Source organism: Rhinoraja longicauda, chromosome 5, assembly GCF_053455715.1.
Source record: "Rhinoraja longicauda isolate Sanriku21f chromosome 5, sRhiLon1.1, whole genome shotgun sequence".
NCBI lineage: Eukaryota > Metazoa > Chordata > Chondrichthyes > Rajiformes > Arhynchobatidae > Rhinoraja > Rhinoraja longicauda.
In genome coordinates, this window is record NC_135957.1 from 77,437,794 (window position 1) to 77,509,882 (window position 72,089).

Below are 72,089 nucleotides of genomic sequence, written 5' to 3' on the forward strand. Positions count from 1 at the left end.
AGGTTTGGAGGTGAAATGGGGCAAGTAAGCGCAGGCAGGTTGGGACGAGTGGTAGCTGGGACATTGTTGGCCGGTGTGAGCAAGTTGGGCCGAAGGGCCTGTTTCCCCATACACTGATTGCGGAACTAGGGCTCTGTGCGCGGATTCGAGAAGTGTGTGCCTGACGTGGCTCGGCAGGATATGGCCCTGGGACAAGTCGTGGGGCGAGACCATTGGACAAAAGAACACACACACACACACACACACACACACACCAAGGCAACACGCTCGCCACCTACAGCTTGAGGGAACCGGCCGTGTTTGGGGGGGAGGCGCAACCCTATGTTACACCAACATGCATGCAAAAGGACAGCACCCTCGTTTGCATTGACCATGGATTTTCAGTTCCTGTTTGGACCCGACTGCAGAGATGCACGTCTGAGCTGAGCTGAGCTGCTCCGGCTCGGCCCCTGTGGAATTGGTGTTGTCATCTGCTGGCTGTTGGATATGAACCAGTCTTGTTCGTGTCGTGGATCCACATAAAGTTCAGTACTAGTGTCACTGACTGTGCAAAATTTGCCACATTGAAATATCTCGCGTTTGGTAAGTTGGGCTAATTTTATTATATCCTTTGCCATTTTATTATATCCTTTACTAATTGAATGCAGAATCCAATTCTGCATTCCCGGCAACTGGCTTTATAAATGATGAAAAGCATAAGATTGGGAAGGAGTTTACAAGGAAGGTGCGTTTCCCTAAGTTTTATAAAGTGAATATATATATATTTTTTAGAAGAATAAGCGCTCCATAAACAAAACTTTCAACGACATTTTCTTAATTGAATTGTTTACTGTGATCGGACGTTTAAGTTTACATCTGGTGGAGGGATGGTAATTGTGACTGTGATTTCTATGACTGGGGATCCAGATCCGAATTGAGCGAGAGCATTGCATGGCTTATTTCCCCAGCCTCGGTCGTTCTAACCCAATTCACCTTTAATGTGACTCAGCAGTACAGCATTCCATGTTATGTAAACGATGCCAAATGACTAGTCAATAGTCAATAGTCGTTTATTTGTTACATACACATAAATGTGTAGTAAAATGAAACATTACCCGCAGTTGAACAATAAGACCAATAAGATTAATCAATAAAAATGCAATAACACATACAATCACAACTAACACCAAACAAAAAGAAACATCCATCACAGTGAGTCTCCTCCAGTCCCTCCTCACTGTGATGGAAGGCCGATTGCGCTCATCACCTAAAAAGGTTTTCACTAATTGATGAGAAAGGGCTGGCTGTTTTGTCAACACCGCATAATACAGTCAAACTTGTAAAACGAGCACGGGAAAGGCACGCAGAGAAGATTTACAGTGGAAACAGTCTGAAGAAGGGTCCCGACCCGAAACCTTACCTGTCCACGTTGTCCGGGGGTGCTGCCTGACCCGCTGAGTTGCTTCAGCACTTTGGATCTCGAATTGGTAAACCAGCATCTGCAGTTCCTTGTTTCTAGATTTACCAGGACTTGAGGTTGGACAAGCTAGGGGGTTTGTTCCTTGGAGTGCAGGAGGATGAGGTGGTGATCTTATCGAGATGGAAAAGACCACCAAAGGAATAGGTAGGGTAGATGCACAGAGTCTTTTACCCAGGGTAAGGGGACTCGGGGACCATAGGATAAGGTGAGAGGAGAAAAAATAATAGCACCTGAGGGGCAGCTTTTTCACACAGAGGGTTGGTGAGTATGTGGAACAAACTGTCAGAGGAGGTACCATAACAACATTTGAAGGACATTTGGACAGCTTCATGGATAGGAAAGATTTAGATGAATATATGTGGGCCAAACACAGGCAGGTGGGGCATCTTGGTCAGCATGGTCAAGTTGAAGGGCCTGTTTCCATGCTCTTTAACTCTCTGACAAAGTGCTGGAGTAATTCAGCGGGTCAGGCAGCATCTCTGGAGAACATGGTTGGATGATGTTTCAGGTCGGGACCCTTCTTCAGACTGACAGCACAGAAAGAGCTGGCCTCTCTGTTACAGCGCGGAAACCCATTTTTTGCCTCCACCTGCACTAGATTTAAACTCTCAACATGATTATATAACAACATTTTCGGAACACTTTCATGAAGTTTGGCTTTTCAACTGTCCAACTTTGAAAGTGGATAATCCGAAAGTTAAATCTGCCCATATATTGGTTTCCAACCTGATGGGAGAATTGATCGGCTATCTTAAAACAATGTTGAAAAGACATGTTCAGCAGTCCACTTGTCACACTTTGTTGCCACTTTCTCCATCCCCAAAGCACCTTATCCTCTCCCTTACACGATGGACTGGGCTGCAACCACAACATTGCAATTTCTTGCTCTGTTGGGCAGAGCAGTTTGTCAAATGCATTCTGATGGGATGTTTTCAATGCGGCTACCGACAGTCTCCACTTCATGACCCATCCTCCTTCAGCACTGCAGGGGACACAGTGCTTTACGTGTAGGAAGGAATTGCAGATGCTGATTTAAACTGAAGATAGATAGTCTGAAGAAGGGTCTCGACCCGAAACGTCACCCATTCCTTTTCTCCAGAGCTGCTGCATGTCCCGCTGAGTTACTCCAGCATTTTGGGTCTGTCTACAGTGCTTAGCTTCCCAGGGCTGTAAGCTCTCAAGGTCAAATGGCAATTTACCAGTTCTTTCAGTTTAATATTGAATGTTCACTGACGCAAAGTGATCTCTGCACATGTTGGGCCTAGCCACTTGGTGGAAATCAATCTTTATTCAGTCTTCAAACGCGATACCAAACGTCTGGTCGCTTGCCATAAGAAGGCATTGGCTTGAGGTGAGTGGGGAGAGATTTAAGAGGGACCTCATCTATTTCCCCTTGGAGTGTTGTCCGAATCTGTAATGAGCTGCCTGAGGATGCTTTAGAAATTGACACAATATCTTTTAATAGACATTTGGATAGATATAAGGAGAGGATGAGTTTACAGGGATATGGGCCAAATACAGGCAAATGGTACCAGCCCAACTTGGTTGGCACAGAAAATGTCGGCTGAAGGGTCTGTTTCCATGTTGCGTATCCGTGGGACTCTAAAATATTGAATATAACTCAGCTAATTGTTGTGAGATCCTTGTTGACATATCCTTTAGAATCAATATTGTTTGTTCCATTCCCTATCCTGACCTTGAACCTCAATCCTTCTGTCACTTTTTAACTCTCCTGTCATGTGATCACAGATCTCCCTTTCGTTCGTCCCCTCCTAAATTCTCTGTAATCACAGATGCCAACTCTGCTTCTCTTAAGAGATGCTGCCTAATAGACAATAGACAATAAGTGCAGGAGTAGGCCATTCGGCCCTTCGAGCCAGCACCACCATTCAATGTGATCATGGCTGATCATTCTCAATCAGTACCCCGTTGCTGCCTTCTCCCCATACCCTCTGACCGCTATCCTTAAGAGCTCTATCTAGTTCTCTCTTGAATGCATTTAGAGACTTGGCCTCCACTGCCTCCTGAGGCAGTGAATTCCACAGATTTACAACTCTCTGACTGAAAAGGTTTATCCTCTTCTCTGTTCTAAATGGCCTATCCCTTATTCTTAAACTGTGGCCCCTTGTTCTGGACTCTCGCAACGTTGGGAACATGTTTCCTGCCTCTAAAGTGTCCAGCCCCTTAATAATCTTATATTCTGCTGATGATTTTACAGTTTGCAGTATTCATAAATTCATTAGTGATAGGAGCAGAATTAGGCCATTCAGCCCATCAGGTTTAGTTTAGTTCAGAGATACAGCGTGGAAACAGGCCCTTTCGGCCCACCGGGTCCGCGCTGACCAGCGATCCACACACATTAACACTATCCTACACCCACAGGGGACAATTTTGACATTTACCAAGCCAATTATACTACACCCCTGTACGTCTTTGGAGTGTGGGAGGAAACCGAAGATCTCAGAGAAAACCCACGCAGGACACGGGGAGAACGTACAAATATTCCAAGTCTATTCTGCCATTCAATCATGGCTGATCTATCTCTCCCTCCTAACCCCATTCTCCTGCCTTCTCCCCATAACCCCTGACACCCCCCTGCTAATCAAGAAAGTATTATGTGTTTGTTTTGATGAAAATCATCAAATTTGTCACATCCACTTCCCTGTTGCTGGGAAATATTTCATTGTGCTGCTTAAACATGCATCAGGAGTAAATCCTCACAACTAATTAGTTAAGAGATTGAATGAACCATACATGTCCTTCACTTTGAGATTCATTAAGGTTGGTCGGATTTAGAAGTTCAATTTCTCTCCACTTTTGAGGAAGAAACCTTATGTTAGCAGGCCATTGAAAATGTGCACAAGAGACATTTGGTCTAATTTGTCATTCCCAACGCAGACTGAGTTTGGACATATTTTTCATCTTGGTTCGTGGTCCTCCAAAATATCCCAAATGGAATTTAAACTGGAGGTGGTAAACAGATCTAAAATCCGAATAAACAGACTGAGTTGACAAGATTTGTCTAGGGATTTTTTTCTGGATATGACAATTACATTTTATTATAAAAATAATGTTATTTAAATGGTTAAAAAGAAGCAGAAATGTACTGCTTTTTCATCCCTGTTTCTGAGGTAAAGATATGCTTATTACACTTGGTAAGTTATATAGAACAGAATGATCTAGGTTCACAGTTCCGAGTCAGGAAAACCAATGTAACTCGCTGAGACTCGAGTATTTTGGGAATGGCTTTTCAGGTTTTGCTGAGGAAATCTAATGGTGCTTTGGATGTGCAGAGGGATCTTGGAGTCCAAGTTCAAGGCTCACAGAAGGTGGCAGCACAAGTGATAGTGGTGGTAGCAAAAGAGGCATATGGTATGCTTGTCTTTATTGCTAGGGGCATTGAGTGTAAGAGTGGGGCAAGTTTTGTTACACAGAGTAGTGGGGGCCTGGAACGCATTGCCAGGAGTGGTAGTGGAGGCTGATATGACAGTGGCATTGAAGAGGCTTTTAGATAAGCACATGGAAGCGCAGGGGATAGAGGGATATGGATCATGTACACGCAGACAAGATCAGTTAAACTTGGCACCATGTTCGGCACAAACATGATGTTTTTGTGTAAAAAGCTTGCCCTACACATCTACATTAAACACTCCCCCTTTAGTTTAGTGATACAGCGCGGAAACAGGGCCTTTGGCCCACCGGGTCAGCGCCGACCAGCGATCCCCGCTCATTAACACTCTCCTAAGGGACAATTTTTACATTTACCAAGCCAATTATCCTACATACCTTTACATCTTTGAAGTGTGGGAGGAAACCGAAGATCTCGGAGAAAACCCTCGCAGGTCATGGGGAGAACGTACAAACTTTGTACAGACAGCACCCGCAGTTGGGTCTCCGGCACTATATTCGCTGTACCACTCTACCACTGCGCCACTGTGCTGCTCTCTCATCTTATAGCTAGGCCCTCTAGTGTTTGACCCAGGCCCCAGCTGCGGGCTCCGCGGACCCAGGCCCCAGCCGCGGGCCCCACAGAACCAAGCCCCAGCCGCGGGCCCCACAGAACCAGGCCCCAGCCGTGGGCTCGGCAGACCCAGGCTACCTAATCCAGGCAGCATTCTGGGAAACGTCCTCTGTGCCCTCTCCAAAGCTTCCACAATCCTGTAATGGGGCGACCAGAACTGCACGCAATACACCAGATGCAGCCTCACCAAAGTCCTATAGAGCTGCATCATGACTTCTTGACTCTTGTATTTGATACCCCTCGCAATGAAGGCAGGCATACCTTATGCCTACTTTACCACCCTATATACTTGTGCTTTCACTTTTAGTGAGGTATGAATATGGACTCATAGAAACATAGAAAATAGGCGCAGGAAGAGGCCATTTGGCCCTTCATTGTGATCATGGCTGATCATCCACAATCAGTAACCTGCGCCTGCCTTCTCCCCATATCCCTTGATTCCACTAGCCCCTAGAGCTCTATCTCTCTTAAATTCATCCAGTGAATTGGCCTTCATTGCCTTTCGTGGCAGAGAATTCCACAAATTCACAACTCTCTGGGTGAAAAAGTTTTTTCGCACCTCAGTCTCCCCTTTATTCTTAGACTGTGGCCCCTGGTTCTGGACTCCCCCAATATTGGGGACATTTTTCCTGCATCTAGCTTGTCCAGTCCTTTCATAATTTTGTACGTCTCTATAAGATCCCCTCTCATACTCCCAACATCCCACCATGTTCCCCAGGAATGCTACCTGACCCACTGAGTTACTCCAGCAATCTGTGTCGTTTTTCCATTTATTTGTGATTTGCTGATGCTTTTATACTCATTGATATTAAAATCAATCTCCAATTTAAAAAGTAGCAACTCAAAATGATAATCAATTCCAATCTACTTCAATGGAGTTTCATGCATGTCCAGTCTTTCCATTTTCATTTCCTCTCCAGAATTTTAGCAACATAATAAAACTAGAAAAATGGAACGAAGGCAACAATTTGTAGATTGAAATTACACAAAGCTGAAGGCATTTATCATCATAATTGCTCTTCTTGCTTCTGGGTGAACTTGGAACCTAGATCATTCTGTTCTATGTAACTTACCCAGTGTAATAAGCATATCCTTTCCTAGTCGACCCCAATTTGACAATATATAACTAAAGAAAAATTGCTTCCAGTTACAGATTTCAGTCAGTAGAGGACTCAGATGGAGTCATAAAGTCATACAGCATCGAAACAGGCCCTTCGGCCCAACTTGCCCATGCAGACCAACATGCCCCATCTAACCTAGTCCCACCTGCCTGCTTTTGGCTCATATCCCTCTAAACCTATCCAATCCATGTATCTATCTAAATCTTAAACGTACAAATCTTTCCCCCCCTCGCCTTTCCCCCCCTTGTTCTCTGGTTCTCGATTCCCCTACTTTGGGCAAAAGACTCTGTGCGTTGAGCCGGCCAATTCCACTCATGATTTTATACACCTCTATAAGATCACCCCTTATCCTCTGGCATTTGATACAAGAACGGAACAATATGAGGGAAAAAAACCTCTTGAGTTTTGACCTGAAAACGTGCAGGGAGGAGACTTGGAAGTAACTTGCAAAATGGAAATTAATATTTCCTGAAAGTTGATAAAAAATCTAAGGGCTACGGAGGGAGTACAGGAGAGTGTCAATAGTCACAAGGAGTAGAACCAAATTCCCCTTTATATGGAAGACCGGGGTGAGGGTACTAACGAGGAGTTCCATGCAACCAATTCCTGAGCCAGTTCGCAGGCTTGCCACGTCTGCGGACTGGAAGAGTCTGTGTTCCATGTATCCCCATGTATGGGGAGAGAATCCAGAAATCGGAGGTGCAGAGGGACTTGGGAGTGCCGGTGCGGGATTCCCAAAAAGTTAATCTGCAAGTCGAATCGGTAGTAAAGAAAGCAAACTCAATGCTAGCATTTATTTCAAGAGGGCATGTATACAAAAACAGGGATGCAATGCTGAGACTCCACAAGGCGCTGGTAAGGCCGCATTTGGAATATTTTGGGCACCGTATCGGGGGAAGGATGTGCCGGCTCTGGAGAGGGTCCAGAGGAGGTTTACAAGAATGATCCCAGGAATGAGTAGGTTAACCTCTGATGAGCATTTGACGGCACTGGGCCTGTACTCGCGGGAGTTTAGAAGGATGAGGGGGGACCTCATTGAAACGTACAGAATAGTGAAAGGCTTGGATAGAGTGGATGTGGAGAGGATGTTTCCACTAGTGGGAGAGTTTAGGACTAGAGGTCATAGCCTCAGAATTAAAAGATGTTCTTTTGGGAAGGAGATGAAGAGAAATTTCTTTGGTTAGAGACAATAGACAATAGGGGCAGGAGGAGGCCATTCGGCCCTTTGAGCTAGTACCACCATCCGATGTAGATTTTTTTTTAGATTTAGAGATACAGCGCAGAAACCGAAGATCTCGGAGAAAACCCACGCAGGTCACGGGGAGAACGTACAAACTCCGTACAGACCGTAAAGATCTTTGGTTTTCTCCCACACTCCAAAGACGTACAGGTTTGTAGGTTAATTAGCTTGGTACATGTAAAAATTGTGCCTAGTGGGTGTAGGATAGTGTTAATGTGCGGGGATCGCTGGTAGGCACGGACCTGGTGGGCCGTAGGGCCTATTTCCGCGCTATATCTCTAAACTAAACTTAACTAAATTCCCTTTCGGAGAGGAGGAGAACTTCTTTAAAGTATTCATACCTTGAGGAGATTTTGCAATGGAGCAGAGAAAATGTGTGGCAAGGAACTGCAGATACTGGTTTATACCGAATATAGTCACAAAGTGCTGGAGCAATTCAGCGGGTCAGGCAGCAACTTTGGAGATGGTCTGGGTCAGGACCCTTCTTCAGACTGACAGTAGAGTGGAGAGAACCACATTTATTTTTTAATAAAATGTCCCATCTTAGATTTAATGGCACTGAAAATAACGTCCAATTCCATCACCGTATGAAAATTCCCTTGTTGCTTTCTTCCAGCAAGCTATTTATGCTTCATATCTTTAGAAATGTTTTTGAATGTAAGCACCTATTTTCAGCCATAAATATAAGTTGTAGGAACAAGGAACTGCAGGTGCTGATTTGCACAAAGGGACACAAAGTGCTGGAGTAAACTCAACAGGTCAGGCAGCGTCTCAAAGTCTGAAGAAGGGTCCTCACCCGAAATGTCATCCATCCATGTTCTCCAGAGATGCTGCCTGACCTGCTGAGTTACTCCAGCACTCTGTGTTCTTTTCATTAATAGTAAATTGTTGATTTGCTGAATTGCAGAAGAATTCCATCTGGAGCCCGATAGCATCCTGCCACCAACTGAGCCACTCAGAGAAAATAATCTTTGCTCCTGAATTTAATTGGCATGTGTGAGACCCGTGAACAGTTAACTTTTAGATCTCAATGAAGCTGCCAGTTGTGTCTCAGCTGGTTGTACTTTCACCGATGGGTCAGGTTCTTGGCAAATTCCAAGCACTTGCCATTCAATTATCATTTAAGGATGTCATTAATTTGGAAAGAGTGCAAGGATGTTGTTGCAGGGAGAGGAGGCTTCTAGCACAGGAGGCTGAGGGGTGATCTGATAAAGGTGTATAAAATCATGAGGGGGAATGGATGGAGTGACTACACAGAGTCATTTACCCAGAGTATAATCAAGAACCAGAGGACATGGACGGGAGAGGAATGATTTAATAGGAACGTGAGGGGCAACTTATTCCACACAGAGGATGGTGGGTATATGGATTGAGCTGCCAGAGGAGGTAGTTGAGGCAAGTGTTCTGACAACATTTGGAAGACATTTTTTACAGGTACATAATAGGAAAGGCTTGGAGGTCTATGGGCCAAACGTGGGCAGGTGGGGCGAGCTTCGATGGGGCAACTTGGTCGGCAAGGATGAAAGGCCCGTTTCCGTGCTCTATGACTGAGCACAAAAAACGTAGGCTGACACTTTGGTGCAGTGGGGATTACTGTACTGCGATCTTTCAGATGGGATGGTCCACTGTGACGCCATGTGCTCTCCAATGTGTATGATAAACATTTCATGGAACCATTTTGTCAGGCGCAAGATCTGTGTGCCCTGCTCAATATTATCCCTCATTCAGCAGCTCTTCCAATAGTGATTTACCACGAAAGTAGTTCAATGTACAAAATTAATTTTGTAATTCTTCTGAGAATTGCTATAAATGTAAATCATCAAAAGAGGGAAGGCAGATCATACTCCAAAGTACTTAATTGCTTTTGAGATTTTTTTTGATAGCCTGAGAATATGAAAATAATCAAATTAATGCAACTTGTTTCTGGAAATGCAAAATTCATTTATTTCTAGTGTAAAGAAAGGATCAACGAATAATTGCATTTTTTAGTGTGCTTCTTAGCCAAACAGATCAAAAAGGTGACAATATCTTGTGGTCCGAGTATATTTTAACTGGGAAATTGGTCGAAACTGTACAGTTGGTTTGGTAACTCCACACGAGAGACCTGAAAAATATCATGAATGTTTTCTATCCCTAACTGCTGATTAGTTGAACAGACTAGAGGTTTTACATGGTCTTAGAGAGATACAACACAGAAATAGGTCCTTCAGTCCACTGAGTCTGTCATAGAGTAATATACAGGGTGGAAACAGGCCCTTCGGCCCAACTTGCCCACACTGACCAACATGCCCCATCTACACTAGTCCCACCTGCCTGCATTTGGCCCATATCCCCCTAAACCTATCCTATCTGTGTACCTGCCTAAAAATGTCTTAAGCATTGTAATAGCACCTAACTGAACTACATACTCTGACAGCTCGTCCCATACACCCACCACCCTTTGTGTGAAAAAACCCTTTCTGACCCTCACATTAACCACTGTTCTTTGGTATAAATTTCATTCAGTTCCTCAAAGCAACGTGAAATAAACAGACATAAATATACATTGCATATATTGCCTGCAGGCATTTGTTTTCTAGATGTATTAATAAGGCATGGTTATTCAGGTAAAGATAGTACAAGTCTCCCAATACATGCAAATGTAGCCTGCTGCATTTGAGAAAACACAGCTTAAGGATAAGGGGGAAGCCTTTTAGGACCGAGATGAGAAAACATTTCTTCACACAGAGAGTGGTGAGTCTGTGGAATTCTCTGCCACAGAAGGTAGTTCAGGCCAGTTCATTGGCTATATTTAAGAGGGAGTTAGATGTGGCCCTTTTTGCTAAAGGGATCAGGGGGTATGGAGAGAAGGCAGGTACAGGCTACTGAGCTGAATGATCAGCCATGATCATATTGAATGGCGGTGCAGGCTCGAAGGGCCGAATGGCCTACTCCTGCACCTATTTTCTATGTTTCTATGTTTCTATGAATCAAAAGTTGGATAGAGTAAGCGGAATACATTTTTACCCAAATATTAAATTATTTCCAAAATTCCAGTGTTGCCACCAAATATTGGTAGTCCAAAGTTGAAAAAACTGTCTAAAGCCAGAGTCATTACTGGATAAAGTGATTACATTTTATGTGTGACACAAAATGCTGGAGTAACTCAGCAGGTCAGGCAGCATCTCTGGAGAGCATGGATAGCTCTCCGACCAGTTTGACCGTCCCCCTGAATAAATTTTATCTCTGTTTGCTTTATTGTCACCTTCTCCAAGCTAACAATGATCTATTCTACACTTTCCTTGATCCCCATCCCCTTTGATGTCTTATTTCCACGCCTTACACTTCCTTATCTCTGTGTCTCCCTCTCACCCGTCTCTCAGTCTGAAGAAGGGTCTCAACCCAAAACGTCACCCCTTTCCTTCTCTCCACACATGCTGCCTGTCCCGCAGAGTTACTCCAACATTTTATGTCTGACTTATGGATTGGTGACTCTTCGGGATGGAGCCCTTGTTCAGAACAGGTCTGAAGAAGGGTCCCATGTTCTCCAGAGATGCTGCCTGACCCGCTGAGTTACTTCAGCACTTGGTGTCTTCCTTTGTAAACCAGCATCTGCAGTTCCTTATGTCTACAGTTTAAGGGGCTTTATCAATATGCCGTGATCCACCTCCACATAGAGTCCTTTATTTCCTTACAATTGTGAACCTGTTCTTATTTTATCGATTTTCATAATACTTAATGGCTTCTGGTATAAATGGAAAACTCAGTGCTTCCCATGCAAATAAAATGCATGTCAAACCTGATATTGAAACTGAACACAGACACAAAATGCTGGAGTAACTCAGCGGGGCAGGCAGCATCTCTGGAGAAAAGGAACGGGCGACGTTTTGGGTCGTGACCCTTCATCAGACTGAGAGTCAGGGAGGACACTGGAGGTATGGGAAGCTACAGAACTAAGCAAAGCCTGCGTCGGTGACTGAGAAAATGTGGAGCCCACAAAGGTCCATTGTTGGCTGGGGACAATCTGAAAATGAAGGGAGACAAGCAGTTAAATTAGCAAGAGGATTCAAGGGATATGGGGAAAAAGCAGGAGCGGGGTACTGATTTTGGATGATCAGCCATGATCATATTGAATGGCAGTGCTGGCTCGAAGGGCCGAATGGCCTACTCGTGCACCTATTTTTATGTTTCTATGTTAGGATCAGGGTACTTTGTATTGAAATTTACGGAGCTCAGTGTTTTGTCAATTTGCTTATAAAAATAATGGAATTGTGTTTTGCATTCATAATGTGATTGGTATTTATTTATCTTTTTGCTTCTAATGAAATGGTGATTTTCTTCAGGTCTTCCCTGCTGCTAGGAAAGTGTGTCTAACACTGGCATGCCTCAGTTAACTGCAGCTGCTGCTTTGCAGATTGGTTTATTAATATCTGCACTTCCTGCTCAGTATATTTTAACCCGCTGGTTTGGCAGTGACTCTACCCAGCGCATCCAGGCATCAAGAAGGTACCGTTACACGCTATTTTTCTGAATGTTTGTTGGTGCTTTTAGCAACATGTTGGGTAAAACTTTGCATTCTCAGTATCAGCAGGACATAAGAGTTCCAAATCAGAAGATAAGACACAAAATGCTGGTGTAACTCAGCGGGTCAGACAGGATCTCTGGAGAGAAAGACCAGGTGACGTTTCGGGACAGAACCCCTTTTCAGACTTTTTAGAAGAGCTCCTTCTTCAAGAAGGGGTCTGAAGAAGGGTTCAGACCCGAAACGTCGCCTATTCCTTTTCTCCAGAGATGCTGCCTGACCCGCTGAGTTATGTGGATAAGTGTGAGGTTATCCACTTTGGTGGTAAGAATAGGAAGGCAGAGTATTATCTGAATGGTGTCAAGTTAGGAGAAGGGGACGTACAACGAGATCTGGGTGTCCTAGTGCATCAGTCACTAAAAGGAAGCATGCAGGTACAGCAGGCAGTGAAGAAAGCCAATGGAATGTTGGCCTTCATAACAAGAGGAGTTGAGTATAGGAGCAAAGAGGTCCTTCTACAGTTGTACAGGGCCCTAGTGAGACCGCACCTGGAGTACTGTGTGCAGTTTTGGTCTCCAAATTTGAGGAAGGATATTCTTGCTATTGAGGGCGTGCAGCGTAGGTTTACTCGGTTAATTCCCGGAATGGCGGGACTGTCATATGGTGAAAGACTGGAGCGACTTGGCTTGTACACACCGGAATTTAGAAGGATGAGAGGAGATCTTATCGAAACGTATAAGATTATTAAGGGGTTGGACACGTTGGAGGCAGGAAACATGCTCCCAATGTTGGGGGAGTTTAGAACAAGGGGCCACAGTTTAAGAATAAGGGGTAGGCCATTTAGAACTGAGATGAGGAAAAACTTTTTCAGTCAGAGAGTTGTGAATCTGTGGAATTCTCTGCCTCAGAAGGCAGTGGAGGCCAGTTCTCTGAATGCATTCAAGAGAGAGCTAGATAGAGCTCTTAAGGATAGCGGAGTCAGTGGGTATGGGGAGAAGGCAGGAACGGGGTACTGATTGAGAATGATCAGCCATGATCACATTGAATGGTGGTGCTGGCTCGAAGGGCCGAATGGCCTCCTCCTGCACCTATTGTCTATTGTCTATTCCAGCAGTTTGTGTCTTGTCTTCGGTATAAACCAGCAACTGCACTTCCTTCCTACACAGTCCTAAATCAGATGAAGTGGCAGTGTGGCAACTTCATGGTCGGGTTTAATTTCAGAATATCAGTCAAATTTTCCATTGATAGCTACTGACATTAAATGATCTGGTACTTGATACTAACATGAGAAGAATAGATCGGGTAGACACACATAGTCTCTTGTCTAGAGTTGGGGAATTGAGAACCAGAGGATATAGTTTTAAGGTGAGGGGGAACCCGAGCGGTAACTTTTTCACACAAAGGGTGGTGGGTGTATGGAAAGAGTTGCCGGGAGAGGTCGTTGGGACAGGTACCATTGCAACGTTTAAGAAACATTTAGACAGGTACATGGATAGGACAGTTTTAGAGGGATATGGACCAAATACAGGCAGGCGGGACTCGTGGAGATGGGACATGTTGGGTCGGTGTGGGCAAATTGGGCCGAAGGGCCTGTTTCGACGCTGAGAGGGTGGTAGGTAAATGGAACAAGCTGCCAGAGGAAGTATTTGAGGCAGGTACTATAAAGCATTTATAAGACACTAGGACAGATGCATGGATAGGGAAGGTTTAGAGGGATATGGGCCAAATATGGGCTAATGGGACTGGATAGGTTGGGGCATCTTGGTCAGGGTGGACGTTGGGCTGAAGTGCCTGTTTCTGTGCTGTATAACTCTCGGACTCGAACCCTCCCATATTGCCGATCTTTAAGAATATAATTTTCACTCTTTCTGTTTCTCATTTATATCTCCCCCTTTATCGCACCGGTGTTTCCTGGTCTTTATTTTGCCTGTCTCCATCATTTGAATGCAATGTACATTTTCTTACTTTTGCTTCCTGTTCTTTCAGTCTGTGTGTCAGTGAGGATCGTTGGAGAGTAGCTGTGGTTTGTCTGATTTACAGATGTTGCAGATACCCTCTAGGGCCTGAAGCACCAAAATATATATTGGGGGAAATCCCATTTGACCACTTTGCAAAATTACATTGATGATTACATGAGAGCTGAACAATGTTGGTTTTAGTGGAAGTAGTTGAGGCAGCTGTTCTAACAACATTTAAAAGACATTTGGACAGGGGCATGGATAGGAAAAGTTTAAAGGGATATGGTCCAAATGCGGGCAGGTGGGACTGGTGTAGATGGGGCATTTTGGTCAGCGTGGGCAAGTTGGGCGGATGGGCCTGTTTCCATGATGTGTGACTCTATGCGCAGAGTCTGTGCCTAAACTGCAGATGAGGCCTAACCAATCTTTTGTAAAAACTGTCATAAGTTCACTCTTGTTTGTGTTTTATTCTGTTACTAATAAAATAAAGGATTCTACAAAAATATTTTTGGTAGATTTTCTGGGCGAATAAAATGGGAATCACATACACAGTGTGACCCTTGGGGAGTATTGAGGAGCAGAGGATACTTGTTTACTGGACTTTACTTTGCGCTAAACGTTATTCCCTTTTATCATGTATCTCTACACTGTGGACGGCTCGATTGTAATCATGTATTGTCTTTCCGCTGACTGGTTAGCACGCAACATAGAAAATAGGTGCAGGAGTAGGCCATTTGGCCCTTCGAGCCTGCACCGCTATTCAATATGATCATGGCTGATCATCCAACTCAGTATGTGAAAAAAAAGTTCTCATCTCGGTCCTAAAAGACTTATCCTTAAACTGTGACCCTTGTTCTGGACTTCCCCAATAACGGGAACAATCTTCCTGCATCTAGCCTGTCCAACCTCTTAAGAATTTTGTAAGTTTCTATAAGATCCCCCCTCAATCTTCTAAATTCCAGCGAGTACAAGCCGAGTCTATCCAGTCTTTCTTCATATGAAAGTCCTGCCATCCCAGGAACAAAAGGCTTTTCACTGTACCTCGGTACACATGACAATAAGCTAAACTCAACAAAACAAGTCCAGGGATTCCTGAAGCTGGCAGCACAGGAAGCTAATGTGGTGAAGAGAGCATGTGAGATATTTGCATTCATTAGTCGGGGTATAAACTATCAGAGCAGGGAGGGTATAAGACAGTTTTGAATACATTGGTTATGCCATGGTTGGAGTACTGCCACCATCTTACAGGGAGAACGTGACTCCTCTATCCATGTTAATATTACCACCAATCTTATGAACTTTTAAGTAACATTTTGCATGGTACTATATTAATTACCTAATGACAATCCAATAAAACTGTATCACCTGATTTCTTCCGAAACATCCTGCTGCTACATCCTCGGTGAAATTAATTTTTTTGAATACAATTTTCTATTCATAAAACTAGAGTGACTCTGACCGATCATATTTGACTTCTATATGATCTTTGGTTCCCCTGTATTTCTGTCTTATTTATTATCTCTTCTGAGTGAAAATGTGGACACAGTGTTTGTTTAATGCCCTGGCCTTTTCTTCATTGACCATTATAGTTCTGATGCTAAAGATAGACACAAGTGCTGGAGTAACTCAGCGGGTCAGGCAGCATGTCTGGAGAAAAAGGATGGGTGACATTTTGGGTGGGGTCTTTTCCCGAAACGTCACCCACGCTTTTTTTCCCAGAGATGCTGCCTGACCCGCTGAGTTAGTTCAGCACTTTGTGTCCATCTTTGGTATAAACCAGCATCTGCAGCTCTTTGATTCTACATATTTCTGATATTGTTGTCGAGCTTATTTGCCATTCTCTTGTTTTTACAGTTATATACACTTCTTAAAATTTGTGCTGATTTACACTCATAATCAGGCTTTTGTTTAATAATTTTATTTTATTCATTATAACTTTTTCATACAAAGGGTGGTCGTTGTATGGAACAAGCTGCCGGAGGAGGTTGTTGAGGCAGGAACTATCGCAACGTTTAAGAAACATTTAGACAGGCACATGAATAGGACGGGTTTAGAGGGATATGGGCCAAGCGCAGGCAGGTGGGACTTGTGTCTTACCAAATTATACATAGAACGGAGCACAGTACATCACGGGAATATTGTTTGTCTGCTATGTGGTCAAATCATCCTATATACGAGTGCAATCAAGCCATACACAAATAATATAAAAGAGAAAAATACCAGAATACAGAATATCATATTACGTTATAGAGTTACAATTACGGAGAAAGTGCAAGGGTGGCAAGGAGGTAGGTCGGGAGTTAAGGATTATACCCTTAGTTTACATGAAGGCCCATTCAGTAGTGTGATAACAGTGGGGAATAAGCTGTTCCTGTATCTGGCGGTACGTGTTTGAAGCTTTTGCATCTTCTGCCTGCCAGGAGTGGGGAGAAAAGGGAATGACTGGGATGAAAAGGTCCTTGTTTATGGAGGCTGCTTTTCTGAAGCAGCGTCAAGTATAGATGGTGTCAAAGGGGAGAAGTTTAGTTTGCTTGATAAACTGGGATATAGGCACAACTCTGCGATTTCTTGTGTTCTTGGGTAGAGTTGTTGGCAAACCGAGCTGTGATACATCCCCACAGGGTGCTTCCTGTAATGCCTCAGTAAAGATTGGTAAGAGTGATTTGAGACATGACATCAAAATGTCACACAGCGGGGAAACAGGCCCTTTGGCCCAAATTGCCCACACCTGCCAACATGTCCCATCTACACCGGTCCCACTTGCCCTCGTTGGCCCATATCCCTCTAAACCTGTCCTATTCATGTACATGTCTACATGTTTCTTAAATTATGCAATTTGCCTCAACTACCTCCCCTGGCAGCTCGTTCCACACACCCAATACCCTTTGCCTGAAAAAGTTGCCCCTCAGGTTCCTATTTAATCTTTCCCCCCTCACCTTAAGCCTATGTCCTCTGGTTCTTGATTCCCCTACTCTTTAGTCTTCTGAGGGAGTAGAGGTGTTGTTATGCTTGGCTGTAGCTTCATGGAGGTTGGTCCAGGACAAATTGTTGGTCATATTTAGACCTGGGAGCTAGAAGCTGTTGACCTTCTCCATGGTGGCACCATCGATGCTGACTCCTTCCCGTACTATCCCCTTCCTGTACTCCGTCTCATAATTTTTTTGAGATGTGGCCCACTACAGTGTTGTCATCTGCAAACTTGTCAATGGAGTAAGACCAGAATTTCGCCATATAGTTGTGAATGTTTCGAAAGTAAAATAGTTTAATTATATAGTCATACTTAACTCCAGAGGATTCCTGTGAATATGAGATAACTGATACAGAAGGTCATAGAATCACACAGTTTGGAAGCAGGCCCTTCAGCCCTACTCGCCCACACCAACCAACCTGTCCCATCTACACTAGTACCACTTGCCTGCGTTTGGCCAATATCCTTCTAAACCTGTCCTATCCATGCACCTGTCTGATTGCTTCTTAAATGTTGCAACAGTCCCTATCTTAGTTACCTCCTGCGGCAGCTCGTTCCATATAGGCAAGATCTAAAAACACTGTATTACAAGGAGGGACAGTGGTGTTGTCTGAAAACCTAAGTGCTGGAGGAACTCAACGGGTCAGGCAGCATCTGTGGAGAGAAATAGACAAGCGACATTAGATGAAGAATTGCAGGAGATTTATGAGCTACTGTCATCTACAATCAATGTCGATTTGGATGCTAAGGTTGTACCAACCAGACATTTGACTTCACAGCAAGTTTAGAGAGATACAGCGTGGAAAGAGGCCCTTCGGCCCACCGGGTCTGCGCCGACCAGCGATTCCAGCACATTAACACCATCCAACACACTAGAGACAATTTACATTTATACCAAGCCGATTAGCCTACAAACCTGTACGTCTTTGGAGTGTGGGAGGAAACTGAAGGTCTCGGAGAAAACCCACGCAGGTCACGGGGAGAACGGACAAACTCCGTACAGATAACACCTGTAGTCGGGATCGAACCCGGGTCTCCGGCGCTGCAAGTGCTGTAAGGCAGCAACTCTACAGGTCCACCACCGATTTTCTGGCACCCTCGGTTCCAGAGCCTTGACAGATTATCCATTTTGCCGGACCAACAGAGGTCACGTAATAATGATACACCAATACACCTCTGAACCATTAATCATACCCCTCCCGTGTCTCTAAAACACCATGGACTGCTAGAAGCTTAAATAAAACAAATGTTAAATGTAAATAAATTTTACAATGAAAGTTGTATTTCTTGCACGAGCTGCATGGGTTGTCTTCAGAAGTCCCAATGAGGGTTGGATTGGCCGCAGGGGGCAAATTCGACCCACTGATCAGACGGCTGTTATGGGAACGGATTTGCTGGCTCTGGCTGGGCGGGAGTTCCTGGGTCCTGGCCATCGGGGGCAAATTCGACCCACCGATCAGACGTCTGGATTTGCTGGCTCTGGCTGGGCGGGAGTTCCAGGGTCCTGGCCATCGGGGGCAAATTCGACCCACCGATCAGACGTCTGGATTTGCTGGCTCTGGCTGGGCGGGAGTTCCAGGGTCCTGGCCATCGGGGGCAAATTCGACCCACCGATCAGATGTCTGGATTTGCTGGCTCTGGCTGGGCGGGAGGTCCAGGGTCCTGGCCATAGGGGGCAAATTCGACCCACCGATCAGACGTCTGGATTTGCTGGCTCTGGCTGGGCGGGAGTTCCAGGGTCCTGGCCGTAGGGGGCAAATTCGACCCGCCGATCTGACGCAGAAGTCCCGATGAGGTCAAAAATCGTCCCGTTAGGCGCCACATTTTCCGGGGGACTTCCGTAGGGATTTAAAGTGCGCTCCCGTGATTTTGTCTGGTTTAATGGAGGCACCGGTCCACCAGTTGCTGCAAAATCTTTTTTTTTTAGTTTGGAGATGCAGTGCGGAAACAGGCCCACTGAGTCCACGCCGACCAGTGATCCCCGCACATTAACGCCATCGTATACACAGTGGGGACAATTTACATTTATACCAGGCCAATTCGACTACAAACCTGTATATTTCAGAGTCACAGAGAGATATAGTGTGGAAACAGGCCCTTCGGCCCAACTCGCCCACACTGGCCAACATTGTCCCAGCTACACTAGTCCCACTTGCCTGTGCTTGGTCCATATCCCTCCAATCCTGTCCTATCCATGTACCTGTCCAACTTTTTCTTAAACGATGGGATAGTCCCAGCCTCAACTACCTCCTCTGGCAGTTTGTTCCGTACACCCACCACCCTCTGTGTGGAAAAAGTTACCCCTCGGATTCCTATTAAATCTTTTCCCCTTCACCTTGAACCTATGCCCTCTGGTCCTCGATTCCCCTACTCTGGGTAAAGGACTCTGTGCACCTACCCGATTTATTGCTCTCATGATTTTGTATCTGTGGAGATCCCGGAAAAAACCCATTCAGGTCACAGGGAGAATGTAAAAACTCCGTACAGACAGCACCTGTAGTCGGGATCGAACCTGGGTCTCTGGGGCTGTAAGGCAGCAACTCTACCATTGCACCACTGTGGTGGACCTACAGTATACAGTGTAACGCTGCGTTCAACAATAGGATTAATGAAACTACAAAACGTTTGAGATCCATCTTCCACTGATCGGCAGTGACTCGGTGGGCGAAGTGCCTTTTCTGTGCTGTATCTCTAAACTAAACAAACCTTATATTTTAGCCTCCAAACACTGTCAGAATTGGAAGAATCAGATGTACCATTTAGCTTGAAAGAGCCAATTGTAGTCTTTTAGTAAGCCAGTGATTGTTTGAACATTCAATTGTGTAATTGAGATTATTTTCCCAAAGGGCGAGAGATATAATTAGTTTAGAACCAGCCTAGCAAACAGTGGCCAGATGCCTTTATCCCCTACAGTGCTAAAATACTCTTCTTGTTTATCAGATTGATGGTTGGATAAATAAAGTAAAAAATATTGCCTTGGCTTTAGTATGTTTAAAAAGAATTAACAGGTCAATTTGCCATCATTGTGCTAATTTACTGCCCTATTTCAATTCCAAGCTTGATGGAGTGAGCTGCACGTAAATGTATTCAAAAAGAAATAGGTGTGTTTTGAAAGTTAATATGCAAGTCTTGTCACAGCAAACTTAGTTGTGCTGACATCTGTGAAAGCAAAATGGTTAGGAAGGAACTGCAGATGCTGGTTTAATACCGAAGATAGACACAAAGTGCTAGAGTAACTCAGCGGGTCAGGCAGTATCTCTGGAGAAAAGGAATAGGTGATGTTTCGGGGTTCCGACCCGAAACGTCACTGATCCTTTTTCTCCAGAGATGCTGCCTGACCTGCTGAATAACTCCGGCACATTGTGTCTATGTAAAGCAAAATGGTTACCTTCTTTAGTGTCGTTAAAACATGAAACCTAAAGGAAGGATTTCAATGTCAACCATTTCTATAATTATGAATGTCTTTGAAGTTCAACCTTAGTAAGTGTGCACTCTGGCATCATGGTAAATTGTCACCAAAACAAATATATCAAAACCCCATATTAATCATTGCTTCCAAAGGCAATTAACATGAAATGTACAAAACGATAACAGATTGCTTATTTTGGTGAGTGCAAAATTTCCTCTCATCTTTTACGTAAGAATTTAAACGTATACGGAGCAGTTTTTAATATGGGTGCTGGTTCTACATTGATTTGTACACAAACTCTAGACATTCATCCATGTCTTGAATATTTACACCAAGCACCAGAAAGATTACAAAGTGTACCTCATAATTATTAAGCCATTTTATTGTGAAAATAATTGCATTTTTGACAATTAATGAGATAGTTGCACAAAAACAATGTTTAAAACCCGTCCACACATGTGCTGGTCCATGTTTTATGATGCCGCTGTTGCTAGTAAGGCCCGTATTTATTGCCCATCCATATTTTCCCTGGAGAAGATGATGGTGAGCCAACATCTTGCACTGCAGACACTAGAGGCTGTACATGCTGGCATCTGGAGTGATGAATAAACTGCTGGTGGAACTCAGTGAATGGTTGAGTTTAGTTTATTGTCGCGTGTACCGAGCGAGGTACAGTGAAAAGCTTTTGTCGCGTGCGAACAGTCAGCAGAAAGACAATAAATGATTTCAATCAAGCCATCTACATTGCTCGGATACATGTTAAAGGGAATCACGTGCTAAAGTTAAAACTTGAGTTTAGGGTTGGATGTACAACTCTACTCATTAACTCCCGGATCTATCCCCATAATCTTTATATTTGTAATTCTCTTTTTTCTTTGCTTTCTCTCTCTATTAGTTTATAGTCTTTTTTTTCAGTCTCTTTTCATCTTTATTTTCTCTTTAAAAATTTAAAAATTGAAGCTATGTAAGAATTCTATAACCAGTTTGTCGTTTATTATTATTTGTACATATGCTTTAAAAAAAAATTTTAAATAAAAAATTTTAAAAAAAGGGAATCACGTGAATAACGTTTAGTGCAAGGTTCCATCATATATAGTTCGAGGGTCTCCAATGAGGTAGATAGTAGCTCAGGACCGCTCTCTAGGGTTTGGTAGGATGGTTCAGTTGCCCAATAACTAATGGGAAGAAACTGTCCCTGAATCTGGAGGTGTGCGTTTTCATACTTCTATACCTTTTGCCCCATGGGAGAGGGGAGAAGAGGGAGTGGCCAGGGTGAGACTGGTCCTTTATTATGCTGCTGGCCTTGCCGAGGCAGCGTGAGGTGTAAATTGAGTCAATGGAAGGGAGGTTGGTTTGTGTGATGGTCTGGGCTGCATTCAAAATTCTCTGCAATTTCTTGCGGTCTTGGATGGGAGCTGTTCCCAAGCCATGCTACAATAGACCAGCGTCTATGGGGATAACGCAATTATCAATGTTTTGGGTCAAAATTTAAACAATCCCATCCCCGTTTACAGATGCTGCACAGGTTCTCTACTCCCCTCACCCATTCTTACCTCCCCACCTCCAGACTCACGGCCGTCCATTCACTTTGCAATAGCCCTAACCTAGTCATGAAATCCGTAGGCAAGGGTGCTGCTATTGCAGTCTGGCAGATTGGCCTCTACCACACAAGTGACAACTCTTCCTTACCTCCTCATTCCTACGCTGTGGAGCATAACCCCACCAGGCCACCATCTCCTGCGTTGTCGTGGATTTCATCTGATCAGTTATCTCCCCCACACAGCCTCCAAACAATAGACAATAGGTGCAGGAGGAGGCCATTCGGCCCCTCGAGCCAGCACCGACATTCAATGTGATCATGGCTGATCATTCTCAAACCACCCCTGCACCACCCACATCTATCTCTTATTCAATTCTTGATTAGTACGGGTGTCAGGGATTATGGGGAGAAGGCAGGAGAATGGGGCTGAGAGAGGAAGATAGACAATAAGTGCAGGAGGAGGCCATTCGGCCCTTCGAGCCAGCACAGCCATTCAATGTGATCATGGTTGATCATTCTCAATCAGTACCCCGTTCCTGCCTTCTCCCCATACCCCCTGACTCCGCTATCTTTAAGAGCTTTATCTAGCTCTCTCTTGAATGCATTCAGAGAATTGGCCTCCACTGCCTTCTGAGGCAGAGAATTCCACAGATTCACAACTCTGACTGAAAAAGGTTTTCCTCATCTCAGTTCTAAATGGCCTACCCGTTATTCTTAAACTGTGGCCCCTTGTTCTGGACTCCCCCAACATTGGGAACATGTTTCCTGCCTCTAACGTGTCCAACCCCTTAATAATCTTATCCGTTTCAATAAGATCCCCTCTCATCCTTCTAAATTCCAGTGTATACAAGCCTAGTCGCTCCAGTCTTTCAACATACGACAGTCCCGCCATTCCGGGAATTAACCTAGTAAACCTACGCTGCACGCCCTCAATATCAAGATAGATCAGCCATGATTGAATGACGGAGTAGACTTGATGGTCCGAAGACCTAATTCTGCTCTTATAACTTATAAACATATCCACAAAGATGACCATCGTGGTCAACTCATTATTATTGCCTCCTCTTGCCCCATGGAACATATCTCCTCAGATCCCAACTCAATCCTGTCTTATCTCATCACTTCCCACCTACATCCGGGACATCTCATGTGCCCTTCAATAGTTGAACAGCATCCAATTCCCGTTGCCTTATCTTCACGATAGATGCCTGATCTTCCCATCTCCTACAAATCAAAGGTGTCGGTGGGCACTCACATAGGCCTTGGCTACACCTGTCTTTTCGTTGGCGCTATGGACCAGTCCCTGTTCGAAACTTTCTCTGGTACCACTCTCCAACTCTTTCTCCATTGCAGTGACGACTGCATTGGTGCTGCTTCCTGCACTTCTGCTGAATTCATCAATTATATCACCTTCGCTGCTGACCTCACTCTGCTCTCAAATTTCTGCCATTTCTTGGATTTCTGCTCCAATTGCTCATTCCATTATGGTGGAATACAATCGATGACTGAAATTGGAGGGGGCGGCAAGATGGCGCAACGGTAGAGTTGCAGGCTTTACTGCGCCAGAGACCCGGGTTCGATTCTGACTACGGGTGCTTGTCTGACAGAGTTTGTACGTTCTCCCCGTGACCTGCGTGGGTTTTCTCCAGTAGCTTCCATTTCCTCCCACACTCCAAAGACACACAGGTTTGTAGGAAAATTGACTTGGTGTGTTTGTAAGTTATCTCTCGTGTGTGTAGGACAGTGTTAGTGTCCGGGAATCGCTGTTTGGTGCTGACTCGGTGGGCGGAAAGGCCTGGTTCCATGCTGTATCTCTAAAATAATTCTTCCTTTTATTTCCACGTCCTAATACATTGAATGTTTCTACTTCCATTTCTCAAAGGTTAATCAATACGTGGAATCAATTCAGAAAATCTTACTTAACCTTGCAAGCTTGGAAGGACTGGTTAAAAGAATGGAGTTTGAAGGGGAGGTAAGTTATCGATCCACTCAACTCGCATCGTCCTAACAGTTGTCCATGATAAATGTGGCCGATAATTCTGAAAGTTGTACAGGAGGTTAATTTGTGTACATCCATCCTTGGGACAATCTATTGCCATCTCTTACTGGCTCCATGCCGCACTGTAAAAGCATTCACTTTATGGCTTCCATCCGTCTGGAGAAACTACTCGTATGTCAAAAATAGTATGACTGTTATGATAAAGGCAGGCAGGCTCAAAAACTATCTATCCATGATACCACTTTAGGTGAACTAGGAACCGGCAAATTTGATCTCCTTTTTTGTATTTTTTTCTGAGACTATTGATTGTTGGGAGTTAATATTCGGTAATTTGCTCTCCACTGTACATATATTCATAAACTGATCCCACCCAATTTCTCAGTGGCACAAAGGTAGAACTGCTGTCTCACAGCACCAGGGGTGCAGTGCTGCCAGAGCTCACCGGAGCGCCACTCCGCCACCTCTGTTAACAAAAGCTAAAATAAACAGCGGGGAATTTAACAGCGGCCGCTCCGACACTGCAACACTGCACAGCATCAGAGACCCGGGTTCGATCCTGACCACAAGTGCTTGTCTGTACGGAGTTTGTTCCTCCTGTGACCGCGTGGATTTTCACCGGGTGCTCCGTCCGGTTTCCTCTCACACTCCTAAGTCGTGCAGGTTTGTAGGTTGATCGGCTTCTGTAGCTTTTCCCTGCTGCGTAGGCTAGAACTTTTGTATGGGTTGACACTGGTTGTTGCAGACTCAGTGGGCCGAAGGGCCTGTTTCTGCGCTGTATCAGTAAACTAAACTAATTTCAGTTGTGTATACACATTCATCCACCTAATGTCCATCCATCTGAATCAAGTGTCATAGAGTGATACAGTGTGGAAACAGGCCCTTCTCCCCAACTTGTTCACAGCAACCAACATGTCTCATCCACATAGGGTTGCCAACTGTCCCATATTAGCCGGGACATCCCTTATATTGGGCTAAATTGGTTTGTCTCATACGGGACTGCCCTTGTCCCGTATTAGGCCCAGGGGGCGCTGTAGGCCTGGAAACTGTAGGCCCGGGAGCCGCCTAATGGAGGTTGCGTAGCAACCCTCCTCCCGGCCCGGATGGCTGCCATTGGTGGAGTGGGAGCACGTGGTCGCTGGCTCAGTGAGTTAACGTGGGGCGTGGGGTGGTGACATCACCTTTTGTCCCTTATTTGGGAGTGAGAAAGTTGGCAACCCTACATCCACACTAGTTCCACCTGCCTGCGTTCAGCCCATATGTTGGGCTCTAAGCATGTTCCATCCACGTACCTGTCTAATTGCTTCTTAAACATTGTGATAGTCCCTGCCTCAACTCCCACCTCTGGCACCTTGTTAGGAACACTCACTACCCTTTGTCATAAAAACAGTAAATGTTGTTTATTTATTTAACTGTTTGGGCCCTACTTTCTGTAATTAATAATAATAATAATAATAAATTCCTTTATTTGTCCCACACCGGGAAAATTCCCTTCGAAAATCTCCTCGTTCCCATTTTCCACCTTTAAAAAAAATTCACACTCATCTTGTTCACAAATTGTACCAGCATCTGCAGTTATTTTCTTATATATTGTTCACAAATTATTTGGCCTCCCAGATAAAGCCTGGCTGAAGACATTCTGGAATGTTCTTCAATGTCACAAATGCAATAAAAATGAATTTTGGTTATTGATGCTTCTTTTATCACTCCAGTTTCTGCATTATATGCTTCCAATTATTTTTTTTCTTATAGGATTTTGTCCTTTAACGATAAGTCCAAGGATTCTGCGTTAAGTGTATTTGTAGAGAGAGAGCTAATACAGGTTAGTGAGGATAAGAAGATTTGTGACTTTAAGAGGACTGGACATGTGCCAGATATTTATCACAAGTTGAGTTCAATTCCAGTAGTGATATAGTGCACAACTGCACATTTATTTTATAGCTACATCTCCCCATAAAACCTCAGTACTCATTTGCGTAATTTATGAATTACTTGTTGCTTACCTGGGTAATCTTTAATTGTGCCCCTTAAATTATCTGATCTGCAAATTCCAACTAAAGAAGGGTTGATAAAAAGTGCCAGAGTAACTCAGCGGGTCAGGCAACGTCTCCGGAGAAAAAAAAGATGGGTGTGGTGACACCTGGTAGCAACCCAAGGGCAGAACCAACCATCGGCGCTAGAGGGCGACGTCTCGTTGTGGGAGGCGCAAGCCACGGGGTCGGTACCTGAGTTGGTATTTAAGGCCGGGCAACGCCCGTGACTTGTGGTGGAGTCGGGAGCTGTATTGGAGAGAATAAACACGTCGAGTGCACGCAACTCGTGTCCGATTAGGTTTTGGCGGGACATAGAAACATAGAAAATAGGTGCAGGAGTAGGCCATTCGGCCCTTCGAGCCTGCACCGCCATTCAATATGATCATGGCTGATCATCCAACTCAGTATTCCGTACCTGCCTTCTCTCCATACCCCCTGATCCCTTTAGTCACAAGGGCCACATCTAACTCCTCTTAAATATAGCCAATGAACTGGCCTCAACTACCTGTAGTATAAGAAAATAACTGCAGATGCTGGTACAAATCGATTTATTCACAAAATGCTGGAGTAACTCAGCAGGTCAGGCAGCATCTCGGGAGAGAAGGAATGGGTGACGTTTCGGGTCGAGACCCTTCTTCAGACCTCAAGGCCTCAACTACCTTCTGTGGCAGAGAATTCCACAGATTCACCACTCTCTGTGTGAAAAAAAACGTTCTCATCTCGGTCCTAAAAGACTTCCCCCTTATCCTTAAACTGTGACCCCTTGTTCTGGACTTCCCCAACATCGGGAACAATCTTCCTGCATCTAGCCTGTCCAACCACTTAAGAATTTTGTAAGTTTCGATAAGATCCCCCCTCAATCTTCTAAATTCCAGCAAGTACAAGCCGAGTCTATCCAGTCTTTCTTCATATGAAAGCCCTGCCATCCCAGGAATCAATCTGGTGAACCTTCTCTGTACTCCCTCTCTGGCAAGAATGTCTTTCCTCAGATTAGGGGACCAAAACTGTACGCAATACTCCAGGTGTGGTCTCACCAATGCCCTGTACAACTCCTTCTCGTCCTGCTACGTTGGTGACCTCGACGCCCAGGAAGGGTAATCCTGGAGGGTAAGTTTGAAAAGAAAATGCATTCTGCCGCTGCCGCCCACAGGCCTCAAGAAGCTGCTGCCCCCTGGATCTACGGGCCGAGCCGAATGCAGCGCGCCTGTCAGGTCCTTAACATGGGCGGGCTCGGCGACTGGACGCCCTCGGACCTCGTGAGCGAGATGCTCACGCTCATGGGCGACCACCAGCCCTGCTGGCGCTTTGAGTTTACCTAACTGCAGCAGTTGCCGCGAGACTTCCGCCGGCAGCTCACGGGGGAGAGCTTCGAGGATCCCATCCGGCTAGCGGCCCGCGCTGATGAGCTGTGGCTGTCCGACCAGCAGCAGGTGGGTGTGCTGGAATACCTGGAACCGCTGGAATACCCGGAATTGCTGGACCGGATTGATTCCACGCCCTGGCAGGCCCAGCGACCCAGGACCACGCCCACGAGAGGGCCACGCCCACGAGAGCAACAGACCAGACAAGTGGCACAGGAGAGGAGGATGGCTGAGCAGGACCCGGGAGATCCAAGGAGAACGATGTGATGTTTTTACCACCAGCGCTGGGGATCAGCAGCCCGCCAATGCCGCCAGCCATGATCGTTCCCGGGAAACGGCAGCATCGGCCGCCGTTAGTCACCGTGGTGGCCGGAAGGATCCATCGACTGTATGTCTGGAACCGGCGCATGGGGCTCAGGTTCTTGGTGGACACCGGGGCGGAGGTCAGCGTATTGCCCCTGTCTGGACGTGACCTTCGTGCTGGTGAAAGCCCCCCCCCCCCCCCATTAACTGCTGTGAACGGTAGTTCAATCCGCACATATGGCGTCCGCACGGTTCCGATTATTTTCGGCGCGTGCCTTTTCACCTGGCCATTCATCGTCGCGGACGTGGCGCAGATTTCTCGCGGGCGCAGTCGCTTCCCGTGGACGTGAGGGGCCAACGTCTCGTCCACGCGGCTGCAAGAAGTATAGATGTCCACGAATCGTTTAACTTCTATAAGTATGTTACAAATTCATGCAGAGAGCCTTTGAGAAAACCTCTGCAAGGGACGCATCACGGTTACAAAGTGAGGAATTTAATCAGCAGTATAACACAGATAACATCACGAAATCCAGGCATGGATTACAGATCGGGTCAGCAATATGAAAGTCAGGCATGGATCAAATCCGCATTAGGTATTGATCTACATCTTCCCTTTTCAGGCTTAAACCTTACAACTACACACAAGCACTCAACAACAACATAGATGCAAGTCTACAAAAAAACAAACTACAACACAGCAAAGCAGCGGGAAATGGAATGCGTAATATGGGAGGATAATGTCGCGAAATACGCGAAGCAGGCCCTGGAGAAGTCCCGCAGATCGGGTTCGGACATATTCCTGGATCTCCTCAATCTCCGCAATATCCCGCGGGATTCAACACTCGGCTCTCCGGCTCAGCGCCCGATGTCCAGGCAGATTCGCACTACCTTGCCCGTCTCCAAGCAGCTACTTCGGGCTGATGCCAAACGGCATTCGGAGGAACCGGTAGCGCCCAAACAAAGTGCTGAAGGTGGTCAGCAGCAATGAAGCGTCGTCCAGTGGAATTTGCCAAAATGAGTTCTTGGCGTCTAGCACGGAAAATACAGTGGCTTTGCCCATGCGTGCAGCTACCTTCTCTACCGTGCGCATACGGTGGTGCGGCCTCCTCAGAGCAGCATTCAGGTCCCTAAAGTTAATGAGTCCAGAACAAGGGGCCACAGTTTAAGAATAAGGGGTAGGCCATTTAGAACTGAGATGAGGAAAAACTTTTTCAGTCAGAGAGTTGTGAATCTGTGGAATTCTCTGCCTCAGAAGGCAGTGGAGGCCAATTCTCTGAATGCATTCAAGAGAGAGCTGGATAGAGCTCTTAAGGATAGCGGAGTCAGGGGGTATGGGGAGAAGACAGGAACGGGGTACTGATTGAGAATGATCAGCCATGATCACATTGAATGGCGGTGCTGGCTCGAAGGGCCGAATGGCCTCCTCCTGCACCTATTGTCTATTGTCAGATGCGGAGCTCCTGCTTCTCCTTCTTAGTTGCAGCCACCATTGAGGACACCCAGTCCGTGAGTTCTACAATGGGCGCGATAACTCCCAGCGCCGCCATCCTGTCCATTTCAGCCTTAACTCCGTCCCGCATTACAAGGGGAATGCGGTGGGCAGGATGTACAACAGGGTGCGCATCTGGGACCAAAGCCATGGAGTATGTGACCGGCAGCTTGCCCAGCTCCTCGGTGAGAAGGTCGCGGTATTCCGATAGGATGCGCTGCGTGGAGTCAGGGCTTGGAGTCAGCTGATGCACGGCCTCGCTAAATGTGACCGGTCCCATGTCTGTGCAGGCAGCAGACCCCAACAACGGCTCCACATTGCCCCTGACAATGTAAAAGTGCAATGTGTGCGATTGCTCCCCGAGCCGGCACTGCAGTTTGACCATTCCGATGGGGTGCACTTGACTGCCACCGTACGCTACAAGGGTGGCATCGCACTCAGATAATTGCTCCTCATTCCTGGGATTCTGAATGCGAAGGAAGTCGGCCTCAGACAAAAGTTTACACTTGGCCCCAGTGTCAATCTTCATCTCCACGGCGTTACCGTTCACCACCACCGTGGCCATAGGTTCGCTGTTCCGAGCATCACCTCCCATAACGGCTTGCAGCTTGATGCCGTCGACCTTGGGCCTTCCGTCTGAGCTGTTATCAGAGCAGTCAGATAAGAGCTCTGGCAGTACCAGGTGCACGGGCTGTTTAGACTTCTCCCCTGCGGGACCTGCAACATCTCAGGAAATGGTTTCGCCTCCTGCAGCCGTGGCAGACTTGGCCAAAGGCGGGACATTTCTCCCTGTCCGCAACGTGGGTGCCCCCGCAGTTAGAGCACTCCGCAATAACTCCTCGCTTATCAGGCTGTGCATACCTTGCGGTCTCAGGCCTCCGTTGTCTTGGAAACGCAGCCTGGACGGTGTCGATCCCCACGTGCACGGAATGCTGTGCCTCGGTCAGCGTTCTGGCGTTGCGAATGCTGAGCTTGTAACTCTCGCAAATCGAGGCAGCTTTGTCCAGAGTCAATGCAGGGTCGCGGATAAGCTTTCTCCGTAACTTATCGCAGGCGAGCCCACACACCAGTCTATCCCTAACAAACTCATCGCGGAGTTGGCCAAACCTGCAGCCCGTGGCCGCCTTCTTGATAGCGCAAAGGAAAGATTCGATAATCTCACCGTCATTCTGTTGCCGGGAGTAGAATTTCACACGTTCAACAATGGGGTGTTCTAGAGGCACGCATAGCTGTCGAAACTTTCGTATCAGGCATTCCGTGTCGTCCGGTGATTCCGCGGGGGTCACGACCGAGGGTGCACCGCCAACAGGTGGATGAACGATTGCCTCCGCATAGACAAATTGTTGCGCCCACTCGTATGCTTCATCTCCCGCTAGATTGAGGAGCATGTAGGCTCGAGCCATGTCGAAATGGGCGGCAGCAATGAAAACATGATACTGCTTCTCAAAGAGGCGCCAACGCTCTCCGATCTGACTCGAATATGAGAGGGTCCGGTTTTCGGAAGGTTTCAGGCATGGTAGAGACAGCAAAATGCTCAAAGTGGGTGCTGATATCATAGAAACATAGAAAATAGGTGCAGGAGGAGGCCATTTGGCCCTTCGAGCCAGCACCGCCATTCATTGTGATCATGGCTGATCATCCAATCAGTACCCCGTTCCTGTCTTCTCCCCATATCCCTTGATTCCACTAGCCCCTAGAGCTCTATCTAACTCTCTCTTAAATCCATCCAGTGATTTGGTTTCTGTTGTACTTTGTGGTCCGGTACCTGTTGTACCTTTAGTGACTCTGGACGGACCACAAGTACACGTGTATAAAAGGTTACAATGCTGGAGCTCAACTCCAGGCTGTTTATTCCGTGGTCATCTGGATCCAGAGTGACCACCCAATCACACCAACCTCTTATATACGCATTCCTGCACATGCAAACAAAGTAGTCCTTGGGATACACAAAGTAGTCCCAGGCAATATCACAACATCCCCCTTGTCTTATAAAAGAAATATATATATATATATATATATATATATGTAACAACAAACTCTAAACACAAACGTTTTTTTGAAACACCATAAAACATTAACAAATATCAATGGTAACGTGCAGGTTTCTTACTGGCACGTCCCGAGCGTGTCACTTGATCCCCATCATCATTACGGGCCGGTCGTTCCTCCGCTTCACATTGGGTCTCAACCCTATCGCTGTCTGGGGAGACACAATGGGGACCAACCCCTGGCTTCTCCAGTGGAAGATCTCTCAACTGCACTCGATTCCTCCTGAACCGATTTCCATTCGGCGTCTCAATAATGTAAGACCTTGACTGGGGTTCGTCGCAGACCGATCTCACTTCTTTTTTTTCTTTTTTTATATTTTTAGTTTTTGAGAAGCATATGTACAAATAGAAATAAAAAAACACATTTGTTACAAAGTTCTTACATAGCTTCAATTTTTAAATTTTTGGAGAGAGAAAGTAAAAATAAAATTTAAAAAAAACTATAAACTTGGGGAGAGAGAGTAAAAGGGTTAAAAAAACGGATCTAACAATAAAAATCTCACTTCTGCTGGAACCCAGACCTGATTCGCTTTATCCAGAACCCGGACCTTCTGTCCAGCGTGCAATGGCAACAAGTCATGTCTCTTGACCGAACTGTCAAACTGTGCCTTCATATTCTGCTTACGCTCCTCAAGTCGCTCAAAGGTCCTCTGCCCTTCGTATGCCTTGTTCATGTCAAGGTTCGTGGGGAGAGGCGTCCGAATCTGTCTTCCAAACATCATCTCCACCGGTGACGGTAACTTGGAATCAATCGGTGTAGTGCGCAAGTTGAGTAAAGCTGCTGCTACACTCTGTCCCGTTGCCAAGGACTTCTTGATAACAGACTTCACCGTTCGTACCATGCGCTCAGCCAGCCCATTCGACTGAGGGTACCTAGGCGAGGACGTTGTATGGGTGATTCCCCATTGCTTGCACATGGACTGGAAAGCTTCACCCACAAATTGTGGACCATTGTCGGAGATGATCTCCGTCGGTGCTCCTAGCAGACCAAACATTGCAGTCACCATATTAGCAACCATGGCAGTCGTGGTGCTAGTCAGTCGGTTCACCACCGGAAACTTGGAATGGTAATCCACCATGACAAGATATTGAACGTTGTCAATTTCAAACATGTCCATTGCTATTTTGGTCCAAGGTGTTTCCCTCATTTTCTCTGGCATGTGCATCTGGCACGGACTACACCTTCGGACAAGGTCATCAATGTGTTGGTTCATGTTGGGCCAATAGACCATTTGTCTCGCTAGAAGTCTCGTCTTCTCAATGCCTTGGTGGCCAACATGAAGTTGCTGCAATACATCCTGTCTCATCGACTCAGGAATGACTACTTGCCGTCCTTTGAAAATGGCCCCATTTGACATGCCCAACTCATCTCGAAAAGACCAGTAGGGCCGCAGGTCGGTAGGTATCTCCTGTAGGGTCGCCGGCCATCCGGAATGGACATACTGCATAACCCTATGCAGTATAGGGTCACGACAAGTTTCTGTCTGCAGCTCCACCCTTTTGAGTTTGCCGAAGTGTATCAAGTCGACACCTAGCGTGTCCTCGATGTTGTCGAAGAAGATGCTCTCTACATGTACATCGAGATCTATGCTCTCTGTCTTCTCCGGATTGGGCAGCCTGCTGAGAGTGTCAGCAATGATCATCTCAGCCCCAGGTCTGTGCTCTATGGTGAAGTTGTATCCTTGCACCTTGATGAGCAACCGCTGCAGTCGGGGTGGGGCACTCACTCGTGAGTAGTTTGCCGCAGATAGTGACAAGAGGCTTGTGATCAGTCAGCACCTTAAAATCCCGCCCAAATAGGTACGTATGAAACCGTGTGATGCCAAAAACCAATGCAAGGGTCTCGCGTTCAATATTGGAGTAGTTGGACTGGCATGAAGACAGTGCCTTCGAAGCGTACGCAACAGGCCGTCCTTCCTGCGAAAGGCATGCTCCCACTCCTTTCATTGACGCATCTACCTCAAGGGTGACAGGAGCATCAGGGCGATAGTACTGGAGGACAGATTCCCCCTGTATGCAGCTCTTCAGGTTACAGAACGTCGTTTGGTGGTCTTCTTGCCACAAGAATGGGACATCTTTCTTCAGCAAATCCCTCAAAATGGCGACCAGGTCAGCATACTTTGGGATGTAGGGCGATAAAAAATTCATCATCCCCAGGAACCGTTGTAAATCTTCCTTATCTTGTGGTGTTGGCATCTTATGAATGTCCTGCACCTTACCAAGATCTGGCCGAATGCCTGTGTCTGAATACATTGTCCCGAAGAAGTTGATGGAGTTAGCCTTCACTACGCACTTAGCACTGTTGAAAGCTAGTCCTTCCCGGGACGCTGCCTCTAACAGCTTCTGTAGATTATAATCATGTTCTTGCGCTGTGGATCCCACTATGACAATATCATCCGCAATGCAGACGCATCCAGGAACCTGTTCTATGATCATGTCCATACGCTGCTGGAATATATCCTGACTCACCGACAAATCGAAAGGCAACCTCCTGTAGCAATACCTGCCAAAAGGCGTGCGGAACGTGGTAAGTTCCTGGCTAGCCTCATCAAGTCAGACAGACCAATAACCCGCTTTAGCATCGAGTTTGGAGAACAATTTCCCATTGGCAAAAGCCGGATTGATCTCCTCAAGTGTCTGGATCGTTGATCTGCCTCGCAACGATGGGCTCCAACGATGGGCTCGCAACGATGGGCTCGCAGCAATGGGCTCGCAACGATGGGCCCGCAACGATGGGCTCGCAACGATGCAGCTCCCAGCTGCTGTAACCGCGGTGCGATTGGGCCTCGGCTGCGGTGCGCGTTGGCCCCGCCCACAGGTGCTCCCGGCCGCTGCCGCTCGGTCGACGCATGCTGCCGCTGCCTCGGGCCCAGGGCCTTCCCGACTCACCGGTCGCCGTGCCTGGGTAAGGATGCAGTGCCTCGGCCTTACCGGTTGTCGCGCCTCCGTGGGTGGTGGGTCCCTCCGGTCGCCGAACTCCCCCGCGATGTCGGGTCTCACCGGTCTCTGTCGGTGACGGTGTCGTCGTCGGTGTGGGCCTTCACACACCTCCCTCAGCAGCTTGCAACGTCCCGTCGGCAGCTCAGCGCTGACTACAGATCAGGTAAGTGCACAGACACGGTAGGCCCTGTCGAGAGGCAATCCAGCGTCCCGTACGAGCTGGAAACTACTCTTTATTTCTGTTTCTTTCCCCTAGGGCACTAGTTTAATTATTTATGCAGTATAATTTTCACCATAAAAAAAATCATAATTTTTTTAAAATCTTGTTTTTTAATTATTTTTTTTGTAATGACTTGTGAACCTTTTCCGCTTGGGTTTCTCTTTACCTTTCTAGGCAAATCACCAAACCGCTGCCACCATGTTGTACTTCGTGGTCCGGTCGGTACCTGTTGTACCTTTAGTGACTCTGGACCGACCACAAGTACACGTGTATAAAAGGTTACAATGCTGGAGCTCAACTCCAGGCTGTTTATTCCGTGGTCATCTGGATCCAGAGTGACCACCCAATCACACCAACCTCTTATATACGCATTCCTGCACATGCAAACAAAGTAGTCCTTGGGATACACAAAGTAGTCCCAGGCAATATCACAACAGTTTCCACTGCCCTTCTGTGGCAGAGATTTCCACAAATTCACAACTCTTTGGGTGAAAAAGTTCCTTCTCACCTCAGTTTGAAATGGCCTCCCCTTTATCCTAAGACTGTGGTCCCTGGTTCTGGACACGCCCAACATAAGTTTTACCTTCTGACACCATGCAAGAAGTATAGATGTCCACGAATCGTTTAATTTCTATAAGTACTTTATTACAAATTCATGCAGAGAGCAATTGAGAAAACCTCTGCAATGGACGCACCACAGTTACAAAGTGAGGAATTCAATCAGCAGTATAGCACAGATAACATCACGAAAACCAGGCATGGATTACAGATCGGGTCAGCAATATGAAAGTCAGGCATGGATCAAATCCGCATTAGGGATTGATCTACAGCGGCAACATTTGAGAAGATCTCCTTGCGCTCTATCGCGCCCACAGTGCCGGTCAGCAACCCCGTAGCGATGGTGGACAATCCCTACGCCCGGGTACTGGCTGAGTTTCCGGACATTGTCACCCCCAAGTTCGGCTCGGCCAGCCTGAGGCACGGTGTCATGCACCATATACTGACATCGGGCCCACCGCTCCATGCCCGCGCCCGAGCCCACAGGCTCGCTCCTGACAAGCTCCTTATGGCAAAGGTGGGGTTTTGGAGTATGGAGGCCATGGGCGTCGTTCGACGCTCCAACAGCCCATGGGCCTCCCCGCTGCACATGGTGCCGAATGTGTCCGGCGGCTGGAGGTCGTGCGGGGACTACCGCCACCTTAACGAGGCCACGACCGCCGACCGTTACCCTATCCCCCACATACAGGACTTCTCGGCCCATCTGGCCAGGGCTAGGTTCTTCTCCAAGATCGACCTAGTCCGGGGATATCACCAGATCCCTGTGCGACTGGAGGATAGACAATAGGTGCAGAAAGAGGCCATTCGGCCCTTCGAGCCAGCACCGCCATTCAATGTGATCATGGCTGATCATTCTCATGGATGTCCCTAAGACGGCAATCGTCACCCCATTCGGGTTGTTCACGTTTCTTCGGATGCCCTTCGGCCTCAAGAAAGCCGTGCAGGCCTGTCAGCGCCTGATGGACACCGTGGAGCGCGCGATCAACTTCCTGTTTGTCTACTTGGACAACATCCTGGTGGCAAGTCGTTCGCGAGAGGAACACTGCGCCGACCTGCGTCTACTCTTCCAGCGCCTCAGTGACCATGGCCTCGTAATTAACCCTGGCAAGTGCCAACTCGGCCTTCGGGCCATCAACTTCCTGGGGCATCGGGTGACATGGCACGGAGCGGTGCCTCTGCCGGACAGGGTTGAGGCAATCCGCCAGTTCCCGCGGCCTGCTACGGTGCGTGGCCTCCGGGAGCTATTGGGGATGGTCACATTTTACCACCGGTTCGTTCCGGCGGCTGCCAAACGTTTGCGGCCACTTTTCCAGTTGCTGACGGGCAAGCAACGGGGGATACAGTGGGACGCTGTCGCCACGGCGGCGTTTGAAGGGGCGAAGGAGGCCATGGCTCGGGCGACTAGGCTCGTGCATCTGTTGGCCGATACCGCTACAGTCCTGACCGTGGACGCCTCGGACTCTGCGGTCGGCGACGTGTTGGAACAGACGGTTAACGGCCGTTGGCGGCCTCTCGCCTTCTTTAGCCATCACCTGAGCAGCGCTACAGCGCTTTCGACCGGGAGTTGCTCGCATTACACCTCGCAGTGCGGTACTTCCTCAAGGGCCGTTCCTTCGTAGCGTTCACGGACCACAAGCCCCTCACGTTTGCTTTTGCAAAGGTTTCGGATCCTTGGTCCGCCCGTCAGCAGCGCCAGCTGGCGGCTATTTCGTAGTATACAACGGACGTCCGACACATCACAATAGATAATAGGTGCAGGAGGAGGCCATTCGGCCCTTCGAGCCAGCACCGCCATTCAATGTGATCATGGCTGATCATTCTCAATCAGTACCCCGTTCCTGCCTTCTCCCCGTACCCCCTGACTCCGCTATCCTTAAGAGCTCTATCTAGCTCTCTCTTGAATGTATTCAGAGAATTGGCCTCCGCTGCCCTCTGAGGCAGAGAATTCCACAGATTCACAACTCTCTGACTGAAAAGGTTTTTCCTCATCTCTGTTCTAAATGGCCTACCCCTTATTCTTAAACTGTGGCCCCTGGTTCTGGACTCCCCCAACATTGGGAACATGTTTCCTGCCTCTAACGTGTCCAACCCCTTAATAATCTTATACTTTTCGATAAGATCCCCTCTCATCCTTCTAAATTCCAGTGTATACAAGCCTAGTCGCTCCAGCCTTTCAACATATGACAGTCCCGCCATTCCGGGAATTAACCTAGTAAACCTACGCTGCACGCCCTCAATAGCAAAAATATCCTTCCTCAAATTTGGAGACCAAAACTGCACACAGTACTCCAGGTGCGGTCTCACTAGGGCCCTGTACAACTGCAGAAGGACCTCTTTGATCCTATACTCAACTCCTCTTGTTATGAAGGCCAACATTCCATCACCGGGAATTGCAACCTCGTGGCGGATGCTTTGTCCCGTCCGACAATTGCAGCCGTGCTTAACCCGGCCTCGGGAATAGATTACTCCGCCTTGGTTGGCGGACGATGAGATGCCGGCGTACCGCACCGCGATCTCTGGCTTGGTGCTTGAGGACGTGCCGTTGGGTCCCGTGGGTTTCATCCTCTGTGACGTGTCTACGGGGCAGCCAAGGCTTATCGTTCCGGCAGCCTGGCGCCAGCGCGTCTTTGAGGTGAGCCGTGGGCTGGCCCACCCATCCATCCGGGCCATGGTCGCTATGGTGGCCGCAAGGTTTATGTGGCACGGACTTCAGGAGCAGGTCGCTCACTGGGCCCGGACGTGCATCCCGTGCCAGACATCAAAGGTGCATCGCTAGTCCGGGCGCCCGTTCAAGTCGGTACCTGAGTTGGTATTTAAGGCCGGGCAACGCCGGTGACTAGTGGTGGAGTAGGGAGCTGTATTGGAGAGACTAAACACATCTAGTGCACACAACTCGTGTCCGATCAGTTTTTTGGCGGGACTACTTCTCGTCCCGCTACGTGGGTGACGTTTTGGGTCAAGATCTTTCTTCAAAAGTGAAAGAAACCTCGCCTCAAAAGGAAAATAACTAAACCAAATAGTAGGTCCTGACAGAGGGAAATGCCTATCCATTCCTTCCAGAGATGCTGCCTCACCTGCTGAGTTGCTGCAGCAGTTTGTGGTTTTTTTTGGTAAACCGAGCAGTAGATTACTGGATCACACATCTGTGGCAACTTTCTTTCTTCCACTTAGCAAGCCTAGGATGTAGTTTCCCTTGTGAGTTGGGATGTGAACGTCTTTTGCTCTTCATAAGTTATAGGCGCAAAATTAGACCATTCGGCCCATCAAGTCTACTCCGCCATTCAATCATGGTTGATCTATCATAGAAACAGAAAATAGGTGCAGGAGGAGGCCATTCGGCCCTTCGAGCCAGCACTGCCATTCATTGTGATCATGGCTGATCTTCCACAATCAATAACCCGTGCCTGCCTTCTCCCCATATCCCTTGATTCCACTAGCCCCTCGAGCTCTATCTAACTCTCCATCCAGTGATTTGGCTTCCACTGCCTTCTGTGGCAGAGAATTCCACAACTTCACAACTCTGGGTGAAAAAGTTCCTTCTCACCTCAGTTTTAAATGGCCTCCCCTTTATTCCAAGACTTTGGCCCCTGGTTCTGGACTCGCCCAACCTTGGGAACATTTTCCCTGCATCTAGCTTGCCCAGTCCTTTTATAATTTTATATGTTTCTACAAGATCCCCTCTCATCCTTCTAAACTCCAGTGAATACAAGCCTAGTCTTTTCAATCTTTCCTCATATGACAGTCCTGCCATCCCAGGGATCAATCTCGTGAACCTACGATGCACTGCCTCAATTACAAGGATGTTCTTCCACAAATTAGGAGACCAAAACTCTACACAATACTCCAGATGTGGTCTTACCAGGGCCCTATACAACCTTTCCCTCTCAACCCCATTCTCCTGCCTTCTCCCCATAACCCCTAACATCCTTGCAAATCACGAATTTGTCAATCATCACCGTAAAAATATCCAGGTAAAAAATATCTTCCAGATGCATGTGTTTTTATGAATTTTTGGTAAGAGCTTGTGGGAAAAATTAATGTGTTTTTCTGATGTTCTGCAGATCAATTCAAAATGAAGACCCTCTTGGCGAGTCCCCAGCTGTTGAAGTCTTGCTATTAAACGAGAAGGATGGATACTTTGCAGGTATCACATAAGGGACCAGAAAATAAATTATTATTTATCTGAGTTTAGAATTCACCTACATATCCATGTAACCTAATTATTGCTTTTCCCCATAATAAAAATACCTCACTTTCATCAATTCACTTCTTCAGTTGTTTTTGCTGGGCTGTCTATTCACTATTTTCATTGCTGTTTGCATGCAGTGTTTAAATTGGATGTTCACCCTCACGTTACATGGCATAAAATGAACCTTAAATCTCCAAAGATGGACACTAAATGCTGGTGTGACTGAGCGGGTCTGGCACACAATAGGCAATAGGTGCAGGAGGAGGCCATTTGGCCCTTCAAGCCAGCACCGCCATTCAATATGATCATGGCTGATCATTCTCAATCAGTACCCCGTTCCTGCCTTCTCCGCATACCCCTTGACTCTGCTATCCTTAAGAGCTCTATCTAGTTCTCTCTTGAATGCATTCAGAGACTTGGCCTCCACTGCCTTCTGAGGCAGTGAATTCCACAGATTTACAACTCTCTGACTGAAAAAGTTTTTCCTCATCTCCGTTCTAAATGGCCTACCCCTTATTCTTAAACTGTGGCCTCTGGTTCTGGACTCCCCCAACATTGGGAACATGTTTCCTGCCTCTAACGTGTCCAACCCCTTAATAATCTTATATGTTTATAAGATTCTTTGGAGATCAGGAATAGGTGATATTTCTGGTTGGAACCTTTCTTCAGATCAGCATTTTGTGGTGATCTTCAGTGTAAACCTGCATCGGTAGTTCCTTCCTACACTTAAATCTCCAAGCTTCCTTTGACTCCCTTTTCAATTTATACTGGTGTACCTCATCTTTGATGTTGGAGTGTCCTTTCTCTGTTGATGCAAGAGAATGTAGCTGCTATAATCTTGAGCAAAAAAAACAAACTGCTAGAGTAACTCAACAAGTCGGGCAGTAGATGTGGAGGGAAATTGGACAGGCGACCTGGATGCTTCTTCAGACTGATAAATTATCCCGACCCAAACGGTTGTTCTGTTCATTTCCTTCCATGGATTCTGCCGGCCTCACTAATTTCCTCCAGCAGTTTGTTTTTTGCTTTTTTTTTCTCTCTGTCGTGCTTCCAAACCACCATGTAGTATTCAAATACGAGAGGGCATAGCTTTAAGGTGAGAGGAGAAAAGTTTAAAGGAGATATGAGGCAGATATGATAGTGGCATTTAAGAGACTTTTGCATAGTAGGATATTGAGAGATATGACAATAGACAATAGGTGCAGGAGGAGGCCATTCGGCCCTTCGAGCCAGCACCGCCATTCAATGTGATCATGGCTGATCATTCTCAATCAGTACCCCGTTTCTGCCTTCTCCCCATACCCCCTGACTCCGCTATCCTTAAGAGCTCTATCCAGCTCTCTCTTGAATGCATTCAGAGAATTGGCCTCCACTGCCTTCTGAGGCAGAGAATTCCACAGATTCACAACTCTCTGACTGAAAAAGTTTTTCCTCATCTCAGTTCTAAATGGCCTACCCCTTATTCTTAAACTGTGGCCCCTTGTTCTGGACTCCCCCAACATTGGGAACATGTTTCCTGCCTCTAACGTGTCCAACCCCTTAATAATCTTATACGTTTCGATAAGATCTCCTCTCATCCTTCTAAATTCCAGTGTATACAAGCCTAGTCGCTCCAGTCTATCAACATATGATAGTCCCTCCATTCCGGGAATTAACCTAGTAAACCTACGCTGCATGCCCTCAATAGCAAGAATATCCTTCCTCAAATTTGGAGACCAAAACTGCACACAGTACTCCAGGTGCGGTCTCACTAGGGCCCTGCACAACTGCAGAAGGACCTCTTTGCTCCTATACTCAACTCCTCTTGTTATGAAGGCCAACATTCCATTGGCTTTCTTCACTGCCAATGGATTGTGAATAATGGAGAGACATGGATTCTGTTCAGGCAGGTAAGAGTTGATCTTGGCTGTATGTTCGGCATAGACATTGTTGGCCAAAGGGCCTGTTCTTGTGCTGTACTGGTCTATGATCTATTGTGATCCTATCCCACACTGGCCTTATCAGAGAGCACAGAATTAGAGAAATGCTACAGTTTTCACATTTAAATGAACAAGTGGATGACAATTATGAATGATCAAAGCTGCCAGGTTTATTTACAAGACCATTTGGAAAATGGGGAACTGATAATATCAAGTTCATGGTACTGAATATGCTTTTCATTTAACTCTGAGGCTAGGAATGAGATCCAGATCAAATTGGTAAGATTAGTTTCCTCTCCCAATTACAGGCTTTGGTAATATTTCATCAGAAGATTCGAAGACAATTATTTGCAATAAAAATTTGGTGTTGAGGACAATGAACGCACCAAGATTTTGATCACAGACTCCAAGTTAGGAACAGGGGACGTACAACGAGATCTGGGTGTCCTAGTGCATCAGTCACTGAAAGGAAGCATGCAGGTACAGCAGGCAGTGAAGAAAGCCAATGGAATGTTGGCCTTCATAACAAGATGAGTTGAGTATAGGGGCAAAAGGTCCTTCTGCAGTTGTACAGGGCCCTAGTGAGACCGCACCTGGAGTACTGTGTGCAGTTTTGGTCTCCAAATTTGAGGAAGGATATTCTTGCTATGGAGGGCGTGCAGCGTAGGTTTACTAGGTTAATTCCCGGAATGGCGGGACTATCATATGTTGAAAGACTGGAGCGACTAGGCTTGTATACACTGGAATTTAGAAGGATGAGAGGAGATCTTATCGAAATGTATAAGATTATTAAGGGGTTGGACACGTTAGAGGCAGGAAACATGTTCCCAATGTTGGGGAAGTCCAGAGCAAGGGGCCACAGTTTAAGAATAAGGGGTAGGCCATTTAGAACTGAGATGAGGAAAAACTTTTTCAGTCAGAGAGTTGTGAATCTGTGGAATTCTCTGCCTCAGAAGGCAGTGGAGGCCAATTCTCTGAATGCATTCAAGAGAGAGCTGGATAGAGCTCGTAAGGATAGCGGAGTCAGGGGGTATGGGGAGAAGGCAGGAATGGGGTACTGATTGAGAATGATCAGCCATGATCACATTGAATGGCGGTGCTGGCTCGAAGGGCCGAATGGCCTCCTCCTGCACCTATTGTCTAAATTAAATGTTGGTGTATACTTGTTAAACATGCCACTTTCCACATTTTACTAGGCTCATTGGAGCCTCGGTCTCCAAGGTCACCCCCCGTCAAATACAGAGTGGGGCAGGTCTTCAGAGACAAGAATGAAGGATATCTTGGTGTGATAATCGGATGGGATGAATACGCCAATGCCCCAGAGGAGTGGCTTCATGAAAGATACAATGCAGACTTCCAGGTAACGCGAGTGATGCACAAAGGAAGGATGCTGAATGTGATCTCATTAGTTGAGAGACCTCATTTTAGTCCAGTTCTTTTTAGTTTAGAGATCCAGTTTGGAAACAGGCCCCTCGGCCCACCAAGTCCGCGCTGACCAGCGATCCCCGTTACACTAACACTATCCTACACACACTAGCGACAATTTACAATTTTACCAAAGCCAATTGGCCTACAAACCTGTACGTCTTTGGAGTGTGGGAGAAACTGGAACTCCCGGAGAAAACCCACGCAGGTCACGGGGAGAACGTACAAACTCTGTACAGACAGCACCCATAGTCAGGATCGAACCAAGGTCTCTGGCGCTGTAAGGCAGCAACTCTACCGCTGCACCACCGTGCACCCCCTTAGCATTTCTCAATGGTAAGACAATACAAATTCACAGCAGAAAGGCTATGCGTACGATAAAGAGAATTGCATATATGTTTTACTCTAGCTTTTCACATGTTTTATGTTAACCTTTTAAATACAACTCAAATTTGGATTTGAGATGGTCACTTTTACTGGCCATTTACCTCCAGAGACAGTGGGAATGTATCATTTGTCAAACAGAGATGTTTTCAAAGGACAGTGTAGTCTGAGGCATCTTGTTCTGATGTATATTTTGCTTTAGGAGTATTTTTGGAGGAGAATGGAGGAAGTAATGGTTAAAAACTATGGAAGAATTTACTGGTTATATTCTGCTGTTACTTTTGACTCGGAAAATTGGGTTGTGCGTTAATTTTGAATAAACTGATCAATAGATTTGTGTCTGCAGAATTTGAGATACACTCCTCATTACAAGATTCTTGTTCACACAAATGATGAAAGAAGCTCAGCAACAGCCTATATTCCAGAAGAGGATATTGTCATATTGACAAATGAACAGGTATGTATTTGATTGTGGGGGTGGGAATATATTTGAGGACAAAATGAGGTACAAGATTCAAGTTGAAGGAGAATTGCACTGGATTATTTTTCTCCAGTTCAAAACTCCAGTTAGTCTGTCCTTAATATGTTTGTATACACTGCTTGTATACACTGGAATTTAGAAGGATGAGAGGAGATCTTATCGAAACGTATAAGATTATTAAGGGGTTGGACACGTTAGAGGCAGGAAACATGTTCCCAATGTTGGGGGAGTCATGATCACACTGAATGGCGGTGCTGGCTCGAAGGGCCGAATGGCCTCCTCCTGCACCTATTGTCTATTGTCTATTAATAACTAAGTTCTAGACCCCGTGTGGGATTAGTGCTTCAATATTAATTGCCAACTTTCATCATGATCTTGAGAGTTTTTATTAACATTTAATTGGATGGAGTGAGCTTCATTGAATAAATTTCCATATTGAAGAAAATTTTAGAGAAATTCTTCCTTCATGTGTAGGGAGGTAATAAAAGAAATCTGGCAGTCTCCCAGGAAAGGAGTTATTTCACTTCTCAACTGTTGAAGGAAACATTTGTTTCGGGACAATGAATTTACACCAAGTTTTTGTTCAAAGGTTCCAAATTACAGTAAATGTCGGTGAACACTTATGCCATTTTCCACATTAGGCTCATTAGAGCCTCTAATGTTCACTGTTCAAGTACAAATGTGGAGAAGGGAGAGAATCGCTGAAGTAAAAAATAATGCTCATTTTAGTTTAGCTTAGAGCTTAGAGATACAGTGTGGAAATAGGCCCTTCGGCCCACCGAGTCTGCACCAACCAGCAATCCCTGCTCATTAACACTATCCTACACTTAGGATAATTTTTACATTTATACCAAGCCAATTAACCTACAACCCTGTATGTCTTTGGAGTGTGGGAGCAAACCAAAGTTCTCAGAGAAAACGTACGTGGTCACAGGGAGAACGTACAAACTCCGTACAGACGGCACCGTAGCCAGGATTGAACCTGCATCTCTGGCGCAGTAAGGCAGCAACTGCGCCACCGTGCCACCTTTACAATTTAAGAAAAAGCAAAGACCATTCACAAAAATGCTTCGTCAAATCTGCATGTCATTCAGAAGGTATATGACCTTTTTTTAAAAAATTGAACTAAGTTGTGGAAGAGTCTTATAACCTGCAATCTGTAAATTACATAAACAATTTACCTTTCAGTTATAAACTTCATTCAGATGCTTTCTTTCTTCCACTAGTTTTCTTCTCTTCCTGCCCTGGAAGTGCTGGCCTCAAGTCCTGGGAGATATTAGTAGTGTGCCCCATGCAAATACTCATTTGTCAAATGTGGGCTTGGGTAACATATATTCAACTACCTAGCACCACAACTGTGGCCTTCAATCGGCAACCACACAAATATAGGTGCTAATGGACCAAGAGTGGAAGCTGTTAGTCACCCTCCTATGTTCCCACAGGGATGGGACAGCACAGGTACAGGCCCTCCAGCTCACAATATTCACAACTAATCTCTGCCTGCACGAGTTCCATATCCCACCATTCCCCTGCATATCCATGTGCCTATTGGAGGAACTGTACCTCATATTTCACTTGGGCAGCTTACAACCCAGCGGTATTAATTTTGATTTCTCCAATGTCAAATAGCCCCTGCATTCTCCCTCCCCCAACCCCCCCCTCCCTTTCCCTACCCAAGTCGTTCTACTAATTCCACTGTTCGCATCCTTGAATCCATGTCGTTAGCATATCTTCCCCAGCCAACCAACAATGGGCCATTATGGACCCATCCTTCAATGGCCGTCTGTTGCCAGCCTTGCTTTGTTCTGGCATTTTCTTCCCTCCAGTTTCCTCCCCTTTACTTTCAGTCTGAGGAAGGGTCCCGACCTGAAATGTCACCCATCCTTTCTCTCCAGAGATGATGCATGATCCGCTGAGTTACTTCAGCACTTTTGTGTGTGTGTCTGCCTTCCTTCTGGCTATCCAAAAGCCTCTTCAACTCTGGGCTTGTACTCAATGGAGTTTAGAAGGAGGAGTTTTGTCATTGAAACCTACTTGATAATGAAAGGCCTCGATAGAGCAGATGTGGAAAAGATGTTTCCAGTAATGGGCAAGTCTAGAACCAGAAGGCACAGCCTCAGAATAAAAGGACGTACATTTAGAATGGAGATGAGAAGGAATGTCTTTAGCCAAAGGGTGGGGACTCTGGTATTCATTGCCACTGATGGCGGTGGAGGCCAAGACATTGAGCATTTTTAAAGCAGAGATTGATAGGTTCATGATTAGTAAGGGCATCAAAGGTGACGGGGAGAAGGTTGGAGAGTGGGGTTGAGAGGGAAAAATAGATCAGTCATGATTGAATGGTGGGGTAGACTTGATGGGCCAAATGGCCCAATTCAGCTCCCATGTCTTCTGGTCTTAAATGCAACCATTGCATATGCCTCCTTCACCACCCCTTGCAGGAACTTTGTCATTTGCTGCAGAACGTCCCTTGCCTGCTGTTGGTGCTAATCTCTATTCATTGTTACTTCTAGGTGTACCATCCAATGTTGGCTTCTTTCTTCAGCTCATTCGATGGAGACCGATACGTGATGATGCCATGGCTGAAGCAAATCTACCCACACGACTGAGTGGAGGTCAACTTCCAATGGTGCAGGAAAAGCAATTTACCAAAGGAGAATTAATGAGAAGACAATAGACAATAGGTGCAGGAGTAGGCCATTCGGCCCTTCGAGCCAGCACCGCCATTCAATGTGATCATGGCTGATCATTCTTAATCAATACCCCGTTCCTGCCTTCTCCCCATACCCCCTGACTCCGCTATCCTTAAGAGCTCTATCTAGCTCTCTCTTGAATGCATTCAGAGAATTGGCCTCTGCTCCCTTCTGAGGCAGAGAATTCCACAGATTCACAACTCTCTGACTGAAAAAGTTTTTCCTCATCTCAGTTCTAAATGGCCTACCCCTTATTCTTAAACTGTGGCCCCTTGTTCTGGACTCCCCCAACATTGGGAACATGTTTCCTGCCTCTAACATGTCCAACCCCTTACTAATCTTATACGTTTCGATAAGATCTCCTCTCATCCTTCTAAATTCCAGTGTGTACAAGCCTAGAAGCTTTTATGCTCATGAAGCTCTTGAATAAGTGATGTACTTGAAATAGAAGGGCATCTATTTAAAGTTTTAATCTGTCGGTATTTTCATTTGGAAGGTCAAATCAATGCAATTTGATTCCGTCTCTATATGTTAATGACAAATATATTTCTGTAGGTTTTTAGATAAATTCTTTAAAATATTAGCAGCTTGGTGAATAAACTCATCAGACATTTCTGGCACATATGATACAAGATTGAAAGGCGTATCATGCCCACCCTTTAATGTTTACTGGCATCATAGTTTAAACAAATAATCAGAAGGTCAGGTGAAGTAGGAGCTCACGGAATATTAATATTATATTTAGAACATTTGGTGTTTTTTTAGAGTTTAGAGACACAACACAGTAACAGGCCCTTCAGCCCACTGAGTCTGTGCCGACCAGCGATCACCCCATATTCTAGCCCGATCCTGCACCCTAGGGATAATTTACAATTTTACCAAAACCAATTAACCTACAAACCTGAATGTCTTTGGAGTGTGAGAGGAAACCGGAGCACCCGGAGAAAACCCACAAGGTCACATAGAGAACATACAAACTCCGTACAGACAGCACCCGCAGACAGGATCAAACCCAGGTCTCTGGCGCTGTAAGGCAGCAACTCTGTCGCTGCGCCACCGTGACGCCCTTCTCATTCTAAAAATGAGAAATAATCCAAGGTGGCATCTTTATTGCTTTTTAATAATAAACATGGGTTGAACTTTGACCCCGTGCTATAATATAATGAAAACCATGAGTTTTCATGTTTCCTTGAATTTTGATAGACAATAGACAATAGGTGCAGGAGGAGGCCTTTCGGCCCTTCGAGCCAGCACCGCCATTCAATGTGATCATGGCTGATCATTCTCAATCAGTACCCCGTTCCTCCCTTCTCCCCGTACCCCCTGACTCCGCTATCCTTAAGAGCTCTATCTAGCTCTCTCTTGAACACATTCAGAGAATTGGCCTCCACTGTCTTCTGAGGCAGCAGGTTGAAAGGTACAGAATGGAAACAGGCCCTTTGGCCCACTGAGTCCATGCCAATCATCACACATCCGTGTACACTAGTTCTACGTTATCCCACTTTCGCATCCAACTCATTGCACACTCGGGACAATTTACAGAGGCTAATTAAACTACAAACTTGTACGTCATATGGGATGTGGGAGGAAAGTGGAGCACCCGGACTAAAACCCAGCCACATTTGTACCTTTGTGTTACTGCTAGTATTACAATCACTTGGATGTCAGAAGGTGTACAAGAAAACTAGTGGAACAATTGTCCTCCGGATATTTCTCCTCCCTGCCACCACAACTGTGTTTCCTTTTCAACAGAATATCCCTGAGAATAGGGAGATGAATAATTTGAATCTACATTTATTCCTATTTCCTAGGAACTTTTTAAAAGTTGTATATTGTTTGCATTTAAATGCTTTCATGTTTTCAGTTTAGTTTATGTCATATCCGGAGTAGAATTAGGCCATTCGGCCCATCAAGTTTACTCTGCCATTCAACCATGGCTGATCTATCTCTCCCTCCTAACCCCATTCTCCTGCCTTCTCCCCATAACCTCTGACACCTGTACTAATCATGTTTTCTGTTTAGTTTGTTGTCGTGTGTACAGTAAAAAGCTTTTCGTTGCGTGCTAACCAGTCAGCAGTCAACATGATTACAATCGAGCCATTCACATTGTAGAAACATGATAAGGGAATCAGTAGTAGAGATTTAATAGCGTGGAGCAATTATAATGTGTGATTGCAGATCCACTCCAGTGGCCACCTTGGACGGCTAATGAAGATGCAAATATGCCAGAACAATACACCAGCATATTCAAACATCTTTAAAACATGCAATGATTATGATTCATATGTGGCCAGCAACTGACTGAATGGACTATATACTTGATATGCTGAGAAATTAATATTCTTCCTCCTAAATGATTCTTGGAACCGAATATAAAACAGTAAAATTGTTTATTATTTAAAAAATGCATAAATTCCATTCCACTGCTTTTCTATCACCATTGATTTAAAATCAAAGATTTAGGTCCTAAGTCGTGTGTTTGCTAAGAATTTTTCTATTCTCTTCATGAATTTCTGTGAATAAAGGGAATGTCAAAGCCATCTATTAATATGTAATTTATTTTGCCTGTTCAGTGGACTGTAAGATGGAATGATTCAAAACATTATAGGGATGCATGCAGTGGTGGAAGAGGTGGAATATTTGACAACTTTTATGCTGCTGGGTTCGGTTGAATAGCATTTACAATGGAAAGAAATGCAAAACTGAAGGCCCTGCTCTCGTTATGCCGATTGTTTATAACTCCATTTCATTAGTTCTGGTTTTCTGTGAGCTGTGTTTCTGATTAGAACAGTCCACAGTCACTGAGGTAATCCATCAGAAACTCCAAATCATTTCTTCCTCAGAGCCTTGCATAAATTATGGAATTATGGACTTTTGGGTCATTTTAATGGCAAGTTACTGAAAAAGGATATCGTAAAATGGAGTATATTGAAAACAAACCAAAGCAAGTTTTATTCACCACTAAGACTAGAGTAAAATTGTCCATGCCGAATTTGCAGCATGGATGAATTAGTTTATTTAGTTTTGTTTAGAGAGATAGCAGGGAAACAGGCCCACCAGGTCAATGCTAATCACAGATCTGCTGTTCAAGAGAGAGCTGGATAGAGCTCTTAAGGATAGCGGAGTCAGGGGGTATGGGGAGAAGGCAGGAACGGGGTACTGATTAAGAATGATCAGCCATGATCACATTGAATGGCGGTGCTGGCTTGAAGGGCCGAATGGCCTCCTCCTGCACACTAGTTCTATGTTATTCAAACTTTCTCAACTTTACAGAAGCTAATTAACATACCAATGCACACGTCATTGGGATATTGAAGAAAACCTGGAGGAAACACACATTCTCACAGGGAAAAGGTGCGTAGACAGCACCCAGGTTGGGATAGACCCAGGTCTCTTGCACTGTGAGACAGCAGATCTACCAGCCATGCTACTGTGCTACTCTTAATGGTCATGGAATTTTCTGACTAGAAACCTTTCAAGTTACAGTAATTAAAAATATAGTTGCTGCACAATGTTCATTTTATTCATGATTTTACAGAATGTTTTAAGGAATTGCTGCTTAAATTAAGTCACCTGCACTGAAGCAGCATAACCAGCTTTATCCTTAGAGTTCTTTCTCAAAGGGAATATATGCAGAGATTGTTGAGCATGGTGAAGTGCAATCAAACAAGCCAGGTCATGGGTGAAATTTGTCATAAGAACCCTAAGGGCTTGACTTTTTTTAACCTTCGTGCCTAATACAAAATTGCAAAGAGTTGAGGAATTTTTCTGCCCACTCCCCTTGACTAAACCCAAGCAGGAAAGGTATCTGAAGAAGATCCCAGACCCAAAACGTCACCTTCTCCAGAGATACTGCTTTGCCCGCAGAGTTACTCCAGTACTTGGTGTTCATTGTTGTAAACCAGCATCTGCATTTCCTTATTTCTATGGGTAAGATATCTAGTGGACTGATGGAAGTCCCATTGATTCGGCATCTTTTGCTCCGTATGGAAGTGGTGTTGCATGTAGCAGGTATAAATATATTGTAAAGGCAGAATTGAGACCTACAATATATGACATTTATATATAAAATAACAGGCCAGGCAAAATCTACAGAGGGAGAAACTGAGGTAACATTTCGGATCGAACGTAGACACAAAATGCTAGAGTAACTCAACGGGCCAGGCAGCATCTCAATAGACAACAGGTACAGGAGTAGGCCATTCGGCCCTTCGAGCCAGCACCGCCATTCAATGTGATCATGGCTGATCATTCTCAATCAGTACCCTGTTCCTGCCTTCTCCCCATACCCCCTGACTCCGCTATCCTTAAGAGCTCTATCTCGGGAGAGAAGGAATGGGTGACGTTTTGGGTCGAGACCCTTCTTCAGACTGACATTTCCTAACATTTCAGATCAATCATCTTTTGTCAGAAGTGAGACAAGTTAGAAATCGAATAGATTAGAATTTACAGAGGGGCAAGAAGCTCAGAGAGATAGAAGAGAATCTCTGTGACTTCCGGTTGAACGAGCCACGAGATGGCAGATTAGGGTAAGAGCTCCCGACATTTTGAGTTCATATTTACCCACTACAACTCGAATATTTCCAAAACTTTTGTTGCAGTTTCGTAAATATTGTGGGTCAGGATTATGCCTAGAGGAAAGATTTAAAAAGTCGACGCAGATGGAGTTTTTCGATGGTGAGGGGGAGGGGGCTAGCCGAGCCTCCTCAGCTAGCAGTGCAAGGGAGGACGATGATAAGCAAATGCACCCAGATAAGGAACGAGAGAGAGAGCGGACCTCAGCCTCATATTGAAAGAGTTGAGAGAGTTTAGAAAGGACAATAGTGAGCAGCCGAACGGAATTCGGGAAGAAATTACTAAGACGAACACCAGAATCGGGGAGGCGGAAGAGAGGATTGACGCGGCTGAAAACAGGCTGCAGGTGGCAGAGGACGTGGTGACGGAGCTGCTGCAACTCTAAATATACCTAGATGCCAAATTGACGGATATAGAGAGCCGCTCCAGACGTGAAAATATCCGAATTCATGGAGTTAAAGAGGGAGCAGAGGAGAACTCCCCGTCAATGGTGGATTTTGTGGAAAGTTTGTTGCGGGAAGGACTGGGGCTCCCGGCCGTCTTTAAACTACGGGTAGAGAGAGCGCACCGAGCTCTGATGTCGAAGCCGCCCGGGGATGCCCGACCGAGGTCCATGGTGCCCAAGTTGTCAAGTTACAGGATGAAAGAGGAGCTGCTTAGACTGGCCTGGCAGAATAGAGGATTTCAATACCTCGAGAAGAGAGTTAACCTGGATCACGATAATGCGCCAGATGTGTTAAAAAAAAACGGAGGGAATACACTGAAGCGAAAAGAATCCTGAAGGAGAAGAAAATCAGATTTCAAACTCCATTTCCGGCCAAGTTAAGAGTTTTCTACCAGGAGGGAACAGTGGTATATGGATCGGCGGAAGAGGCGACGGAAGATATGGCGAAGAGGGGACTCCCGGTGTCGGTCATCAAACACCCGGAGTCCCTTTTGGAGCGGATCCAGCATCTCACTTGGCATAGTGCCGGGAGACCGGGGAACCGGGAGAGAACGGTCAGGAAAGTGGATTTCAAGGAAAAGTTACAGGCTTTTAGACGCCAGGACTCGGGATAATGACTGAACCGAAAGGTTCGAACGGCAGAGGTGACCAAAGGAAGCGGGTGAGTCGAGTTTTGATGTTGGGGAGTTTCAGGACCTGTCTCCCATCGGAGGACAGACTTTAAGGCCTTGTTTTTACTCGTTACATTAAACGAGCATGGTATAGGCTATGAACGTATATGTCGGGTGGACTCTTCTAACCGGGTAGCCGGATAGATGGACAGCTTTGGAACGGAAGAGCCACCGTTAGAAGACGGCCCTCTCCCACCTGTCAGGGGGAGAGGCAACACCTCAAAGCCCTCTCACCATCAGGGCTTTAATAGGGTCAAAATCAGGACCCCACAGTTGGAAGTCCGTTTATTTACTTTAGTGTCATTATTGTGTTTTTGTTCTGTAGTTGTTTTTTGGGGGCTGTTTCGTGCATGGATACTGGAGCTGGTATGGTTTATATACTTTTATTTCGTCTACATATTGGACACTAAATGCAAGCAGTTAAAATAGTAACTTATAATGTGAATGGCCTTATCAATCCTATTAAGAGAAGCAAGATATTAACCAAAATGAAGAGAGATAGAGTCGAGGTGGCCTTTCTACAAGAAACACACCTGTCTGAAACAGAGCATGCTAAACTAAAACGACTGGGCTTTAAACATCAGTACTCCTCATCATATAGTGCTGGTCATAGGAGAGGGGTGGCAATATTAATCTCTAGCAATATAAGTTTTGATCCCACCTTTGAAAAGAGAGATCCAGAGGGGAGATATATGAGAGGTAATTTAGGCGGCTCATTAGTTACTCTGTTAAATATTTACGCTCCTCCCAACTCGGATTGGAAATTTTTTAAACAAGTGTTTGATTTGATAATATCTGAAACCCAGGGAGTATTAATCTGTGGGGGGGATCTTAATGTTAGATTAAATCCTAAACTGGACTCTTCAAATGTTCATATAGCTCAGCCGAAATTGATAAATAAAAACATTAATTTGGCAATGAAGGATATTGGATTAATTGATGTATGGAGAGAACTAAATTTGTCAAAACGAGACTACACATATTTTTCTAATCCACATTTGGCATATTCTCGGATTGATTATTTTCTTACCTTTGGAAAAGACCTTCATAGGGTTGTAAGCTGCGAGGTGGGGAGCATGGACCTTTCAGATCATAGTCCTGTGTATTTAAAACTACTTCTTGATCGGTATCAAAGAGACACTTTATGGAGATTAAATACATATGTACTGACTCATATGAAAGAACAGATTAAGAACGATATTACAGAGTATCTGGAACTAAATGACAATGACGAAGTTTCACCTCTGATACTGTGGGATGCATGTAAAGCGGTGCTTCGGGGCAAGATAATAGGATACAGTGCTCACATAAAGAAAGCTAGACATGAAAAGTTAGATCGGCTGCAAGTGGAACTGAAACAAAACCATAAGGATACAAATGATCAAAAAATCCGAGAACTACTTGTGAAGAAGAATGAAATAAATGATATTTATACAAAAGATATAGAAAAAAAGTTGATTTTTGTAAAACAGAAATATTATGATGGGAGAGGAAAAGCCAGTAAATTATTAGCCTATAAACTAAAAAAACAACAGGCAGGGAATACAATTCATAAAATAAAACACCCTGTAACTAATTTTACACACTATAAATTGAAGGAAATACAAAATTGTTTTGATATATATTTCAAAAGATTATATTTACAACCTCAAATCAGTGGGGAGAAAATGGAGGATTTCTTTAATGAGATTCATTTGCCAAAATTGACCAGTGAACAGAGTAAGTCCCTTGTAGCTGAAATAACAGAGAACAAAGTTAGGTCTGCTATAGTACATCTTAAACCAAATAAGGCCCCGGGCCCAGACGGGTTCCCTTCAGAATGGTACCAGGTAATGGTGGACTCATTGGTCCCTACGTTACAACGCACTTTAATTGGGTTCTCAAAGAGAACGTAATACCCCCCTCCTGGAAGGAGGCAGTAATCTCATTGATTCCGAAAGAGGGAAAAGATAAATCTGTATGCAGTAATTTTAGGCCAGTGAGCGTACTCAACCAGGATTACAAAATTTTTACTCACATACTAGCCAAACGATTAGAGTGTTTGCTACCACAAATTATTAGCCTGGATCAGACAGGGTTTGTTCGAGGGAGACAAACCCAAGACAACATTAGAAGGACATTGCACATAATTGACCACATAACAAAATTTAACTTAGAAGCAGTCCTAGTTGGGTTAGATGCTGAAAAAGCTTTTGATTGTGTAAATTGTTTTTTTTTTGCTTAGAGCTTTAGATAGATTTGGATTTCACAATACTTTTATTAAAACAATACAGGCTCTTTATGATAGCCCAAGTGCAAGAATTAAAATTAACGGAGTAGTTTCAAAACCATTTTTGCTAGAAAGAGGAACAAGACAGGGATGTCCAATCAGCCCCCTTTTATTTGCGGTTTTTATCGAACCTTTGAGTCAGTGGATTATCCAGAATAATAATATCAAAGGAATAGTAATGAAAGGACGGGAACAAAAGATTTATTTATTTGCCGATGACGTATTGGTGTATTTGTCAGACCCTGAACAGTCTTTGTTACAGTTATTTTATGTTTTGGAACAATATGGATCCTTCTCTGGCTATAAGTTAAATGTTATAAAAACACAAATTCTTAGTTTCAAATATAGCCCCTCAGTAAAAGTAAGGGAAAAGTTTAATTTGAGGTGGGATGCTGAATCCATGAGATATCTGGGAATAAACATTCCAATAGATCTGACTAAACTGCACTTGCTTAACTACCTCCCATTGAACAATAAGATCAGGGAAGACATTAGGAGGTGGGACCTAATATCTTATCTTAATTTTGGATCTCGTATTGAATCGGTCAAAATGGTTATGTTACCGAGGCTGTTGTATCTCTTTCAATCACTTCCACTAGATATATCAGACCAACAATTTCAAGAATGGGATAAACAAATCTCGAGGTATATTTGGCAGGGACAAAGACCAAGAATCAGATACCAGGGGTTACAACTGACCAAAAATAAAGGTGGGGTTGCACTCCCGTGCTTGAAAGACTATTATGCAGCTGCTCAGCTGAGAACATTAATTTATTGGTGCAACCCCGACTATTGTGCTAGATGGAAGGAGATTGAGATTGCTATAACAGAGGAATTTCCGATTCAGGCTGCAATCGGAGATAAGGAGTTAACAAATAAGTTAATTAATTTGGGAAACTCATGGATTCGATTATCACTTAAGGTATGGAATAAGGTCGTTACCCAAAATCATCTGAGGGATGCTGTGAAGGTTTTGAGATGGTGCACGTTTGATCCAGATTTTGTACCAAAAAGACAGGACACTAGTTTTAAAAGATGGAGTTCTCAAGGTTTGACATCATATTGCACATTTTTACATAAGGGGTCTATGAACAGCTTTGAGAATCTGAAGAGGCAATTTGGTTTGAATAATGATGATTTCTATAGATACCTTCAAATTCGCCATTATATAGATCAAATACAAAAGGAATGTGCAGAAGTAAAATGGGATAATATTTTGTTAAATGTATTTATTGATGCTTACCATGGAGGCTCAAAACAGAAAAGCATCTCAAAATTATACAAGGGTTTACGGCAGAGAAAAGGCAACTCACTGTATGTAAAACAGAAATGGGAAAGGGAAGGTAATCTGGTTCTAAAGGAAGAAACCTGGGAAAGCTTATGTGAGATACAATGGAAAACTTCAAGTTCAAATGTTTGGCGGGTGTTTTGCTGGAAAACCCTTATTAGGTTTTTTATTACACCAGTTCAAAAAAGGCATTACACAAATTCTTCTTCATGTTGGCGACAATGTGGGTGCCTTGAGGCAAACCATTTTCACATATTTTGGTCTTGTGTATCAGTGATCCCATCTTGGAAGGAGATTCATAAAGTTTTACAAAAAGTTTTTTATATGGATATTCCATTTAAATTTGAGTTTTTATATTTTGGTGCTTTACCAGTACAAAATGCTTCTATTAAAGATAAGTATCTTTTCCAGATCTTAAGTGCTGCCAGCAGGAAAGCTATTACTAGGAAGTGGTTGAAACCTGGAATACCTAATGTGGATGACTGGATTAACATTGTATATGATATTTTTATAATGGAAAGGATAACTTTTGCTTTAAGATTGCAACAGGGAATATTTTTGAAAAGGTGGGAAAAATGGATGTTGTACATTATGCCCGTACGGCCATCATTTGTTTAAAGCGGATCTTTGTATCCTACTTCCGTGTCCTATCTAATTTTCCTTGATTTCATACCGCTCCAGAAGTAGTGATGAAATATTATAGAGGTATACCCCAAATGTTGGTTTTAGTTGTTTTTGTTTTTGTGTGTAGTTAAGTTTTGGATATGATCAAATGTCCAGTAAGTCATTACCCATCCTTGTAGTGCTTCCAATACCTGTGGTATGATTTATTTTGGGATATGCAGTATTTGTTAACTACGGAGGGTTTAAGGTGAATGAGAATGTGTATCATTGTGGAATGTATGGAACTGGAAAATCAAAATAAAAATAGAATTAAAAAAAATAAAAATAAATAAATAATAATTTATTTATTATTATTTATTATTACCGTGGGCGGCACGGTAGCGCAGCGGTAGAGTTGCTGCTTTACAGCGAATGCAGCGCCGGAGACTCAGGTTCGATCCTGACTATGGGTGCTGCACTGTAAGGAGTTTGTACGTTCTCCCCGTGACCTGCATGGGTTTTCTCCGAGATCTTCGGTTTCCTCCCACACTCCAAAGACGTACAGGTATGTAGGTTAATTGGCTGGGTAAATGTAAAAAAAATTGTCCCTAGTGGGTGTAGGATAGTGTTAATGTGCGGGGATCGCTGGGCGGCACGGACTTGGAGGGCCGAAAAGGCCTGTTTCCGGCTGTATATATATGATATGATATGATATGATAATAAAATTTTAAAAAAAGAGAAAAAAAAGAGAATGTCTGCAATAGAATGGAGACATAGATATTGAATTTTCCAGTGGTGGTGCTGACAGAAGAGAGGGTGGTGAAGGCTTTTAGTCACAGCTGATACATATGGAGGAGATATAAATAGAAGGAAATGTAGAGGAAAATATTGCTGGAGTTGTGAGAGGCAAAACACTGCACACACTGGAAGACTGAATTAAAGCACAGTGCTATAAATACTCAGCGGGACAGGGGATAAAGGAGTGAATGTTATACGAAATGCAAGAAACTGCAGATGCTGGAATCTTGAGTAAAATAAAAAATGCTGGAGGAAATCAGGCCAGGCAGCATCTGTGGACAGATGTTATTTTGGATCTTTAGACTAACTAAAGTCCAGTTCTCTGAGGTTAAGGAATGACCAGCCAGAAGATGAGATGCTGTTCCTCAAGCTTATGTTGTCTTTCATTGAGAAAGCATAAACTACGAAAGAAATGTCAGCGTGAAAATGGTGTGTGATCATCAATGAAGACCCCATTTACAAAGAAGGAGTGATTAATGAGAGAGCTGCCTTGTGAAACCGCACTGCCACGGTGGCCCGGAGATGAGATTTCCGACCTCGAATAACCGCAACCATCATCTTTCCAAGTGAGATTGATCTCAGGCAGTGGAGAAGTCTTTCTTCACTTCACATCAATTTCAATTTTACTAAGCCACTTTGCTACACACTCAATTATTATCATGCACTGACCTCAAGCAAGACTAGTATCATGTATTTAGCTTTTTTTGCCTTGATGATAATCCAATCTGGAGCACGGTGGCGCAGCGGTAGAGTTGCTGCCTTACAGCGAATGCAGCGCCGGAGACTCAGGTTCGATCCCAACTATGGGTGCTGTACTGTACGGAGTTTGTACGTTCTCCCCGTGACCTGCGTGGGTTTTCTCCGAGATCTTCGGTTTCCTCCCACACTCCAAAGACGTACAGGTTTGTAGGTTAATTGGCCGGCAAATGTTTAAAATAAATTGTCCCTAGTGGGTGTAGGATAGTGTTAATGTGCAGGGATCGCTGGGCAGCGTGGACCCGGTGGGCCGAAGAGCCTGTTTCTGCGCTGTATATCTAAATCTAAAAAAATCTAAAATCTCAATAGCTCTGAGAGTATCTAAACTGTACATCAGTGGATATTTATTCATCTTCATATGTTCTAGGAGCAGATTTAGGCCATTCGGCTCATCAAGTCTTTTCCACCATTCAATCATGGCTGATCTATCTTTCCATCTCGACCCCAACCTGCCTTTCCCCCAGAACCCCTAACACCCATACTAATCAAGTATCCGTCATTCTCCACTTTAAAAATATCTATTGACTTGGCTTCCACAGCCGCCTGTACCAAAAAATTCCAGTGATTCACCAGCCTCTGACTAGAGAAATTCTTCCACATCTCCTTTCTAAAGGTATGTCCTTTTATTCTGAGGCTGTGCCCTCTGGTCTTTGACTCTCCCATTAGTGGAAACATCCTCTCCACATCCACTATCCAGGCCTTTACCCAGACTGTTATGGTTGAGTAGGCAATGCCATAATAGCAGTGTAGTGATATGTATCATAATTTTTGCTTATGATTAGGTCAGGTGGAACATCAGTTTTTGTTGTGAACAGGACATATTGAAGCTTAGTTGAGCTGTCAGCTCTACTTAATGCAGGGGTTAGTGATAAGTAACACAGAATCGCCTCAAAAATTCTTTATCAATGCAAGGAACTGCAGATGAACGAACCATCTGAATATGAACGAATAAGGAACCATCTGAAGAATAGACCCAACATGAAACATCCCCTATCCATTAACTAGAGATGCTGGTTGTGTCTTTTTTTTATGATCCAGCATCTGCAGTTGCTTGTATCTGCCACGGTGGATGTCACGATTGTAATAATATATTGCCTTCCTGCTATCTGGTTAGTAGGCAACAAATGCTTTTCACTGAACCTCTGTACATGTGACAATAAACTAAACTCAAACATTTTACTGTTCTACTGTGTGAACCTGAAGAAAGGTCCTGACCCAAAATGTCACTTATCCATGTTCTCCAGAGATGCTGCCTGACCCATGAGTTACTCAACCACTTTGTCCTTTTTACTTTACAGCAAAACTCTATGGTAGACACCTATATTAATTTCATCATGGGCAGATAGACCTGCACAGGCTGGTCAAGACAAAATCAGGTCTTTCCTCCTGTTCTCGTGTCTTCTGCTGTAGAAACATTCACGATTGAGTTGTTTGCTTGTGGTTATGTGATAAATACTAACTCCAGCTTTGACGAGGCGAACGGTGGTGCAGCGATAGAGTTGCTGCCTTACACCAGCGTGCAGCGCCGGAGACCCGGGTTCGATCCCGACTACGGGTGCTGTCTGTACGGAGTTCGTACGTTCTCCCTGTGACCTGCGTGGGTTTTCTCTGAGATTTTCGGTTTCCTCCCACACTCCAAAGACGTACAGGTATGTCTTGACTTGGTAAATGTAAAAATTGTCCCTAGTGTGAGTAGGATAGTGTTAATATGCGGGGATCGCTGGTCGGTGCGGAACCCGGTGGGCCGAAGGGCCTGTTTCCGTGCTGTATCTCGAAACTAAAATTAAGGGAGCAGTGGATCATGTGCGATGGTTGCCTGTGGTAGGGAGTTGTGCATTTCTGGGGTGCTCGAGTTTTATGATGAAGGTCTATATTACACGTGAAGTAATGTAGGGCACTCTGTGGGGACATGCTTGTAGCCTGTAGCATCAACTTGGATATTGTATAATAAAGCATTTTAAGGCACTTAAAGGCCAGACCTGTGTAATCTGTGTAATTATGACAAATTTAGAAACAGGCAGTCCACTGGAATAGGCGCAAAATGCTGGAGTAACTCAGCAGGACAGGCAGCATCTCTGGAGAGAAGGAATGGGTGACGTTTCGGGTCGAGACCCTTCTTCAGACTGATGTCAGGGGAGTGGGCGGTACATAGGTAAGGAAGTGTATAGATAAGGAAATGTAAGGTGTGAAAACAGGACAAAGGGAATAGAGATCAAGGGATATGTAGAATGATCAGTTGAGAGAAGGTAACAACAAAGCAAACAGAGATAAAATGTAGTTGGAGACAGTAAGACCTGCACTGCACTGCTAGGGAGCAGACTGATGAAGATGTGGGTGGATCCTCCATTGGTGTCCTGGATCACCAACTACTTGACTGGACGACCACAATATGTCAGGCAACAGAATTGTGTCTCGGACATTGTAATGAGCAACACAGGGGCCCCACAGGGGACAGTCCTCTCTCCTTTCCTGTTCACCATCTATACCTCGGACTTCAGATACAACCCGGACTCCTGCCACCTGCAGAGGTTATTGGATGACTCTGCAATTATGGGCTGCATCAGTGAGGGGAGCGAAGCTGAATACAGAGGTATAGTCAACGACTTTGTTGAGTGGTGTGGGCTGAGTCATCAGCAGTTTAACACTGACGACTAAGGAGTTAGGACTTTAGGAGGAGAGGAACACCCTTGTCCCGTCTCCATCAAACACCAATAGGGAGGTTGGGATAGCATCAAGCCTGAAATTAGGGATGTGCGTAGCAAAGGTACAGCAGTTATCATGGGTAACTTTAATCTACATATAGATTGGGCCAACCAAATTGGTAGCAGCGCTGAGGAGGAGGATTTCTGGAATGTATACGGGATGGTTTTTAAACCAATATGTAGAGGAACCGACTGGAGGCCAGGCCATCCTAGACTGGGTATTGTGTAATGAGAAAGGATTGATTAGTTAGTGATCTTGTTGTGCTGAGCCCCTTGGGCAACAGTGACCATAATATGGTGGATTTCTACAATAGGATGTAGAGTGGCACGGATAATTCAGAGAATAGGGTCCTGAATTTGAAGGTACCAGACGGGAATTGGCTTGGATAGACTGGCAAATTATACTTAAAGGGTTGACGGTGGAGATGCAATGGCAAAGATTTAAAGACCGCATGGATGTTTTCCAAAAATTATTCATCCGTCTGGCGAACAAAAAAAATGGGGTAGGCGACTCAACCGTGGCTAACGAGGGAAATCAAGGATAGTGTTAAATCCAAGGAAGTGGCATATAAATTGGCCAGAGGAAGCAGCAAACCGGAGGATTGGGAGAAATTTAGAACTCAACAGAGGAAGACAAAGGGGTTAATTAAGAGGGGGAAAAAAGAGCATGAAAGAAAGCTTGCAGGGAATATAAAAACTGACTCAATAAGCGTCTTTAGATATGTAAAAAGGAAAAGATTAATGAAGACAAATGAAAGAAAGCTTGCAGGGAATATAAAAACGGACTCAATAAGCTTCTTTAGATATGTAAAAAGGAAAAGATTAATGAAGACAAATGTAGGTCCCTTACAATCAGAGACAGATGAATTTATAATGGGAAACAAGGAAATGGCAGAACATTTAAACTAGTACTTTGGTTCTGTCTTCACTAAGGAAGACACAAACAATCTTCCAGATATACTCGGGGACCGAGGATAGTGGGAGGGAAGAACTGAAGGGAGTCCACATTAGTCAGGAAATGGTGTTAGGTAACTGTTGGGACTGAAGGTAGATAAACCCCCAGGGCTTGATGGGTCTATATCCCAGAGTACTCAAGGACGTGGCCCTAGAAATTGTGGATGCATTGGTGATCATTTTCCAATGTTCTCTCGACTCTGGATCAGTTCCTGTGGACTGGAGGGCAGCCAATGTAACTCCACTTTTTAAGAAAGGAACGCTGAGGCACTGTATAAGAAGGGACAGAGCCTTCTGTACTTTCTGAGGAGGCTCTGCTCTTTCAACTTCTGCAGTAAGATGCTGCAGATATTCTACCAATCGGTGGTGGCCAGTGCCATCCTCTTCGGTGTTGTGTGCTGGGGCAGCAGGGCGAAGGGTGCAGACGCCAACAGGATTAACAAGCTCATCAGGAAGGCTGGCTCTGTCCTGGGGGTGGAGTTGGTTTCACTGGAGGTGGTCTTGGAGGGGAGGATGCTCCTCAAACTTCGGAGCATCCTGGACAATACAGCTCACCCCCTCCATGACACACGGGTCAACCTGAGGAGCACCTCTAGCAACAGACTGGTTCCACCAAGATACAGTACAGAACGCCACAGATTTTCTTTAGATTTTAGATTTCAGATTTAGAGATACAGCGCGGAAACAGGCCCTTCGGCCCACTGAGTCCGCGCCGCCCAGCGATCCCCGCACATTAACACTATCCTACACACACTAGGGACAATTTTTACATTTACCCAGTCAATTAACATACAAACCTGTGTCTTTGGAGTGTGGGAGGAAACCGAAGATCTCGGAGAAAACCCACGCAGGTCACGGGGAGAACGTACAAACTCCAGACGGCGCCCGTAGTCAGGATCGAACCTGAGTCTCCGGCGCTGCATTCGCTGGAAGGCAGCAACTCTACCGCTGCGCCACCGTGCCGCCCTTTTTCCCTGTGGCTATCTAACTGTACAACTCCTCCCCCTTCTGTCGTGGGGTAGACAAACTCCCCTCCCCCCTTCCCCCCCTCTCCCCAATCTTTGCACATCCCCAATCCTGTACTTTCCACTCGTCACTTTAATTTCAAGTTTTCATGTACCTTGTTGTGTGCTGTGACTGTTGGCAGATCAATTTCCCTCCTGGGATAAATAAAGTTCTATCATATCGTATCGGATATCAGTCTGATTTTGAAGTTTGGTAGAAAAGAGTAATTAATTGCTTTCTCTTTAACCTTATGCCCGAGTCTGTAAAAACTAAAGGATGACTTGTACCTGATGGTGCCTGTGTCATGGTGCTAGGATTCTTCAGCTGTGGACAATGCATAGAGTGCTTGGACAGAGGAACTGGTGTCACGTATACTGTGGCTTGCACCAAATAGAATGGTAAAGGCAATAGCACCTAGTCCATGCAGAACTGATTCATAATATTTCTCATGACATGAGAAAGGCATTTGGACAGGTACATGGATCGAAAAGGTTTAGAAGAATATGGGCCAAATACAGGCAGGTGGGACTAGTGTGGATGGGGCATCTTGGCCCACATGGGCAAATTGGGCCAAAGGGCCTGTTTTCTATGCTCTATAACTCTATGTGACATGTCTGTCACAATACTTTCATTCTCCCACCTATCTCCCTGCAATCTCTCTCAATAGACAATAGGTGCAGGAGTAGGCCATTCGGCCCTTCGAGCCAGCACCGCCATTCACCGTGATCATGGCTGATCATCCACAATCAGTACCCCGTTCCTGCCTTCTCCCCATATCCCTTGATGAGGAAAAACTTCTTCACCCAGAGAGTTTTGAATCTGTGGAATTCTTTGCCACAGAATGCAGTGGAGGCCACACGAGGGAGTTAGATTTAGCTCTAAGGGCTAAAGGAATCAAGGGATATGGGGAAAAAGTAGGAATGGGGTACTGATTTTAGATGATCAGCCATGGCTCAAAAGGCTGATTGGCCTACTCCTGCAGCTATTTTCCGATGTTTCTATGTGCTCACTCCATCTTGATTCTCCTGCCACCCAACCAGGGGTTTCTCCTGATAAACAAATCAACCAACATGTTTATCCAACGTGGGAGGTAACTGGAGCACCTGGCAAAAATCCAGTAAAAATGCACACTGATAGCATCGAAGGTCAGGATTGAACCTTGGCCTCTGGAGCGATGAGGCAACAACATAACCTGATGAGCAATTGTGCCCCATATTTTGAGAAATTGAAGTACAAGCAAAACATATGGGTATATGGCATGACCCGTACCAATACATATAGGAATCAATATTGGAACTAGAAAAATATATCTATTTTGGACAGAATCAATTAGGACTAAGTGGTATTAATTGATCACCTGCAGTAAAGAGACATTTAAAAAGAGCACTGGAAATTCTTGTCCATTTTTGTAATGTATTATGTTTGGCATGTATTTGGGAAATTAGGGAAGAAAGTAATAAAACTCAGCAGGTAAGGTAGCGTATGTATTAAGAGAAACAGTTAATGCTTTAGGTACAGGACTTATCCATCAGAATTAAGAAATAGAGAAATGTTAGTCTTGAACTGCTAAGTTTTTCCTAGGGTCTAATGTTTTTATTTCAGATTTTCAGCATTTGTTGCTTTGATTTCCACTGAATTTTGGAATCAGTCTCGCAAAGACTAGCATGAGTAAAAATAGAGAATGGGAAATAATGAGGCAGTTTAACCTTGCTAAAATTAAATGATCAGCTTTAGTAACTTATTATCCCCACGTCCCCATCCCCTTCCACATACCTTTCCCTCAGGTTTTACATTTTCACTCCTCTTTTCTCCTTATTTGATAAACTGTGGCTCCTTTTCATCTCCAGCCATTGCCCACCCAAATGCCAATATCCAACCCTCCCTCCCCCCCCTCAACTGTGTCCACCCATTATTTTCCAGGCTATGTTCTCCCTCCTCCTATAATCAATCTGAAGAAGGGTCCGGCTCGAAACGTCACCTATCCATGTCCTTCAGGGATGCTGCCTGACCCATTGAGTTACTCCCGAATTTTGTGCTTTACTGAATAAATATGCACAAAAACGCACCAGGAATTAATAGGTTTACATATGACGAGTGTTTGATCCCACTGGGCCTGTACTTGCTGCAGTTTAGAAGAATGAGAGGGGACCTCATTTAAACATACAGAATAGTGAAAGGCTTGGATAGAGTGGATGTGGAGAGGATGTTTCCACTAGTAGGAGAGTCTAGGACTAGAGGTCACAGCCTCAGAATTAAAGGACGTTCTTTTAGATAGATGAGGAGACATTTCTTTAGTCAGAGGGTGATAAATCTATGGAATCCTTTGCCACAGAAGGCTGTGGAGGCTGTCAGTGGATATATTTAAGGCAGAGATAGATAGATTCTTAATTAGTACAGGTGTCAGAGGTTATGGGAAGGCGGTTAGGAGGGATAGATAGATCAGCCATAATCAAATAGTGGAGTAGACTTGATGGGCCGAATGGCCTAATACTGCTCCTATCACTTATGATCTCATGAAAACAAGTCAGGGTGCTGTTGCTTTATGACCGGTATTCCATATCACTTAAAGTGCATTGTGATATAAATACAAACAGGCTAATATAGCTTGAAAAAAATAATTCAGTATTAATGCTTTCACTTGTCTCTCGTCTTTATTTGCACTGGATAATTGCTTCTTTGTCAATTGCTTTGATATCTCCTATTTTGATCCTGTTTCCAAAAGTATTTTCTTTATTAATAAAATTTGCTGTAGGACTTTCTTAAAACCTGTTGGTTTTCAGATATATCACTTTACATTTGTACTGAAATTTTATTTACTTGACTTAAAAAATACAATGTTTACAAAATTCAACTTTCAGAACCAGAGTTAAGTATGTAATATATCACCTGTTTAACACATACAGAGTGTCAATTTCTGTCCTGAAAACTCCCGACTCTTTCGAATCTGCTTACCATAGTAAAGATTGGAAAGTGAACTTTTTAGAAAATGGATTAATGAGCTCTTATTTCCTGAGTGCAAATTGGACAACTTGGCAGATATGACACGATAAAACTTTATTCATCCCCGGAGGGAAATTGGTCTGTCAACAGAAAAAATTGAAATTAAAAGTGACTGTTGTCTGGCTGCCATGCGGAAAAGCGCCTTCACTGGAACAAACGACTTATCCCCTGGGCAGAGGATTCTAAACTAGAGTGCCCCCACCCCTGCTCCCACACCGGGTCATGCTTGTTCTCCCACCGTCCCTCACGGCGGTCCCCCCCACGCCGGATCTCCATTTGCTTCCCCTCCCTCCTCATACCCATCGACCGCTGCCGCCAAGGCTCCCATCACCGCCTCTGCTGAGGAAATTGGACAACTTGACACATTAACCAGGATTAGTTCGAGGCCATTGAGAAATTGTGCTGGGTATTTCCAGGTGCTATTTGTGTTTATTGCATAAAATAACTTAGTATAGTATTTTCTTCAATGTTTGGCTGCTGACACACTCATTGAGTGGGTGCCTCAGTCGTGACCCTGTTGGCAGCAAGGTATTGCTGAAGTCATTAAGGGAAATAACTGCTCATCCAGTGTGGATGGAGAACATCAGAGAAGATGCCAAAATCGTAACCATGTAGCGAGATACCGCTCCCAGATTCTTCGAAAGCACCATATATCCTCTCTGGACATCTTTGATTAAGACTCACAGGTTCCGATTTTTTACCAAGATACCATCACTGAAATATTTGAAATGCTAGTGGAGGACTTTTAGTTAATTTCTCGTGTCCAGTCTGCTGTCTTCACTGAGATCAAGGTCACATTGACATTCAACTTGCGGGCTGGCGGATTTTGCCAGGTGGTTACAGCAGACCTCTGCAAAGTCTCACTTTGTTTATTACTGCTCCAGGGAAGTTATCCAGGCACTATTGTGAGGGACAAGCAGCTGATATCTTGGGCACTGAAATCTGCCAGCTTTGCGGACTGATCCAAAGTACACGCCAGCTGCTGACTACACTCATGTATTCAAAAGCGCTCCTATTAATAACTCAGGATTTTCTTCAATAAGAAACATTATCACGCTTTCAGGTCGTTGTGGAGCGTAAGAATTTCTCAATGGTCTGCGCCACATGAAGGCATGGTGCTTTTGTCCTGAGAGATTGCCCTGCCAGATATTTTCAGCAGTCAGCCCTGTATAGTGCGATGCGTCTTGGATCAAGTGCTAATCTTCACTTCTCTGGCTCCACACAATTCACAGCACCACCACAGAAGCAGAGAATTGCCACGGTGGGAGCGATGCAAGTTTTGGAATTGATGTGGAAAATACCACGGGACTTCTAAAAACAAAATTTCCATGTCTGCAGAGTCCTGAAATGCAAGCCCTGCAGGTGCAGAGACTTAATCATTGTGTGTTGTATCCTGCACAATAAAAGCCTATCGAGTTATGGGCTCAGGGACAAGATGAAAAGGAGATTTATTTTACCCCAAGAGCCTCCCCTCCTCTATGGGTAGAGGAGGGAGGTATCCCCCCCCCCCCAAAAAAACAAAATGTTGCAGGAACTCAGTGGGCCAGGCAGCATTTGTGGAGGGAATGAACAGTGGACATTGAGTTGGGTCCCTTCTCCTGTCTGAAGACCCTCCACAGATGCTGCCTGACCTATTGAGTTCTTCAGTAGTTTGTTTTTTTGCTTAATATTCCAGCATCAACATTTTCTCATGTCTCCATAGAAACCCTTTCGCAGAGAGCTTGGTACTTACTTTACAGCCCAGACAGCAGACATGTCCCTTTCAGTGAAACTAGGAACACTCTCTCACCTCATGTGAGAAAGCTTTTGAGGGGTGGAAGGGGAGGGGAGAAGAGGTGTAACTTAAGTCCTCCACAACCTGCAGAGCTTTTGTTATAGCAACACTCTGCTGCTATGGTAGGACTCCAAATCGTCAAGACCCACAGAAGTAGGGATTAGCATGTCCTTCAGGACACATTCCTTTCTAGCTCTGCTTCTGATTACAACCATCCGTGGATCTTCTTTGTTTGATTTTCACCATTCTCAGCATGTTATTGGAAGTTGCGCTCAAATTAGCTCAATCAATTTTCGGGGCACAAGCCGCCCATCGTGCTTACCGTTGTCCAATGCTTCTTGGCAGAGGATCTACTTTTGGAATAGTGCGATATGTACTCCAAACTACAAAAGGGTGCAATAAATTTAGAGCTGCACTTTTCTTAAACTTTACTCCAGCAGATTCCTAATATAATGTTGAACGCAAAACCAGCAGGCGCGAGGAATAAACCAATTTTTGAGGAAAGATGTAGCCTCCCAGGATGTGGCCGTTCCCAGACAATACTCTGAAAACCCTAGCCTTATTGGTATGAGAACTGCACACCTTACTTTGTAGGGGCTGATAACCCAAACTTGATGGCAAGCCAATGTCTAATATGCACCTGACAATCAGTCCCAAGTGAATTAGGAAAAAAAAATTCAGATGTTGGTTCAAATCGAAAGTAGACACAAAATACTGGAGTATCTCGACCCGAAACGTCACCCATTCCTTCTCTCCCGAGATGCTGCCTGACCCGCTGAGTTACTCCAGCATTTTGTGTCTACCAAGTGAATTAGGGATCAGTCAGATATGCATTGGTGGCAACAATGCTACCACAACCGCAGGGATGCACACAGGGTGAAAAGATTTGCACAGTCACCCTTAAATTTTTTTAATGTCTCCAGTCTATGAATGGCGAGCAATAAAGTTTCAGGGGTCAAGTGGTGCAGAACTGAAATGGCTGAACGAGAATTGATAATACTGACGTGGATAGTACTAATGTTGGAAGTTTGTCTATACAAACTACACAACTAAAAGTTGCCAATTTTTTTGTACCTCAATATCTTTGATTGCCATAATTGCCATCAGTTCCACACTGGGTCATGTGTCATGCAAGAGTCCGATGCAGCTATTTTACTTGCATTAAGGACCATATAATACAAGATTTATACCGCGAGAAAATATCCATACGACAGAAACAGATTTGCCATCTCAAATCTATTATAAGCTTTAAAAAAGTAGCTGCTTTCTTAAAAGCATAATTTAACTATTCTTTTTGCAGATTTCTTTTGATTTGAGCTCAAAAGTCACAAACACCTTGGAATAAACAGTCACGGAGGCATTGCCAATCTGCTGTTGAATAGTCAATGGCCTTGCGTTGTCAGGAGTTACTGGTTCGGAAGCAACACCTTCTGTCTCGTTGGTTTCTTCTTCCCGGATGATCAAAGGTCTGCCCAGCGATTGTCCAAGCAAGCGGCACACGTCAAAAGCTTTACGTCGGGAATTTGCAACAGCTCGAAGACATGCCTGCCGTCTGTATAACAAAAAGCTCCAATGTAACTTTATTCAAAGTATTTTTAAAATAAATTACACTGAAATCAAAGATTTTGGATTTTAACTTGGTGGAATTGAGGCAGAGTGTTTATTAAATCAGAAGGGGACATTAACCTAATTATTTTCTGTCCTAATCTGGCCGATTGCAGATTTTGAATTGCAGAGGCTAAGGAAGCTAGCGAGGTCCTCTTTAAACATGCAGGTCAAGCTCTGATGATATAATCATGCCATTGTAACCAAAGGCCTGAGATCGGGTGCTGTGGTGACCCCCTGTGGCAAAGCAAAACTGCCAGAGCCAGCAGCCAGTTAAAATAAGCCAGGAAAGGTAAGGTGGTCATTGTTTTTAAAACAAACAGGAAACCTAGGTTTAATTCTTCTCCCCTTGTGAGATCCTGGTGCATCCAACTTATTCTAGGGATTGTTCCAACTGGTACAGCCTGTGCAGGATATAAAAATAGGACATGCTAAATTCTATTTGCCTGCTTTGCTCTTCAGTTAACTAAACCCATACTGCAAGAATTAAGGCTTAACAATGAATTTCAATAGAAGTCTCAGAGTCATAGAGCATGGAAACAGGGCCCTCAGCCCAACTCAACCACGCCAACTAAGATGCCCCATCTAAGCTAGTCCAATTTGCCCACATTTGGCCCATATCCTTCTAAACCTATCCATGTACCTGTCCAAGTGTCTTTTAAATGCTGTTGTAGTACCTAAAAGCTGCCTCCCCTGGCAACTTGTTCGATATACCCACCACCCTCAGAGTGAAAAATTTCCCCTCAGATTCATATTAAATTTAGGCCCTCTCACCTGAAACTCCTAAATCCAGTTGGATTAATTCACACATCTGTAATACCAATAGAAGGGATAGTATAGATGTTATAGTCATTTAAAAAAAAAGAAGATAGATTCAGCTTTTGGGTGTTGTTATAATAGATGTTAAGAGAGTAGACATGCATGTATTTTCATTTGAACATTGAAGATAGTTTTATATAACTATAAAACAATTTCCACCATAGAAACATATTGGACCAGTTTTTCTAGTCAGCAGTGTACCCAGGCTGGATCTTCTGCTATTTGCTGTACAAAGTCTGGCTCCATCCACAGTGCCAAAGGTCCTGCACAGCTGCAAGACCCCCTGGGCAGCAATCCCATCACTTGGGAGAGGGACGATGAAAAGAGTACTCCCGGTAAGTCTTATGCATATAAATAATGGACAAAAAAAACTCGCTCTGGCATTTTGAGCTATTAAAACAGTGACTTATTCTGAATGTTTCTGACATTCAGAAGCATTCAAAGACATTCCAAAACTAATAAAGATATTCTATTACCAAAAATTGAAACAAAAGTAATTGAAACATTTAGCTAAACTAAAATAAGATAGAAATTAAAACATGCCCTGATCCCTTGCAGCTGCTCCCCTCCGTTCAAATGGATAGAAATGCTGTCAAATGAAAGGATGGATTCAAGAGGTAATGTCACGGTGCATTTGGGAAATGCTTACCAGCTGCTGCCTGCAGCTTCAAAATTCACACTGATGGCAACACTGAACTTGAAGGTGATCATTTTCCAATGTTCTATAGATTCTAGATCAGTTCCTGTGGATTGGAGGGTAGCTAATGTTATCCCACTTTTCAAGAAAGGAAGGGGAGAGAAAGCAGGGAATTATAGACCAGTTAGCCTGACATCGGTATTGGGGAAGATGTAATAGCATTTGGAAAGCAGGAACAGGATCGGTCCAAGTCAGCATGGATTTACAAAGGGAAAATCATGCTTGACAAATCTTCTGGAATTTTTTGAGGATGCATCAAGTAAAATGGACAAGGGAGAGCCAGTGGATGTAGTGTACATGGACTTTCAGAAAGCCTTTGATAAGGTTCCACATAGGAGATTAGTGGGCAAAATTAGTGCACGTGGTATTGGGGGTAGGGTATTGACATGGATAGAAAATTGTTTGGCAGACAGGAAACAAAGAGTAGGGATTAACAGGTCCCTTTCAGAATGGCAATAGACAATAAATGCAGCAGTAGACCATTCGGCCCTTCGAGCCAGCGGCAGGCAGTGACTAGTGGGGTGCCACAAGGCTCAGTGCTGGGACCGCAGCTATTTATAATATACATTAATGATTTAGATGATGGAATTAAAAGTGACATTAGCAAATTTGCAGATGGCAAAAAGCTGGGTGGCAGTGTGAACTATGAAGAGGATGATATGAGGATGCAGGGTGACTTGGACAGGTTGGGTGAGTGGGCAGATGTAGTATAATGCGGATAAATGTGAGGTTATCCACTTTAAAGGTTTTCCCCTTTGAAGAACGGGAAGGCAGATTATTATCTGAATGGTGTCCGGTTAGGAAAAGGGTAAGTACAACAAGACCTGGGTGTCCTAGTACATACGTCACTGAAAATAAGCATACAGGTACAACAGGCAGTGAAGAAAGCTAATGGCATGTTGGCCATAAAGAGAGGAGTTGAGTATAGGAACAAAGAGGTCCTTCTGCCATTGTACAGGGCCCTAGTGAGACCACACCTGGAGTATTGAGTGCAGTTTTGGTCTCCTAATTTGAGGAAGGACATTTTTGCTTATGAGGGTGTGCAGCGTACGTTCACGAGGTTAATTCCCGGGATGACGGGACTGTCATATGATGAAAGAATGGAGATTTAGGGCTTGTATTCACTGGAATTTAGAAGGATGAGAGGGGATCTTATAGAAACATATAAAGTTATTAAGGGGTTGGACATACTAGATGCAGGAAACATGTTCCTGATGTTGGGGGAGTATAGAACCAGGGACCACAGTTTAAGAAATAAGGGGTAGGCCATTTAGAATTGAGATGAGAAAAACCTTTTCACACAGAGAATTGTGAATTTGTGGAATTCTCTGCCTCAGAAGGCAGTGGAGGCTGATTCACTGGATGCATTCAAAAGAGAGTTAGTTAGAGCTCTTAGGACTCGCGGAATCAAGGGGTATGGGGAAAAGGCAGGGACGGGGTACTAATTGTGGATGATCAGCCATGATCCACTGAATGGCTCAAAGGGCCGAATGGCCTACTCCTGCGCCTATTGTCTATGTTTCTACGTATGACTTCCTAAGGAAAAGCTAGCATTTACGTAGAGCTACACATGTGAGAATGTGAACCATGCTATCACAAACACAGAAGACACTTGACATTTATAGGGTTAAATAAGAAAAGACTCGAGGCTTGAAGATAAAGTAGCCTGTTGGACTTGACTGGAGAGATTAAGACAAACTAAATGGAGGGAGGGGGGGAGTCCACAAAATCAGATTAAAAGGAGTTAGAAGGAAAGTGAAACAAAAAAGGGCATTTTTTCAGATTTGGTAAAAATCACATATTATTCCTCATGCACACTGAAGATTTGAACTTTGTAAAGAATATTAAATTAGGAGCCACTGCAAATGATTT

At 44.7% G+C, this 72,089-nt stretch overlaps 2 protein-coding genes across 2 annotated transcripts in view; one reads left to right on the top strand and one right to left on the bottom strand.

Annotated features, from left to right (window-relative positions):
• The first annotated feature begins 256 nt into the window (after window positions 1–256).
• LOC144593770 (F-box only protein 21) lies at window positions 257–48,815 on the top strand. Its single transcript, XM_078399835.1, has 7 exons — window positions 257–582; window positions 12,164–12,326; window positions 24,100–24,189; window positions 39,227–39,309; window positions 42,470–42,633; window positions 43,429–43,539; window positions 46,077–48,815. The coding sequence occupies exons 2-7, from the start codon at window positions 12,202–12,204 to the stop codon at window positions 46,170–46,172; spliced, it is 669 nt and encodes a 222-aa protein (XP_078255961.1). The 5' UTR covers window positions 257–582; window positions 12,164–12,201; the 3' UTR covers window positions 46,173–48,815.
• A 16,156-nt stretch (window positions 48,816–64,971) lies between these two features.
• irak1bp1 (interleukin-1 receptor-associated kinase 1 binding protein 1) overlaps window positions 64,972–72,089 on the bottom strand; it is a 20,041-nt gene continuing 12,923 nt past the window's right edge. Inside the window, exon 4 of the mRNA XM_078399834.1 lies at window positions 64,972–68,648. Within this exon, the coding sequence (XP_078255960.1) occupies window positions 68,378–68,648 (271 nt within the window). The 3' untranslated portion in view covers window positions 64,972–68,377. The remainder of the gene's footprint in view (window positions 68,649–72,089) is intronic.

Excerpts from the sequence above, each read along its gene's own strand:
- LOC144593770 (XM_078399835.1), top strand. The coding sequence starts at position 12,202 with ATGCCTCAGTTAACTGCAGCTGCTGCTTTGCAGATTGGTTTATTAATA. Across the intron at positions 39,310-42,469 it reads GAAGGATGGATACTTTGCAG|GCTCATTGGAGCCTCGGTCT; the intron begins GTATCACATAAG and ends ACATTTTACTAG. Across the intron at positions 43,540-46,076 it reads TCATATTGACAAATGAACAG|GTGTACCATCCAATGTTGGC; the intron begins GTATGTATTTGA and ends TGTTACTTCTAG.